Raw genomic sequence first — 72,089 nt, 5'->3', positions numbered from 1 at the left:
GAAGAGAGGCATTTGTTCTTCCAAGAATTTAACCTGAAATCCATCTTTTCTACGATGCCTTTCCATAATGAATTAATATTGTTACCCTTATCCATCGGAATCCCTAGATATTTACAAGGAAGTTTCCCTCTATCAAACCCTAAGATATTACAAATATCTGTCTCTATGCTTTGCGATGTGTTGAAGAAGAAGATTTCAGATTTACTCTTGTTTACTTCCTGACCAGAAGCTAATGCGTAGATGTCAAGTATCCTTTTGAAAGCCATGGCTTCAGTCCTATTCGCACTTCCCATCAGCATTGTGTCATCCGCAAACTGCTGATGGGTGATGGCCTCCATCCCTCCAGTAATTTTAATGCCTTTAATAATCTGATTCATACAAGCACTAGAAATGATTCTCCCAAGGCCCTCTGCCATTATGATAAATAAGAAAGGGGATAAAGGATCTCCTTGTCTAATCCCTCTAGATATCTGGAAGAAGCCTGCTGGGGAACCATTTATAAGAATTGATACCCTGGGAGATGAGATGCATTCAAATATTAAGTTAATCCATTGTTTAGAAAAACCAAAGGATTCTAAACATTTACACAGAAATCTCCAATCAACTTTATCATATGCCTTCTTAATGTCTTATTTGATCATCATAGCAGCTGATCGATTCTGTTGTAATGAGTGCATGACTTCTTGAGCAATAATAATGCCATCAAAGATAGATCTCGCTGGAACAAATCCGGTCTGTTCTTCTGAAATAATGCAAGGGAGGATGCCTTTTAAACTATTGGCTAAAATTTTGGTAAATAGTTTGTAAATTGTGTTACATAAGGAAATAGGTCAGAAGTCTTCAAAATTTCTTGATTCCTCCTTCTTTGGAATCAAGGTGATGAAAGTATTGTTGATCTCCCTCAAAATACTTCCCGAGTTTCTTACTGCTTCCAATGCTTCCACTACCTCCTTACCAATAATGTGCCAGCATTTTTGAAAAAAGCAAGCAGGAAAGCCATCGGGACCAGGGGCTTTATCAGGGTTAAGTTGCCCCAATGCTAATTTAACTTCTGATTCCGTAAATTTGTTGTTGAGTGCTTTGTTTTGGTTTTCAGATATGATCTTAGGAATATTTCTAAGCAAAGTTAAATTGGCATCTAAAAGGGAAGATTCCGAACTGAACAGGGTTTTAAAATGGTTCACTGCTTCTGTAGCAATGTCCTTTTGATCTTCCAATAGAATACCATTATTGCTCATGATCTTGTGAATACTATTAGTGTTCCTCTTGTTTTTTGTACTGTTGTGAAAGAACTTAGTATTCCTGTCCCCATTTTGTAGCCAATTGTCTCTTGACTTCTGTTTCCAAAATATTTCTTCCTTTGTTAACGTATCCTCATATTTCCCGAGAAGCTCCTTTTCTTTGAGGAAGCTATCCTGATCCATTCCTAGTCTAAACACTTTTTCATTTAGGTCTGCGATTTCTTTTTCTAACGAAATTTTGGTTTCAAAAATGTTACCGAATACTTCACTATTCCATTTCAATAGCTTGCTCTTGATATGTTTTAGTTTATTTACTAGGCAAAACATCTTAGATCCCTAAAAATTTACCTCTGACCACCACCTGGAGACGAGATCATAGAAATCCGGATTTTGCATCCACATTTTTTCAAACTTAAAAGGGCAGCACCTTGGTGTTGCCTCACCCTCAATGTTGAGGATGACAGGATAATGGTCAGATCCTGAAGTTGGGAGTAACGAAGCTGAGAGATTAACAGCTAGATCACTCAAGTTCCCCCTAAACAGGAATCTATCTAATCTCTCTGCGATTTGTGTAAAGCCTGATCTTCTATTGTACCAAGTAAACACTCCATTACTAGTTTCTATATCTACCAGATTGTCATGAGCAACCCACTCTCTAAAATCTTTTAAGGACTGCGGTTCCCTACGAATACCACCCTTTTTTTCTGATAAATTTAGTATAGCATTGAAGTCCCCTCCTAGAATAATAGGGGAAGAGGTGTCTAGCCCCATCATAAACGAGATTTCAGTCCAAACTCTATGCTTTCCTGCATCTGGAATCGGGCCATAAATGTTTATTAGAGTAAATGTAAGATTGTTGTGTTTGCTAGTTACCTTTCCCATTAGCTAGTTTCTGTTTCCAACTATTGGACAAAATAATGTGCTACGCGGGTTCCAAATGATTCCTAAACCACCAGAAGCTCCCCTGGCTTCCACAAATTCACAGCTAAGAAGACCTAATTTCCTTTTAAAAGCCTCAGCTTCTACCTGGGCCAGTTTGGTCTCTTGTATGAGAATGATGTCATGTTTCCATTTTATAATGTTGCGTCTAATTAGACACTGTTTGTTAGGGGCATTCATGCCCCTAACATTCCATGATGAGATTTTCATTGGACTGTGGGAAGGCCCTTCCCCTTCCCAGCATCAAAGAAGGCTGTTAATTTGCCTTGGTCCTTTGCATTTCCATCGTGCATTCTCAATTCGCTCAATGATTTTCTGCCTCTACTTTTGGCTTCTTTAGCGCAGTCAGGAAAAAATTTTCCATCGTAGATATTTGTTATTCCTAAGGTTTGCTGGGAAGCTTTCACTTCCTCTCCATCATCCTCTCCCAGCTGGGACTGAGCTACTATGAATTCATTATCAGGGTGAGGTATGATATCTCCTACCCTATGCTCATTATTTTCTTCCTCATCCATAGAAGCCATGAGCTCCTGAATTAGATACCTCTTCTCGGCTTCCTCTTCAGGAGAAAGATTTTCAATTTCTTTATTATTGAAAACTTCTAATACTGCAGCCATTCTAGAAGAAATTTCTTCTTGATCTACCTCATTTTCTTGTCCCATGTTATCGACTGTCTTTGTTTCAGATGGTATTCTCAATGAATCCACCGAATCGGAGATTCTTTTTGACATCTCCACAAGGGCTTCTTCTTTTATAGAATTTGCCTCATCTATTATTTTATCAAGATCTCTGATGTTACTGGTATTATTGTGTTTATTTTCATTTGTGTTAGTCCCTAGAGTGCAATTAGCTTGTACAGGGGTTGAATTCAATATGATGTTATCATAATGTGCAGAAAGAGGGTTTTCCTCTCGCTCGACACATTTGACCAGTTCTGGGCATGATTTCAACCATATTTCAGTTTCATTTATGTCCCCATTGTAGAAGGTGGGATGAATGCTCCACTCCCCCCTGTTTGAAACTAACATGGTGGGTTCTAAGTCCGGAGAATTAAATTCTACTAAGATTTTGATGTTCTTATTTAAAACCTCTTTGTCTATTCCTTCACAGCCCAGAAAAGACCCAAAATGTTCCCCTATGCATTCTAAGATTTTGAAATTTATATATTCGACTGGTAATGCGCCCAGATTAATCCATCTTGGGCATTTATTTAAAATCTGAGAGTGTGGGTCAAAATTCGGCATCCATTCACAGCGAAAGAAACCATATCCTTTATATAATTTTAACTTACCAAAGAGAATGCCATTCCTTATATTTTGGTTATCACACAGAATTGAGAGAAAATTATTTTCCAGGAGAGTAATACTTACCTGTCCTGGGTATAGGGCAAACCACCAATCGATGATCTTTTTTATATCTTCTCCAAATCCTGTCCATTTTGCAAAAACCCACACTGGCTATATAGATTCCATTGGGGATCCATCAAATTTGTCGGGATGTTACAAATTCGCCTCTGCCTTATTTTAGGTTTTGGCTTAAAAACTCTAATTTTCCCGAGCGGCACCAGATTAGCCCCAGATGCCGGAGTTTGTTTTATGGCTATGCATTTGGGCCTTTCGAAAGTTTAATGAGACATCTCTTCGTTTGCCCATCTTCCTCATGTCTTTTTTTGAATGATATACTTGCCATTTTCCGTCGGAGGGATGCGACATAGCTTCGACTTTGCTTGCCCTAATTTCTACATTTTTCCCAGATATGCTTGCTCCGTAATCCGAATCCCACCTTGCGTTTAATATCGATTTATCTCTTGCAGGTTTTTTCTTGCATGGCGGATTGAACACAATGATACTCCTCGGGCAAGTGGTGAACACCTGTCTGCGCCCCCCCGACGGAAAACTTGGAAAACTCGCAGAGTTAAAATTTTGCATATTTCGCAGTGTAGAACCCCTACCAAAGCAGTAGTTGCTGCTACAATCTTTTCACAAAATTACAAATATATTAATTTGTCTTAGTAAAATCATTTATTTTATAAACTACTTATAATGTAAATAGATATACCTAATATTTTTTTAATTATATGAAAAATACATAATTCAATCTTTTAAATTTTTAAATGAAAACAAAAAACATTAAATATTTTATTTTTTTGGTCGGTAATATTTAGACTTTATTAATAAAAGTAGCCAACTTACAATGCAAACTAGATAACCACCCTAAACTTCAAAAAACACCCATACATATTTTCTTTAATAAAAAACCCCCCTATATACCCAAACCATTCTCAAAATGTGCCTATAAATTGCTCGATTACAGTCATATAAACAACTTCTGAGAGAATTCTAAAACTACCCTTAACACCATAATACATACAAAATTTCAGGCATAGAATTCAACATATAAACAAACGCAAAATAAAAATCAAGTGTGATGTCATGGAAATGGGGACAAGGCAACAACAAAGTTCAATGTTAATAAGTTAGTTTCAACCATAAAAACAAAACAAAGAACTAAAAACCATTCCAAACATATCAAGAGAGATTTCAAAAAGCATGAAAGAAGTTTAACAAAATAAAAGAAAGGAGAAGAGCCTCCCTAAGATGCTTCCATGATGCCTTTTGATGCTTCTCCCTTGTTTCTCTCCTCTCCAAGTCCCAAATGAGTGTAGCTCTCAGCTTTTAGCACTAGCCATGGATGCCATATGGAGATTCAAGATGGTTGAATATGATAAGCAAATACTATGCAAGAGTAGATAGTGATGCTATGAAAAAGCTCTATGCTAATGCCAGTATAACAACAATACTCTAAAATGCTTCTCTTTTGCTTGAGGAGAAGGGTTCTATTTATAGAAGAAATGGGGAAATGAAGGGTTAAGATTGAATGGTTTAATCAAGGGCCAAGTTTGAAAGTTGGGGATCCATGTGCACAATTGGCACCAATAAAATGGTGACAAGTGTCAACATAGGATTGGGTTGAGAGAAGAGGTTGGAGGCATTAAAGGCCTGAGAAGACCTCATGGTTATCTAGAAGGTAAGGGTCAAGTCCAAATTAAGATTACCCACTGGATTAAGAGTTAATCCAAGGATAAACCTTTGTGCAAATGTTTAAGAGATAATCATGGTCAAAGCATTAATGGCCTGATGAGACCTTTGGGTTGGGTAGAGGTTGAGTCAAAACAAATGTTTTAACCATGTGGGAGGGTTTGAGGTAACCATTAATGGTTATTGGAGACTTTGGGGATTAAGTGGTTGAAGGTTGAAAGCTTTCAATGGTTATCAAAGACTTTGAGCCATTTAGTGGTTGAAGGTTGAAAGCCTTTAATGGTTATCAAAGACTTTGAGGGTTTGAGAAGTGACTTCCCTTTTGCTTAGGAATGTGACAAAGTTTAGAGAAGGGGTTAGGTTATTTAGAAGTGATTAGAAAATTCTAGAAGGGGTTTAGGCATGCAAGTGGATTTTGTAGGAAAATGCAAGTGGGAGAAATTTTGGTATTTTCAATTAAAATAAAATCATTTATTTCAATTAAATGGTGTAATTTGCATTTGGATAAATATTCAAATAAATATTAATTTATTTAAATGAGAAAAATGAAGATAAAGCATTAAAATGCTTGAAGACTTTGAGGGAAACCATTAAAGGCTTGAAGACTTTAAGGAAAACCATTAAAGTCTTAAGAAGACTATAGAAGGAAGCCATCAAGTTTGAAGACTTTAAAGCCATCAAGTTTGACTACTTTAAGGGAAACCATTAAAGGTTTCAAGTGGGTGAGGATAAATAGGATTTTAAATAAATAATTTATTTAAAATAGTTGTGCAACTTGCTTTTGTAGGAAAATACAAGTGGGTGGAGGATAAAGGTGATTTAAATAAATTATTTATTTAAAATAATTGTGCAACTTGCTTTTGTAGGAAAATGCAAGTGGGTAGAGGATAAAGGTGATTTAAATAAATGTTAATTTATTTAAATGTGAGAGGTGGGATTTTGGGGGATTTAAATAAATATTAATTTATTTAAATGTGAGAGAATATTTAATTAAATAAATATGATTTATTTATTTAATTAATGGTCTGAATTTGGTTAAGTGAATTAAATCAAATAAATTGAATAATTTATTTAATTAATAGGAGAAGAGGGTTAAGATGAATTAATTAAATATTAATTTAATTAATTATTAATTGATGGTTAAATAATCAAATAAATACTAAGTATTCATTTAATTAAGTGGACAGATTTATGTGACTACAAAGTGAAACCACCACGTAACTTGGGTAGTGCACGATCGTCTTCAATATTCTTCTTTCTTGGCCTCAGCTTACGTCCTACCTCCTGCCTGGCCTCCTCCATTGCCTCCATCAATTCTGCCTCCACTCACATTAGGTCCATGAAGGTCTTCAATGCCTCCCACCCATGCTTTGCCAGTGTCTTGAATTTCTCCTTCAGTTAGCCTTCCTTCCATCGCACAAATGGCAAATTATCAATAGGAATATCTCCATTGGTACCTTCAACCACATCAAATCCTTCTCCAAGAACTGCCCATTCAAATATGGTGTCCATACCCAACAAAAAATATTCAGGAACCATAGCCTTCATCACCATCTTCACAGTATCCATCGAATCTTCAAACTCCAAACCCCATGCAACCATTAACGAAAAAACATCCATATTTATTTTGTAGTGGTGACTAATGAAATTTATCTCCTCCCCCAAAACCAATTTCACCACCTCTGATAGCCCCTTGTCCTTGAACCAAAAAAGGCCCTACAATCTTCTATCTAAGACACATCCTACAAGGGGCACCAACCGCTTCCTAGTTTTAAAGGTAAAAGTAGCCTCCATCGCTTCCACTTCAGCAGTTCCACCACCTTCACAACCATGCCAAAAATTCTTTGCAACCAAGCTCCAAGAAGAAAGGAATATCTTGCAAATAAAAATGTAAACATCTACTAAAAAAATAGCCCCATCTAAAAAGTCACAGCCTCTATCAATGTGTCACCAATTCAAAAACATTCTTCCTACACGCTCCATCTTTTACCCTACTCATTAGTGCAAAGTCATTAAAACATTGTTCTTAGTGTGTTGCCAACAATCTAATCCTCCTAAAGCAGCAATTAATCCACCGCACAACTAGCCATTAAGCTTGTCTGCCACCCTCCTTCTCCGTACTTGCCAATTTCTAGGATGTGCACGACGACTTAAGCATCCATCTCCACATTAGTAATCTAAAGGTTTCAAAAATCTTCAAAATGAGTTGCCTTCTCTGATTCTAATAACATAGCCCACTTTGACAACACATCCGCCACCTCATTCCCTGTCCTTTGTACATGAGAGACTCTAAAATCACTGAAAAAGTTTAAATCATTTTTTTATCCTTTTAACAAAATTGTTCAAAATCCATGCTTGAGTCTCCCCTTTTATTATTGCATTAGTAATTATCAAAGAATCTCCTTCCAAATGGATATTTGAGAAACAGAGTTTTAAACCCCATTCAATTGCCAGAAGAGCTACCTGTACCTCCACCTCATTATTCGTGACCTTACCCAACCTCTGAGCTCCCAATGCTAAAATGTTCTCTTTCCAAATTCTAAAAACCACTCTTGCCCCTAAAAGTTGTGGATTACCTTTAAAGCTCCAACAAAATTTTCCTTAATCCATCCTTCATCTGATGGTTCCTATTGTTCCTTATTATGTTTAGTAGAAAGGAAAGAAGATAGATCATATCGTCTAGGCCCATGAATGGGCCTAAATCTTATCCACGGCCAACATCCTTGGATACGTGAGTCTTCTTTAGATAAGACTAAATCCTTCACTAAAAATATTGAAGTTGTTGCTCCCACAACTTCTTCAATAGATGTATCAATCCTAGCAAGAATCCTTTGCCAAGACTTTGTTTTGTCCTAGAAGATTCGCCTGTTCCTTTCTTTCTAGATTTCCCATATAATCACTCCTGGACTGATCGTCCACACACAGGAGAAAGTAGATTTCTTGTAACATCTTGGCCAGCTCAAAAAAACTTCCTTTAATGTTCTGGGGAGAGGACCTTTCCATGCTCTTTCCTTGGACCATCCTCTAGCATTCTGCAGCTAATTCACACTTGAGAAGTGGTCAACAGTCTCTTCATCGTTACCACACATTATGCATCTTGTTGGTCCAACCATTCCGAGTCATTTCTTTCTTTCTCCTGTCAAAATTCTACCTTTAATAGCTAGCCATGTGAAAGCACCTTCTTTAGGGAGACATTCTTCCCCCCAACATAAACTTGTTGGCCATTGATCCTCCTCATCAACAGTATCAACCATTTGATAACCAATTTTGATTGAGTAGTTACCACTCTTTGCTCCACACCATTTCACTTCATCCTTACTTTCTGAAACAAACACTCTTCTCTCCTTAAAACATATTTTCTATCATTCTAATATGGTTTAGATTGTGAAGAACCTCTCTAATAGATTTCCAACACCACTTCACCCTTCCATCCACCCATCTGGGTTCTAAATAATTCCCGACTTTTACCTCCCAAAGCTCACTCAAAATCCTTCTCACATCTTCCAAGGCCCCATCCTCTCCTATGGTTGTCTTACAGTCTCGGGAGTCCATCCAAAATTCCACACTCCTTCCATCCTCAATCTACCACATAATATGGTCCGTTATAACTTTCTTGCATGAGACTATAAAATTCCAGATTGTAGATCCATTTGGAGGATTGGCAATCGTGAAGATTCTGAAATCCTCTTGACTATCCAGATACTTTGCCTTCAAAATTCGTACCCATAATTGATTAGGATTTTTGTATATAGCCCAAACTAATTTTTCTCCCATCACCTCATTCATTTTTTGCCAATTTCTCAAACCAACACCACCCTTTTCTTTGGGTTCGCATATTTTTTTCTCATGCCAGCAAAGGGATTCTATCATCACGTTGCGCACCATTCCAGAAAAACTTTCTTATCTTTTGCTCAATAACCTTTCGAACTTTGTGAGGCATCTTCAAGCACATCATAGAGAATATAGGTATGGCAGATACAACCGTCTTCAACATTAAAATACGTCCCACCAATGTCAACCATTTACTCTTCCACCCATCCATCCTTTGAATGCAACTATCCACCAAATTCTTCTCAATAGATGACTTGCTAGCCCCCCCAAAAAGTGGGATGCCCAAATATTTTCTTGGGAGACCACCTATCTTCATTCCCATAATTTGAGATATCTCCCTCTGCTTCCCCACATCCATATTAAAGAAGATAATTTTTGACTTTCTCTAGTTGATTTTCTGTCCAGACCATTGATAGTACTTGTTTATGGTGAAAGTGGATAACGACAATAATGAAAGACCAAATGAATTCAACCACAAAACCCTAGCCTAACAATAACAAAGATCCACCATAAGATATGAAGATTACCTAAGACAATGCAAATCAAATGAAATCACAAAGATTATACTATCACATGTCCAATAGGATTTGGATCTCCATTCTTCCTATCTCCATTGATCTTGCTTGATATATTTGCTCTCAGATTTTATGTGTGCACAAGAGCTCAACAAAGAATGGAAATGTGGTTGCAAGTAGACTTGATTGCATGTGAAAATCTGAAAGCGTAGTTGGGCTTGATTAGAATGATTAGAATGTGTAGATTGATTAGATTAGTTAGGGTTGACAATGAAGGAAATGTCTCCTTATATAGAAGACACTATAAGAAATGGAGGGATAAGATTAAGAGGTGTAAAAGATAAATGGTTGGCTAGGATTAGAGGGTAGTTAAAAGAAATAAGAAAATAATAAAAGGGTAGGTAGTGTAGGAATTAAGAGATGAATGACATGTGTCATGGGTGGAAAAGGCTAAAGAATTAATTAAATAAATAAAGATTCATTTAATTAATAGAAGAAGTGGGATCAATTAAATAAATAAAAGTATTTATTTAATTTAGGGGAAGGATAATATAAATAAATAAATGTATTTATTTAAATGAGAAATAAGGCTAGAAGAGGATAAATGAATTAATTAGATAATTAAAGATTTATTTAATTAATACAAGGATTGGGCTAAAATAATTAAATAAATAAAGATATTTATTTAATTAGACAAGACAATTTTAGGTGTCTACAGTACTTACCAAGCATGCTCCTCATGATCCTTGCTTCTCTTAAAGATGCCTCCCCAAGAAGCAACATATCGTTAACAAAATGTAAATGAGATATAGTCCTTATAGGTGCCCTAAGCCACTTTTACCCCTTTCCATAAACCATCATCCCTTTTCTTTGAAATTACATGACCTAAAGCTTCTCCCATAACAATAAAGAGGAAAGGGGATATTGGGTCCCCTTGCCTTAAACCCCTAGAGGATTCAAAAAACCCTTGCGAGCTGCCATTAACCTGAATAGAGAAACATGGGGAACAAACACAGCTCTTGACCCAGTTAATCCATTCTAAGATAAACCCAAAATTTTGAAGCACAACAAACAAAAAGCCCCAATTCACCTTGTCATAGGCCTTTTGGATATCAAGCTTGACTATCATTCTGTCTGTTTTCGCAGATCTGATCGAGTGAATGGTCTCATGAGCAATAATAATGCATTCCACAATTGCTATATTTGGGGAAAAACCACTCCGTTCTTATGAAATAATGTACTTCAGAACCATCTTCAACCTATTTACAATAACTTTCGAGATAATCTTATAGACAATATTACATAAAGAAATAGGACAAAAATCTTCAAAAGAAGAAATTGAATTCTTTTTGGGAACTAGGGCAATGAAAGTGTTGTTAAAGTCTTTCAAAATAAATCCCCCCTCTCTAGACTCCTTAACAACTCCCCATAAATCCATTGCAACGAGATTCCAATTTTTTTGAAAGAAGGCTATCGAGAAGCCATCCAGGCCTAGAGTATTATCTCCCCCTAAATCAAAAAGTACCTTTTTCACTTCTTCCAAAGAGACCTTATCCATCAAAATGCAATTTTGTGCACTTGAAATACACTCACATATGATTTTCAGAAAATTTGCATCCACCATATTTTGTGTATCATCCTCCAATAGAAGTTGCTGAAAGAAACTCACTGTTGCCTCCTGAATGTTCGTCTGATTAGTCCCTTCAAACCCATCTTTATTATGGATTGAAAATATTTTGTTACAAGATTGCCTCACTTTGACAAAACTATGAAAGAATTTGTTGTTTCTATCACCATCCTTTAACCATGTTTCATGAGATTTTTGTCTCCAAAATATTTCTTCTCTAGCCAAAACCTCCACATATTCTTGATTAAGTCTTTTTTCTTCCACAAAATCAGCCTCAACCATTCCATACTGAATCACACGACTATGATGAGCTTCCAAATCCTTTTCAATAGACAATTTCTCAGCAAATACATTTTAATTTTTTTCCCTATTCTATTTTTTAAGGCATTCTTTGAGATACGATAATTTTTTATTAAAAATAAAGGCTTGATTACCACTCCAATCTGACGAACTACTCCACCGAATCTCTAAATCCTTTAGGTTAGAACCACATCATTCCAAATTTAAAGGGACACCTTATAGGAGCAAAGTCATCTTGAATGAGAAGGTTGATCGAGTAATGGTCCGACCCATGAATTGGAAGAATGGCAGCTTCAATCAACCATGGATGTGACACCCAGTCGCCAGCCAGGAAAAAGTGGTCCAACTTTTCTACAATATTAGAGAAGCCAACCCTCCTATTGGTCCATGTAAAAATATTCTGCCTTGAACTTGACTTTAGGTAGACCGCTTTCCACCATGAAGTCATTGAAATCTTGCTGCACTTGACTAAACCTCAATGAACCTCCTTTCTTATCCATAGAGGAAAGGGTAGCATTGAAATCCCCCCCAAAACATAGATATTCCCATAAAAATTAAGAAGGATGCTTGACAAATTCTCTTAAATCAATCTCTTGTTAGGGGTATTAGTAGGCCCATGGACATTAAACAACTCAAACTCACACTGTAAAAATTTTGAACAAACTCTCACCCACTACCACTACCTCTCCAGTCTTACAGGAGTAATCTCCATAGTAGATTCATTCCACAAAATATCCAAACCCCTTGAAGCTCCACAAGCCTCAAAGAAGACACCTCCCCATTTCTCAAACCGCAACATGAAAATGAACATCATCACCTTTTAACTTAGATTCTTGGATCATTAAAATATCTAGACGCACATGATCAAGGCATCGCTTAATCAGACACTATTTTTCAGGGGCATTGTAGCCTCTGACATTCCATGAAACACACCTCATTGCCTCCAATAAGAGCCATAAGTTCTTCCCAATCTCAATTTTGTTTGCCCCTTTGCACTGCCTGCAATCATGAGCCATTCCCAATTTGATTTTGCACCTCTAGATTTTTTCTCCCCAATCTTTGGTTTGCATTGTTTAGAATTTGTCTGATTCAAATATCTCAATCCCATTTGTCCCACAGCCTCCGAGGAGCCTAAATCATCCAAATTATTAATCTCTTCCTTAGACTCTATAGAGAATGACTCCTTCTCCACATAGTCCATGTCTCTGTTGTCCTCACTCCTTCTCTAGAGAGTCCATATCTATGTTGTCCTCATGTCAATAAAATTCAAAGATCTAATAGGGGAAAGTTGTATATCCTCGAAAACACCATCATCAGAGTCCTCCTCACCATGATTCTCTTGAGCCTTTCTCTATGAACAGTTATCATCTCTTTGTTGCATCTCTTTATCATCATAGGATAGAACATTTGGGGTCAACCCTCTATCCTGAAAGGTACTCCTGGAAGCTTTATCCTGACTACAGACTGTTGTCACCAAGATTGTACTCGTGTGTGCTCAGCTGAAATCTCAACAATCTTGTGAAACATTGGAAGATTTCTAGGCCTATGGCAGAAATCGACCTCCAGAGTGAGCTAGTTCTCTGGTGAAACCTCCTAGAAAAGTAATTTCAATTGAGGAAAGGGGAAGAGAGATTGCTAAAAATGAAAAATGAGTGCTACAAGGAGGTGATACACCAATGATTTGATACTATTTGTTGCTCTTAAACTCCTATCAGCTTTAAAAGATCTTAAACTCTAATTCACAACTTGACTGAGATCATAAAATTCATAAGTATTTTATGACCAGGTTTTTAGTTTTCAATGTTGTTTGAAGGAAAATAACTTTTCACAACCTACAACTTACTGAAAATCTAATAAAATACAAATCATAACCTGGATTTAACTATTAAATTTCTTTATTTGACAAACCATTCATGAGACAAAAATAAAGGATTTTAAAAATAAAACCACAATACTTTCATCAAATCACTTAATGACAATGAACAAAATCAGAATATGCCATGAACGAATCAATAATCTTTTATTGATAACCTGATAAAAAGTTTGTTGTTACAATGATTTAATCTGAAAATATGAGCTACAATCTCTTGTTGTGTGTAATACAAGAAAAGAAAAGAACTAACTTAGAAAAGCGAAGAGAAGACTAAATAGAAGTATTTGAATCCTCGATTGAAGAAAAGAAACAGGGCTTGAACTTCGCTTGAATTGGTTGCCTCCACCTTGATTGCATCTCGAAATTACATAAAATATCTTCAAGGGTCAAATTTGGCTTGAAATCATGTGAAAAGACATCTCAAACTGTTGTAAACTGGTTGTGAATTGCTTCAAAAGTGGCCTTAAGTGATGTCCAACTAATGAGGAGCCTTTAACTAGACAAGGCTGCTGGAAACTCCTCCTAGACTCCTCATTTGTAGCCCTTGACTCCAATTGGAATTGAAACTATATTCTTGCTTCTCTATGACTGATGGCATAAATTATGGGGATGTAACTGATGTGAAACTGTTGTATACTGTTCCAAAAACCCTTTTTTTTAGGCTTTGATCTCAAGTTAAACTCATAATTCCATCTTTTGCCTTTGCAAATCATCTTTGAACCTATGAGCATGAGTGTATTGGTCTTGAAGTGTTAACTAGTCATTTTAGGTCTACGTAGGGTTCCATAGTCTCTTTGTTTGCCTATCCAATGCATAGATCATGTTGACTTTCCTAAATGCTCTATATGTGATGACTGCATCTTCATGTACCAAACTATGTGTGTGCACCATTAATGTAAATCCTTTATGTGTTTATTGTCATTACGCCTTTCATGACTACACAATCTTTGTAATGGACTTACCTATGTCGCTGTCTCAAAAGATGCTTGTGTCATAGGTGTGTGTGTGAAAAGAGGATCATATCTATATCTGGAATACACAACACTTCAATAAGTCATTAGATGCATGGTTAGTAAATCAATCAACAATGAATAATAAACCATCACAAAGCGACCTATTGTCTTCTAGTAGATGCAAGTTTAGTCTTGCTCTTAGATTTTTATATGCAATACCAGTGACTAGACAACACCTAAACGAAGGATTTAATCTATATGAGTACTAAATTGAGCTAAATGGATGCAAGATTAAGCTAGATAAATGCAAGATATGCAAGATTAATGCTTATTAGGCTAACATGATTAACCTATGAATGAATATTTAAGCTAACTGATTTAACAAATATGCAATAAATAATATGCAAATATTCTCAATATAAAATCTGAGTGAACCTAGAGCAAAAACAACATGATAACAATATATTCTCCAAGATCCTTGATTAGGAGATGAGAGCATGAATTTATAGAAAATTCAGAAAGAAACCAACGACTAAGATCAAATGATGATGAGTTGTCAAGATTTTCCAAGAAGAAGCACAATCCAGATGAATTGATTGGATTAGCTGTTTTTCTCAGTTTAAAAGGAATTTGATCTAAAATTAAGATAAAATCATAAAAAACCAATTTATTCTCTATTTTATTCAATTTTGAGATTTAATTGTTTTAATTGCTTTTTCTGAGATTTTTTCAATTTTTAATTTGATTTTCAAGATTATCTCCATTTTATTTCTTTTCTCAATTTTTAATTCTTTTTTCCAATTAATTCCTTTTTTTGTGATGTAATGGCAAATTGATTTATTAAATTAAATATGCTAGGATATTTAATAAAATAAATAGGATAATTGTTTTAAAATGATTTACTTGAAATGATCAATTAATTAAATATATTTATTTAATTAATTCAGAGTGATTAATTTGCCATGTGACATTTGATGATTTAAGAAATTAATTGTGTGCTCAAGATTAAATCTAATTGCCTTTGGTTAGGACCTTGGTGATGTTGTCAAGATTAGGGGCCCATGGTTTAGATGACCATTTTTAGGGTTGCCCCTCTTTGAATTAATGTGCGAGCAACGCGTTGGTTCAAAGAATAGTTTATGTCAAAAAGAAATCGGTTCTGAACTTGATGGATCACAAACCGATGAAGAGCGAGATGTTCAGCTTGATTTGAAGCGATGAAACTAAACAGAGTTGATTAAAGTGATACCAATCGTGAACTTGATTGAACTAGGACCGACAAAGAGCGAGATACCGATCTCAAACTTGATTGATCAAGAAACAAGCATCAATCTAGAACTTGATTGAACTAGATAGAGCGAAGAAAAAGTGAAACCTATTCTAAACTTGATTGAACAAGAACCGACTGAGCAAAGCGATAAAACCGATTCCGAACTTGATTGAACAAGATCCGATTAGCAAGAGAGAATGTCCATCTTGATTTTGATGTCATTGAAAACTGAACATCGATTTTGAAAATTGATTCGGATAAAGAAAAACATTGATGTGCCCCTAGAGATATCTTTATTTGACATGGAAGAATCTCAACTTGATATGACGTGATTTAGTTAAGATGCCCCTAGTAACGAGGTTTAATTGATTTTCTTTGTTTGAAAAGATTTTTGCTTGACTTTAGATGAAGATTTTTTAAAAATTCTTGACTTTTGATGATGATAATCACTGAAAAGATGACGAGGTCATGAGTATGCCCCCTTGGGAGCGAAATCGAAAGATAGCGAGGGTACGACGATTTTAGGCAATTTTTGAGCGATGATAAGTTAGTTGAGAATGAAGATTGATGTGGAAGATTAAAATCAGAGTTGATTTGAGATTTTAAATTGAGATTTAAGATTGAGCACAAAATGATGAGAAAATTGACTTGAGGATGAAAGTGCCAAGTGGTCAATGTCATGAAATTTTGACTAGATAATTGATGTCAGATTTTGATTTCGATCCCAAAAATGGACCCAGGACAGTCGATTTAGCTTAGGGTACAAGTTTTACGTCCATCAGAGAAAGTTGAAAAATTAGGGTTTGGGCTATATAAGGGGTTCAATGTGTCACTTTCAAGTCATTGTTACCTCCCAAAGTTTGAAATTTGAAAAACCCTCTGTGAAGAAAAATGACCATTCTGATCCAGGAGCATCGATTTGAGTGCCAAAGACATCATAATCAATCGTGAAACTATGATACAACTATAAGTGATCGATCCTTAGCCTCTGCATTGCTTAATTTTTTAATTTATGTTGATTTATTGCATTTTATTTTTCGTTTGAAGTTGTGTGCATCATTTTGTCATGCAGTTGAACATTGTTTCTCATACGACAAATTGTCCTCCTTTTGTTTTGTCGTATGGTCATAAAGGGTTTGCCATCTGGTTTCATCCCATGAGTCGTACAACAGTGTTCTTGAGTGACCATTGTATCGTGCGACAGGATATGCTTTGTTGTATGAACATGTTTGCTCATACGGTGTGTAATGTTTACTCGTACGAGTTTCTGCTTGTCTGTAGAAACTCGTATGAAAAACAACAAGCATTTTTTAGAGTCAAAACAACAATTTTTAATTTTGTATATTTGGATTTGCGAGCATGTTTAACATATTTTTAGTGCAATTTGGATCTCGTGTTGATAGTTTTTATGTTCGAATTTGCAAATTCGGTTGCCAGATATTCAGTTTCATTGTGTATTTCCACCAACGATGAGGCTAGTCCGTGGGTTATCAAATGCAGAGAGAGCACATATTGATTTGTGTGGATTTGTATATCTTTTGTAGATGCCTGATATCCATGTGAATCATGGGATGTTGACTGTGTTAGTTGAGTGTTTTCATTCAGAGCATAACACCTTCCATCTACCAGTTGGAGAGATGACCATTATGCCAAAGGACATATATAGGATTCTGAGGATTCTGTTTGTTGGAGACAAGGTTGATTACGATTCTACTCAGCGACCAGGTGTTTTAGCATTGAGACAGATATTCCATGATGAGACTATTCTTGAGTGCACCATTACTTGGGATGATTTGATGAGTAGATATGGTGAGCAGTACCCTCTGGCATGCGTTTTAGCAGGTATGATTGTTTGTTTTGTTATGCCGAATAGAGGACAACAGGGTTTTCTTTGCGGTTGGGCCAGAATGTTGGAGAGGTTGTTGACTCATCCTGTTAGGTTAGGGTAGGGACCATGCTTGCTTTCCCATATGTATCATAAGATGCACGAGATTGTGTATCAGGAAGGGAAGAGTATGGCAGCAGGTGTTTTAGTTCTACAGATATGGGCATGGGAGCACATCCCAGTATGTAGACCTATAGTAGATGATTCTAGATAGGCACACCAGCCTATTGTTTATTGTTATTTAGGTTATGTTACTTAGCCCCATCTGGGCAAGACAGACTATTGGAGGAGGAAGTTGGATTATCTGATTGTCGTAGTATGGAGACCGTATAGAGGTCTAGAGCTGTGGGACGACTGGAGAGTTCAGAGGAAGGACATGTTCATGACTCAACCTCTCACTGGTAGATTGGTGTCTATCATTGAGCGGTTTATAGTATCTAGGGTGATGAGGCAGTATGGGAGACTGTAGGGTATATCCCAGGAGTTCACAACCTATTCCCGGTATGAAGAGGAGGAGAGATGAGGATGGGCCTTGAGACTATAATATGAGCTGAGCATGCAAGATTTAGTGGGTTTACAATGACAGAGATGTGATTACTTAGAGGATGTTGCAGATGCAGGGGTATTGCCCCAGTACAGAGATTGTTTCCAGAGACATCCTTTTCCTTAGTTTATAGTGTTAGGCCCAATATGGAAAGCTAATGTACTGGGAGGGGAGGGGTGAATCAGTGCATTCAAATCCTTTTATCAACAATAACTTTATTGTTATGCATAAACCAAAAATTGCTGCAACATAACATAAAGCTAAAACAAATAAATAACAATCATACATGATTCACTCCATAACACATATATTTTGGTTACGCAGAAACTCTTGGTTAGAGAGAAAAACTATGGTGGGGATGTCACCCACAACTTCACTACTGCAATAATAAAGAGTTCTCGGTCAGAGCTACATGTTCAGCTATTTCTGATAGCTTACCTTGTTAGGAGTATTAAGATCTGTTACATCTACCTTGCTAAAGGATTTTACAACACTTAAACTAAATGTTGCACCTAGTTAGAGGCTTTACAATTTATAGACTTAGTTAGAGTCTTTTACCCTGTTAAAGGTTTCTCTTACAACTTCAAAATATTTCAATAAAATCTTTACAAATATCTGTAACTTTACATCTGGAATGTTATAGCAGATTCTATGTGCCCAAAATAAGATTACCTTGCTTATAGCATACCTCAGTAACCCATAAAGTAACTCAGTAAACCCTTCTGTTTACTCTATTCTTTGATTGTTCTTTGAAATCTTTCTCGGTGACCTCTGTGTCTTTGTAACAGTCATAACACTTAGTGCTTTCTTATGTATCACACATGTCTTGCTTCATACACCTCTGTATATCTCTATCTATCACACTTTTATCCTTAATCCATGTTGTATAAATAGATCTCTTATGTTGGTGATCTGATTCATTGCTTCGATCTTACAAACATGATTTATCAAATGAATAACTATATAAAATATTTCATTGATTAGATGACCTCAAAATCATACACAATCTTTAAGTACAATTTCCAATGTGATAACGATTCTATGTTCCTCAATCTTGAAACACGTTTTCCCATGTGTGTCTAGATTCAATGAATCTGGAAACACGTTTCACTCGGTGTATATCAACTCGGTGTATCATTATTTCTACTCGGTAGACATGGAATGATACTCGGTAGACAGCTCGGTGCATACTGGGCTCTGTGAATGCTTTCTTCTTTAATCGACTGTTATGTGCATACCGACTAAATGTTTCGGTAGTAGTAACTGACTAGAGTATATAGAATGACTTTGGATATAAAACTAATGGCAACTTGATAAGTAGTAACAATCTCCCCTTTTGACATTAGTTGAGATGTTTGACAAAACTAATCTGACTAAACAAACAATCTATACATTAGTCAATGAAATAGTATATTTAGATATACTCCCCTTATCAATATACTGTACAAAACTCTGAGTTTGCATGCTTGGTGATCAATGTTCTATGATAACTGCTTGGTTCACTGCTCTGTTATCTGTTCCCTGTCAAAATTGATGTTGTATTTGAATGAATACTCTATTTTGCTCGGTATATACTCCCCCTGTATACTACATTCGCCTGTATACTTTGATAAGATACTCACTCTCCTTTTTTGACAAACATCAAAACTTAGTTACCATTTGGTGGTGGCAACTGGTCAAAAATGGATTTATACTTTGTCCTTGCATCGGTGAGAGAGGCAAAGATGGCATCCTTAACACTGTCCATGAGTGAATTCTGTGCTTGAATGTCAGCTAACAGTGAAATGAGTCCATCTAAGGTTCTTCCCTCTTGTTGAGTGGATAGGGAGGTAGCTTTGTTGATCTGCTCTTGGACGGATGAAATATGAGGACGGAATAATGTTTGAAGTGTCATTATGTCCATCCTTATCTTGTGTTCTTCATTCCTTAGTTCCAATTGTTGAGCCATGAGTTGTTGTAGCTTGGTATAAAATTTCTGAATGGAATGTGGCTCAATGGTCAACTTATTAGAGAGATCGGTGATCTCTTTCTCAATTGCTTTTGTTTTATTCTTGATGTCCTTAATGAATAGAGAGAATGTACAGAGTTTCTGAAATAAATAAAGAATGTGCTTGAGTTGAGGGGTCAACTCAGCAATAAATTTGACGAGTTTAACTTTGCCAATGGCAATAGCTTTCTGTACCTCTTCAATCATTTTTGCAGTGAGCTCCTTGTCTTTTAACTTGCTCAAATATTCAGATGCATCTACTCCAGATGTCTCTATCTTGGTTAGGAGTTCATCTAGTTGAATGTGGATGGCTGCATCTTTGGTTACTATAGCTTCAGGTAGCATATCAGTTAAGAGTGCTTTCACCTTCTGAAGTACTTTATTTTTCTTTTGAATAGCCATTTGCTTCTCCTGTTCAGCTTTGGCTTTGCATAGTTCACCGAATTCAATGAGTGCTTGCCACTTTAATTTGGATATATCAACTTTGGGCAACACTATTGGTTTTGACAAATCTAATTTGAAACTATGCTTTTTCATCTTCTTTTCTTTGCCTTTCATCGGTTGGACTAAAACAACTGCTTGTGAGGCTTGTTGACCCTCGGTAGGTTGCTCGGTAGAGGCAACACTTTGGTCAGTTTCTTTAGCCTCTGTAGTGTCCTTTGGTGTCTCTGAGCTTGGTGTCTCGGTTGCAACATTTTCAGTGTTGGAAGGAGCTTGAGAGGTTTTTTCTTGAGAATTACCTTCTCTTGCTATTGATTTGTGACCTTTTGTGCCTTGCTCTGTATCCTTAGGGGCCTCGGTTGAAATAGGCTGATTGACCAGAGGATAGGGCTGAACTTGTTCCAAAACTGATTCACTGGATACAAGTTGGGCATAAGCATTTCCTTCTATCATTTCCTATTTCGGTGTGTCTGTATCCATGATATCTTCATCTACTTGTATGGTGTCTGCAGGGTCCTTTCTCGGTGATATCAGGATCTTGTTCGGTGACATCAACTATTTCAACTTTAGCTTGCTCACTAGCATTCTTGATTTGAAAGATTTCCTGCCATTTTTCCTTGGTCTCATTCTCTACATCCAAGTAAAGACCATTCATCAATTTCAAAGCTCTTTGCTTGACTAGGAATTTTGTGTGGCAGTCTTTAAGATGTTTGGTGATCTCATCTACCGACATGTCTAGGAAAAGATGTACCAGACTTCTTTCTCTCATATGTTTCTCTAAGTCCATTGCATACTTCCACCTATTGTCAATATGCAAATATAATTCATTTGGAAGAGATTTACATACTTCCAATGGGACCAATCGAAATTTCAATAGTGTGCAGATGACAACTTCTTCTATTTGTCTCTTTTCATCATCAGATCTGGATTCATATTTTACATATTTGAATGATCCAAATCCACCATATTGCTTTAGATTAGCACAAAAATTTTCAACACTATGTACATTTACCTTCTTGCTCTTGCCAATCTGGAATTTGCTTGCATCTTCAGATTTAGTGTCACTAGACTCTTTGGTCAAAATGAGTCTCCGAGTAGATTTCTTGTAAGTTTTTTTTACCTTGGGTGAGGCAACACTCTTTGTTTTCTTACTCGGTGAAGCTGCAGATGCTCTTTTCTTAGGTCGCTTTGCAGGAGGAGTCGGTGATACTTTTGATGTATCCTGTTTCTTTCTTTTCAACACTTTTCCCTTAGGCAATTCGGTGCTTAGTGTTATAGCTACCTCTTGGGCTTCAGATTCCTCTTCGGTAATGGCTACAGTGCCCTTGACACGTGTGGAGGAAGAGTCTTCTCCAAAATTCTCCATTAATGCCTTTATCATCTTTGTTGCCTTCCTTGTAGCTTTGGGTACTACAATGCTCATTTTTACTTTTTCCTTCACTTCTTCATATGTTCCATACCTCAGCTCGGTAGCATGCCTTGGTAATGTCAGAAATGCATCTATCTGTTGTTGTGTGATGTCAAAATCAATCTCGTAACCCATAGGTGGCAAAGATTGAGTTCTTGGTTCCACATCATTCACATAACAGTAATCAGTGTCCACTTCAAAACATATGTCATCCTTGTATTTCTCCACTAGCTTGGGTGGAATCCGGTACATGTTATGCATCCTTTCCTAAAACTTGCTAAAGTAATCATCCATAATATCATTAAAGTTATCACCTAGCTTCTTGATGAAGTCATTGATTTGATGGGTGATTGGTCAGTGTAGTTCCCAAACAACTTTACTGACTGATGGAAAGAATTTTTCAAAATAGAAAAACATGCATATTAACAATGATCCAAACTTTAGTGTATTGGCTGAATTGTTCTTCTTTGGCTTCCTTATGGTGTTCAGATTCTCAAACAGGTTTTTCAGCAATACCTCACATAAATCAATGTTCATGCCTTTCTTCACAATTTTATATGCTAAGTCTACTGTTGCACAGGGTACACTGTTTTCCCTTGCCGATTGGAAGAAATAGAAACCTATTACTCTAATGGAAAACTTTAGCTCTGCATCAGTGACATTGTTCAATTTCAGTCCTCTACAATCTGATTTTACTCTGGTTAAACTGATCAATTCCTTTCATGATATCATTTTCTGAGCTCGGGCATGATCATAAATAGGGTAACCGGTGATCAAATGAATGATTTCCTTGGTGATCTTAAACGGTTTCTCTTCTAGCCACATGAAGTCATCATGAATTCTACTCGAAACAAACTTGACCCACTAGGGTTTGAAGACACGGGGATAGGTTAGGGCTTCAGTCAATCCCTTGATCTTAATGTGCTCATACTTTCTATCCATTTTGCCATCGGTGCACAATTCATCATATGTGTCTTTGATTTCAACGTGACCTAGTTCTTGAACTCGACATTTGGTGAAGAATCTCACATCCTCGACTAATAAAACTCTATCTGGGATGAGTGAAAATGCGGTTTTATCATCTGATTCAGATGCAATTTTGGGAGTTAAAGAGTATTTCAGTGAGGGCTTTTTGATGTTCTCAACAACAATGGGATTCTGGATCTTAGGTGCCATTGCAGATTTCAGATAAGAATTAACACAAGATCCTTAGGGTTTAAATATTTTCAAACGGTAGACACTTCACACTTAGCAGATAATAACAACTTGATATGATCAGTAAACCAACTTAACAATGTATTGAGATCGATGTAAATACCTTGAATTTTGCTTTGGAGGTGGTTTGATCACCTTTGATTCGTTGTGCTCCGTTCTCTTGAAAACTTGGTGATTGAAAAATGATCGCGTAAATGCTTTAAGTACACAATATACCTTATTAGGCTTCGTGCAGGTTAGGTCAAAAACATTAAATGCACTCGGTTCCACTAAACTTTCTTTCCTTTTTGCTCTTTAACCAAGTAACCAGACTTTCTTCATTTACCGACTTGACAGGATTCCTATATTCACCGACTTGATAGTCTTTTTATATAGTGCTCCAAAAGACTTTGATAGAATTTCAAACTTTCTAATACATCTTTAACTATGCAAATTTTGAATTAAGTGCATGATAAAATAGGAACTGTTAAGATTTAATCTTTGAGATAATGCAGTCCCTTCATACCTTTATCAATTAATTAGGAATAGGTGCACCTAACTCGGTAGGTAAGGTGCTTTCTTCATTTGACACAATTTCCTTCTTTTTCCAAATCATCTGTAATTTGCCTTTTATTTCTTCAGTGTCTCCTCTAGGTTGATCTTTGCAATCTCTAGCCAAGTGTCCAACTTTGTGACAATGAAAACATGCCATACCAGGATTTCTCCATGATCTTTGGTTGTTCATTCCAAACCTTATAAAGCAGTTGGCACTTATATGTCCATATTTTCCACAACATTCACACCATATCCTTGTATTGTAATCCCATGGTACTGCAAAATATTGTCGGTGTGTGAGTTCGGTAACCTCTAGTATTTGCTCGGTGTGCAGACCACATATAGTTCTTTTGCTTAAGCCAACACTTCTCGGTACTATGTCCACATCTATTGTAGTTTTTACAAAATCCTTTGAATTTTTCCTTCTGATAATTGTTAATAGACTTTGTCCTACATTGGTTAAATGTGTGACCATATTTATTGCAATTGTAACAATAACCGTTAGACTTAGTGACATTCGGTTGCTTACCTTTTCTAATTTGGCACATGTTAGCAGTATGACCTTGATTTCCATAGTAGTTGCAAATAGGCTTCTTTCTTTTGATGTGCTTCTTGTTTCCAGCTTGCTTTGGTGATTCTCCTCTCTCGGTTGTATGAATTCCCTTCTTGGTAGAGTCTTTTCCTTTGTAACCGAGTCTTGCTTCTTTGTTGGGTCTTCTTGTATTCAGTTGCTCATCCAACATCTTTGATGCTTCATAGCTCTTCTTCAATGTTTCCTTGGATTTATTTTTTGTTTCAAGTTCATTGGTCAACCTTGATATTTCAAGTTTCAATGCTTGATTCTCATCATCTTTTATATTTGCTTCATGATGTGCATAACTTAATTGATCTGACAGGTTTTGTTGAATCCCAGTCAACCTTATGATTTCATCATTCTTTTCAGATACTAATTCTTCAAGTTGTTGTTTTTCTCTTTCTAGATCTCTTACTTTATCTCCAGTTGTACTCAATGCATCAAGATTCTCAGTCATCTGTGTGCTGAAATGTTCATGTCCTCTTTTCATTGCTTTTAGTTGATCAGTCAGTGCTTTGTTCTTTTCTTTCAGTTGTCCGATCATCTCTTCAATTTCTTCAGATATACTATTCTCAGATGATGTTTCAATTTGCTCCACTAACTCTTGAGAGTCCTGCAAATCATCAGATAATCTTCTTCTAACTTTCAATGATTTTTGCATTTGTCTTTGCATGTCTGTAATCACTTGATTAGCATGATCCAACTCTTCTTGCAGATACACAATTCTCCGAGATTGTTTATAGCCTTCCATTGATAAGATCTTTCTCTTTAGGTTGTTAAACCTTTTTCCAAGATTCAAGCTCTGATACCAATTGTTAGGCCCAATATGGGAAGCTAATGTACTGAGAGGGGAGGGGTGAATCAATACATTCAAATCCTTTTATCAACAATAACTTTACTGTTATGCATAAACCAAAAACTATTGCAACATAACATAAAGCTAAAACAAATAAATAACAATCATACATGATTCACTCCATAACACATATATTTTGGTTACGCAGAAACTCTTGGTTAGAGAGAAAAACTATGGTGGGGATGGCACCCACAACTTCACTACTGCAATAATAAAGAGTGCTCAGTTCGAGCTACATGTTTAGCTATTTCTGATAGCTTACCCTGTTAGGAGTATTAAGATATGTTAGATCTACCTTGCTAAAGGATTTTACAACACTTAAACTAAATGTTGCACTTGGTTAGAGGCTTTACAATTTATAGACTTAGTTAGAGTCTTTTACCCTATTAAAGGTTTCTCTTACAACTTCAAAATATTTCAATAAAATCTTTACAAATATCTGCAACTTTACATCTGGAATGTTATAGCAGATTCTATGTGCTCAAAATAAGATTACTTTGCTTATAGCATACCTCGGTAACCCATAAAGTAACTCGGTAAACCCTTCTGTTTACTCTATTCTTTGACTGTTCTCTAAAATATTTCTGGGTGACCTTTGTGTCTCTGTAACAATCATAACACTTAGTGCTTTCTTATGTATCACACATGTCTTGCTTCATACACCTTTTTATATCTCTATCTATCACACTTTTATCCTTAATCCATGCTGTCTAAATAGATCTCTTATGTCAGTGATCTGATTCATTGCTTCGATCTTACAAACATGATTTATCAAATGAATAACTATATAAAATATTCCATTGGTTAGATGACCTCAAAATCATACACAATCTTTAAGTACAATTTCCAATGTGATAACAGTTCTATGTTCCTTGATCTTGTAACATGTTTTCCCATGTGTGTCTAGATTCAATGAATCTGGTAACACGTTTCACTTGGTGTATATCAACTAGGTGTATCATTATTTCTGCTTGGTAGACATGGAATGATACTCGGTAGACAGCTCGGTGCATAGTGGGCTCTGTGAATACTTTCTTCTTTAACCGACTATTCTATCCATACCGATTGAATGTTTCAGTAGTAGTAACCGACTAGAGTATATAGAATGACTTTGGATATAAAACTAATGGCAACTTGATAAGTAGTAACATATAGATCCCAGAGAGCATGCACCTCTTATAGAGGAGGTCGAGGAGGAGACACCAACATAGGCATAGGTACCAGGTCAGGTACAGGAGAGATCACATGTACCAGGTCAAGCACAAGAGAGAGAAACTCCTAGGCAAGTTAGGCAACAAAGAGATGAGCAGGGAGGCGAGGAGGGAGATGTTGGGAGAGAGCAGGGAGTATCAGATGTAGTACAGTCATTGAGATCGAGGTTGAAAGGTTTACAGTCACAGTTGACAGTGGCATAGACACAAGTTGTAAAGAGAGACCGATATCTTGTAGAGGTCACAGCAGAGCATGATTCTCTTCAGCGAGAAGTGTTACATCAGACAAGTCAAGCAACCTATTATGTCGCAGCTTATAGTGTAGCAGTTCCAGTAGCGCAACAGGTTGTTCCATATTCTCAGTATATGGTTCGATCTGAGGGAGCTAGGGCACCCAAACAGGACGTCGGTCAGTAGGCACCACCTCCTTCACCTAGCGATTAGGGAGAGGCAGAGAGCTAGCTTTATTATATCTCCTAGATTTTGTTATATAGCCCATTTTTGTAGCCTATACGATTCTTGCTCCGATGAGACATTGTATTTGATAGTTGATATCATTTGTACGCTGAGACATTTAAGATTATGATGATATATACGAGCTCTTGATTCAATTTCATCATACTTGTGTTGATTGATTATTAGATGTCTTTCTATATGCTCTATTCTATATGTATGCATATATTTTCAGTATGGATGTATGTAATGCAGATGAATATGGGTGTTTGTTTTTTTGTTTCTTTTTCATATGCAAATAAATGATGAAAATGAGTAATGAGTAATGCAAATGTTTGTTTTTCATGCAATAATATGAATGCAAATAAATATATAATGGAATGTATGGATCTATATAAGATGCTCATGTATGCAACTGACATCTCAATGAATAAGTACTCGATCGGAGAAATGATGATGAAAAAGAGACCACTTAGTTGAGAAATGATGACTGCTTCAAACTCTCATTCAAAAGATAAAGAGATCATTTTTTATCATGCCGAAATCACTTTAAATGCATAAAATTTAGAATGAATGCAACCTAAACCTAGTCACTGGATTTGGTATGCTTTAATTTTCATCACTGAGCGTTTTACAAACACAGGAGGCAAAATAAAGTTCCTTCCTTTTCATATGCAATATTAATTATCTTGTTTGCTATGACACTTTTTTTTGTTCATATCCTTGGATAGATTACAAATGCATCTGGATTTCACATTAAAGAAATTCCCTCAAAACAGGCAAAGAAATGACTCCAACCTCCCTGTAGCATACAAATAAGTGGAGTCGAGGTATGTGTGGCGATTTCACCTAGATGTGAAGGCACTTATCACAGACACCCAGCTTATTAGATGTTTCCAGATCATCGAATTCATTCCTACAAGTAGAAAACAAAGAAAAGTATTATGCCCCCAATCCTTGCTCCTCTTAGTCAAGATAGAATTCCTCAAGTTACTCAGAGGGAATAATAATCGATCAGTCGATTACCCTAAGACTATGATGTTGTTCAGTTTCAAGCCATGAGGGTTCCAAGAAGAACCAAGGTGTCATGAAAGCAACTGAAGGATATATATGAGCTAAAGCAAAGATGCAACACTTCAGTATAGGAGATAAGACTAACCTGGACAAAACCCAGCAACCATACTGATCTATGTCATTGTTTTGATTTATGTGATCATTGATAGGAATGTCTGGTTTCAAAGAGTAAGTACCCCGTATAAGACCGATCTGTCTGGTTTTGAGTGTACCTTTCCTTGTATACGACATGTTGATGTTTGATAGAGTTTGCTAGATTGATTAACAAGACATGTGATAAGTTTGATTACAAACCTTGAGAGTTTGGATGTTGTTGATTTAGTTTGATGGATGGTCTATGCTTTCTCACTTTGATTTTTCAGTTTTTGATTTTGCAAGTTTTTGATTTTAGGATTTTGTTCAGGACATTTTATGATTTTTAGGAGTTTGTTCAGTTGTGCCCCTAGTATGCAGACCTATATGACATGATGATCTACAAAATGCATGTGGAGACAATTAATTTTTGATATGACCTATGTTAATGCAATATGCATGATGAAGATGCATTTTCTATTCGAACAAGGATGACCGTGTTTTTTCAACGTTTTGTAATACACCAATTTAATTGGAGGTACAAAAAAATTCATAGATAAGCAGTCAATCAATCTGTAAGGTCCCTTGGAACATCCAAATTAACACACTTCGTGACTAGGATTTACAAATGGAGACGTGGAAAACTTCCCTATAGATTCTTGAAACGTTGATCTTCTTTTGCCCATGTGAGTGCAAATGAGTTAATTCCTTCTCTTGTGTTCACTAAAGAACATTAGCATCCTATATGACTAGCTACGTGGATTATCCTAACTTCAAAAGCATCTCGAATAGAGCCTCATTGTCAGCAAGCTTTTAGAGCTCTGACGAGGTTATAGACTGTAATTTCTCAAATATTGCTCCATTGCCAGCAAACATCCATAGCCTTGATGAAGTTACTCGCATGTTCCCATAGTCAAGCTTTTTGTCACACTTGCATGTGTGATATTTCAGTTATCTATCGTTTCTCTTCTGCCTTGAGATGAATATTTGGCATAGCATTTTTTTCTTTTTATTTTTCTTGCCTTGACTTGTAAATAATGAAACCTACTTGGGTGTGACAATTACAATGGCGTTGAAGTAGAATGTTAGATTTTTCACTATTCATATGATCAACTAGGTGTCTAGAGAGAATTGGAGATTTTGTTAATGTGTTTGAGATATTGCAATTGATAGATTTTGGGTTAACAAGTCTCAAATAGTGAAATCACTACCCAACCATAAGTAAAGTATCATCCAGGGTGATGTTGAAAATGAATGACCTTAGGACCTCAACGACTTCATGTCTGAACATCTAAGAAAGGAGACGACACTTGTTTGTCTTGAATGTAGACAAATGATAAAATTGGACAGTTGCTTTGTTTGATTGATGTTGCTATATGCAAATGCAGAAATTTTGTGAATGTGATGCATTAAAAAAAGAAACTATATGTGATGCAGTGCTTTGAATAAAATGATATGCAATGCAAAAAGCAAAATCAAAACTAACCTAGCCCTTAGATATAGTATCGTTTAAGGTGCATGTTGTTCATAGGGTCAGGGAGTTTTGTGTAGGTAGTTCATTTGTCTTTGCTTGAAGAGTCAAATAAAGACGTCTTTTCCCATAGGATATAAGGACTCAGTTAAGTATACATGTTCAGCATCTCCAATGTTGATTTCCTTAGTTTTTTGGATTTTGTGATGAAACTAGGGTAAATTCTTATGAAAAGGATTGGATAAGAGGTATGGAAGGATGAAAAGGAGGTATTAGATACCAGATATTGAAAGTTTGGTGCAGGAGCGAATGGAAATTTTTGCGGGATCACCATTGGCCCACATCTTGAGGGATGGTGGATTGATGGAGGAAAAGTGGATCTCAGATTTTGAGATTTGGATGGAGTAACAACCAAGGATTCTGGGACATAAGGATCCAAAATGGATGAAGGAGGTGATGGAGAAATAGATTTGGAAGGTTTGGATGGAGGAACAACAATCTTGGTTGTTGATTTGGATTTTTCTTTAGACTGTTGTGCTTCAAGGAGATGCTTAGGGATCCACATGGTTTTTAATTTTTCATTCTTTTGTAGTTTCTTGGAACACATTGCTTCTACAAGTGACTTAGGAACCCATATAGCTTATGATTTTGCTTTCTTTTGTTGAGTGAACCTTTGTGTCCTTCTATATGGATGGAAGGTAGGTGGAGATGTACACCTTTGTTGATCCTGCATAAGGGATGGAGGGATATAGGGTCCTAAAATGGATGGAAGAGATGAAGGGGAAGGCGTGTTTGACTCTTCATTTTGAATAGGATTGTTTGAAAAGGTGGAAGAGGCATCATGATCTTGCTTAGAAAGGATGCTTTGCTCTTTAGATGGATGGGGATCATCTTGGAATAAATGGAAAGGTATAATGGGATTCTCATGGGATTCTAGGGAGGTTGGATCTTTATCAACCATTGGATGGGATGGCCCTTGAGATAGCCCTTGAGGGTCAACATGAAAAGTTTCATCATTAGGTTCATTATTTGAGGGATATGATAAAAATTGTTATTGAGAAGCCTTAGGAGATGGAGGCATCATGGAAGAGATGGAGGCTACATGTGGGCCATTGCTAGACACAGGTTCATAATTTTGATCATGCTTGGTAATGACATCTAGTTTCTCCTTAGATAAATTTTTTAGAATCTTCAATTTCAATAACACCGTCATCAAGGAGGTCTTGAATTTTATGTTTGTTATGTCTATTGTATCCATAGTAATTACTCAAAATTTCACATCCCCATGTGGTCTTTTTAGGCAATATGATAATATTGTGCTTAAGAAGCTCTTCCAAAGTTGACTTGATAGATTGCCCCAAAGCTGTAAATTGTCTATCTAGGGGATAGATGTATTTTTGTCTTGGTGAAGATGTCTTGTGATCTTGTATGAGATTTGGCTTTTTATTTTCAATTACTTTCTATTCCACCTTATGTAATTGTTTTAGAATTTCTTGAAGTCTAGTGTTCTAATATCATGAATTTTTATCTCAAGAGGGGTCATTGAATCTTTTCATTGAGCTTGAATGTCATATATTTCTCTCTTGAGATCTTGAATTTTTTGGGCCAAGGTAGCCATGGGCTTCTTACTCTTGTCAGAATTTTTAGAAGAGTTTCTGGTTTGAGTAGGCATTTACAACCGACGGGACCAAGAGCTAGATGTGATGCAGAAGTCAAGATCAAATTGAAGCTAGTTGTTCGTTTGACGTAGTGATTTGAGAGAAGTAACTAAGATTCAGTTTGGTTTTAGGAAAGATCTATCTTGTATAAGACATGATCTAAGAAACTTAATTTTATTTGAGAGAAGTGACTAAGACTCAGTCTAGTTTCAGGAATGATCTATCCTATATAAGACGTGATCTAAGTGACTTAAGTTTGATAAGTAGTTGATTGAACTAGTTGAAAGATGATCAACAAAATCGTGCAACACAATGACAAGGGTACACTATCAAGATTGTTTATACTTAGGATTATGGTGACCAATTTTATGCTCATTGTAGACTGATTTAGGCAAGTGTGACTATTCTAGACTGACAAAATCAGAAATTCACATGACAGAGTTTTTAGACCCAGATGACAATTTAATAGCTCCCAAACAATAGAGACAATTTATCGTACGAGTTGCTGCCTAAACTCGCACGATAGTTTAATGACCTCTAGATGAAAATCTATTGAGTATGATAGTTATTCGTATGACAATATGATAAGGTCCAGACGATAATTCTGCAAACTCGTACAAAAGATTTAACAGAGCCAGACGACAAACTGATATGATCAATGAAGACTTGTATGACAATATATATGTAGCTAGACGACAATTCAGCAGACTCGTACGACAATAGATTGGATAGAGACGAGATTCTGACACAGACAAAGTTTTTGATGACTGACAGAGACCACTTTTTGGACACGGACAAAGTTTTGATCATTGAGTTGTTGATTTGTTTTCTCCATTTTCAGTATTTTAGTTTCAGGGATGAAAACATAGTAAATACGCAAGATGTATACTGACTTCAAGCACAACACGCTAACCCTACGGAAGTTGGCTTAGAGAAGAAAACCTTTGCTTGTAGACTTAGGTACACACCCAATAACTAATCAGAATACAACCGCTAAGTCTCACACAATGGATTCTCAATGCTGTATTAGCCGACTCCAAATGCTAATGGGGGCACGATATGGCAAGTGTCTTGGGAAAGTTACTATCTCTCTTGCACAAAGATTATCCCCCTTTTAGAGGTGAATTGGGTAGCCTCTATCTTATAGTTCTTAGTCAGGAATTTCATTTGAAATTACCCCTTGAAGTCATGCAAGCATGATTGAGGCCTATAGCTCGACAAGGTACTGAAACAAGCTGTAGTCACGTAAACGTGATTGAGACCGCGAGGCCCTACAAAATGCCCAATATGAGAGATCTTAAAAGAGAAAACTCAAATAATCCCATCCTCTGAGACTTTAATCACCAGAGGCCTATTTATTATAGTGAGTTGGAATGCTCAGGTCCAACTATACTCACTTGGGTCTTTCTCACAGGGTGATTACTTTTTCCCACTATGACAGACCCGCTAAAAGGTTCACAAATCTCAGATTTAGAAAAAGCCTCAAGGGTCTAGGCTTTCTGATTGTCTGTAAAAGACAAGAGCATACTCTCCTACCTCTTAGATTTTTCTTCAAACACAAAAGCCAAATTTGTTTATTAACCAAATAGCAATTTAAGTGCCTAAAAAATGAATTTAAAGAATACACGATGTTTGGTCGATTCTCTTTAGGCAACCTGCAAGAACAATGCATTAGTGGTCATTTTTCTTTTGATTCTTTGATAGGTGTATGTTTGATTGATAAATTCTTTGACAAGCATTCTGCAAGAAACCGGTTAGGCTATAAAAATCTCAGAAGATAGACCAGGGTTAGCGTTAGTAAAATCCAAATTCAATTCACGAAAAACCCTAAAAGTATAATGTTTCTTAAATGATAAAAATAGAGATTCGTACAACAATACCTTCGCATACAAGTATTCCCACAAACCCAGACGACAGAACACAAAATTAGATATCCAGAGCAGAAACTCGTATGAGTATTCTCGTTGAACCGAACAATAAAAGATAGAACTCGTACGACTTTTTGTAGATGCTTGTATGGACAAAACCTAAGAAATAAAAAAAAATTGAGGCCGAAAGATTGAATTCCATGCCCCACGGTGGGCGCCAAAAATGTGTGTGAAAAGTGTATCGTATCTGTATCTGGAATACACAACACTTCAATAAGTCATTAGATGCATGGTTAGTAAATCAATCAACAATGAATAATAAACCATCACAAAACAACCTATTGCCTTCTAGTATATGCAAGTTTAGTCTTGCTCTCAAATTTTTATATGCAATACCAGTGACTAGACAACACCTAAATGAAGGATTTAATCTATATGAGTATGAAATTGACCTAAATGGATGCAAGATTAAGCTAGATAAATGCAAGATATGCAAGATTAAGCTATGAATGAATATTTGAGCTAAATGATTTAACAAATATGCAATAACTAATATGCAAATATTCTCAATATAAAATCTTAGTGAACCTAGAGAAAAAACAACATGATAACAATATATTCTCCAGGATCCTTGATTAGGAGATGAGAGCCCGAATTTATGGAAAATTCAGAAGGAAACCAACGGCTAAAATCAAATGATGATGAGTGGTCAATATTTTCCAAGAAGAAGCACAATCCAGGTGAATTGATGTGATTGGTTGTTTTTCTCAGTTTTAAGGGAAATTGAACTAAAATTAAGATAAATCAGAAAACAATGATTTATTCTCTATTTTATTCAATTTTGAGATTTAATTGTTTTAATTGCTTTTTTGAGATTTTTTCAATTTTTAATTTGATTTTCAAGATTATCTCCATTTGATTTCTTTTCTCAATTTTTAAATTCTTTTTTTCCAATTAATTCCCTTTTTTTGTGATTTAATGGAAAGTTGATTTATTTAATTAAATATGCTAGGATATTTAATAAAATAAATAGGATAATTGTTTTAAAATGATTTACATGAAATGATCAATTAATTAAATAAATTCAGAGTGATTAATTTGCCATGTGACATTTGATGATTTAAGAAATTAATTGTGTGCTCAAGATTAAGTTTAATTGCCTTTGGTTAGGACCTTGGTGATGTTGTCGAGATTAGGGGCCCAAGGTTTAGATGACCATTTTTAGGGTATTACAATAGGTATCTTGATCTATGTATCGATAGTGGTCCCCCTTTCTTGATATTGAATTGTGTCTCTCTTTATGATTGATATCTTTGACAGTGATGGCACCTTATGTTCATTGACTGTTTTGATGAGATAAGCTTTTGTTGTCAAACAAAAGGCTTTGAAAGATTATCCTTTATGTTATATTGTGCTTTATATCTCACTATTCTTGATATTGAATATGGTTGCAATAAGGTTCAATGGACTACTATCACCTTATAAGGGTGCTCTTGATCATGTTGTTGTGTAGATTATTTATTTGATCATTGGACTGCACTGTGACATTAAAGTTGTGATAAGTATTCATTGTTCTTATTGTGACTGCAAAATGCCTCTTAGGTCTATGATAACACAAACACCTTCCTCTATCCTCGTCTCTATGTTTTCAAAAGATGAAGGTTTATCCCCATTAGCAGCTTCCAGGATTGAAGGATTTGCTACGCACTCCTCCTCTGCCTTCTTTTGATAATCTTTATCACCATCCAAGCTCACCGGATTACCCTTCGACATCTTAAAAATACACTCCACCGTACTATCTCCAAAAATATGATCTTTTTTCCTTGCATCTAAAGGGGCATTGATGTTGTCCAACTGATTTGCCTCCTCCATTTGGATCGCTTCCTCCACATTACCTTGGACCTCATTATTAAGATAGCTCCTAAATTTTGTCTCTCCATCTTTGGGAACTGCCGCATCACTTTGAAAGTTCATTTCCTCATATTTCCTATTGACTATTCCATCCTTTGCCTGAGCATTGGCCTCTGTCAAACTAATCAGTAAGTCCTGCATTCTATTCTGGCTAATTTTTTTTACTTTATTATAACTCTGACACTCATCCTCTGTATGACCTTTTTTCTTACACGTAGCACATATATCAATTAGATCCTCAATTTTAATAGATTGTCTCCACACACCCTCTCCATATTTTAACTCAATAAATTATAGTAGAGGATGGATCGCTTGCCACTATATACATATCCTTGCATACATACTATATTCCTTGTCTTCTAAGGCCTCATCCGCTTTTAAGAAGACACCTAGTTTGTCACCAATCAATTTAAGTCTCAGTTTCCCAATATTCATGGGGAAGATTGTAAAGCCAAATCCACAAGGGTACATCATCGGTTTCCTCCTTTTTAGGGTCAAAATTTGGTCTCCAATCCTTTATAAAAAAAACCCTTTTCCTCCCATTAAAAAAGGACCAATATTCAAAATCCATTCCTTGTCTTTCTCACTGAGGCTTATTACCAAATCAAATCCATTTGCAAGAGTTTTCAAGACATGCACCTCCCCCCAATTCACATCTACCTAGGACTGTATTTTGGAAAAAGTTGACCACTCCCCATTCCATTTCATAAAAAAATCCCTACTCTTTAGGAGATGAACTAATATTTTCCATTCTTGATTCTCAATAAGTAAGGAGACCACATGCATATGTTTAGGGCCATTGCATACCTTTTTTGCTTGTGGTTCTATATTTTGTCGTAGTGGCCTCCAAAACTTCTTTTCAATCGATTTAAAGTTAACTTGGGACCCTGAGTGAATGGTTGTGAAACCCCATTTGTTGCGCTCCCACTCCCGACTTCTACGAGAAAAAGTATTTCGTCCATTCGCGAGTTTGGAAAATTCGTTTTCCTATCCCTACCATGCCCGAAACGGAGGATGCCATTCTTTTTTTTGATAGCCTTCTATCCTTCGACCCCTATAATTCCACACCTTCCTCTGTTGGCCATCCCTACGAAACCCTAGCTCCACCATTCTTTGTAATCACAAAATACATGTAATGCAACACTTGCATTATTGTCTGCTTATGACATTGGTCTACTCAAGCCAATACAAAAACATCAAATATGAAAAAAATTAAATATAAAAAATAAAATAATTTCACATATTTTTAATCTAAAACATACAAGATTGAAAAGATAAGTAATAACAAATAACATGTACTTAATTATAAGTTATCGTATAATTATTATTAAAAATAAATTTTTTTTTTTTTTTCAAATTTAGCAGTTCCAAACAAATTAGGTGGCATCTTCAAATTTAGAAGTGGTTTCATCAAATTTGGTGGAGGTTATTTTTTCAACCAAGGACCCCTTCACCATTGGAGTTCTTGTTTTTACACTCAAACTTCAGTGTGTCATATCTTAGTCATACAGAGGTATTTTTCTGAGCAATTTTTTTATTTGGGGTAGAATTTCACGCTCTTCACAGTGGAGTGATTGGTTTATTCTCAAGTGATCTTTTTTTTTTTTTTCTAGAAAATTAGTTTTCTCATCAAATCTGAAGGACAATCCTCATTTTCTGAGCAACATCAAACATATGTAACTTTCACATACGACCTTAGATGGAGGTGTCGCTTTTTTTAAAAAGTTGATATTTTTTCCGAGCACTACAAATTTGTGTTGGTTTGAGGTTCTCATATTGAGATATTATTGTACTTTCAGTTTTTGAGTCCACATTTGGACATTGTAAAACTTTGGAAACAACTCCAATATTGTAAGTGCATTGATTTATAAAGTGCCACAATCATTTTTTGTTGGGGAGGGGGGGTATCTCTTGTGTTTTTTTTCTAGTCTACTTTCTTGTGCTTTTCTTTTCCTGCACCTATGGATAATTCTAAGGTTCCTTTGCTTATACCTTATAATTATGCAACTTGACATCAACATGCATGGAATGCACTAATGCAACTAGGGTACACTCCATATGTTGAGCAAAAGGCAGCTAAACCTACAAAAGATAAGGAAAATCTAAAATGGATGCTTGAACAAACTAAAGCTCTTGGGTGTCTTCGTAGTTTTGTTTCCCTTGATTTAATGTTTCAGATTGAAGCATGTTAAGCTTCACATGAAGCTTGGGAAAAGCTAAAAGCATTGTATGGTACAACTGATGAAGTTAGAGGCTATCAGATTGATAATGATTTGATGAGCCTTGATCAAAAGAACTTTGACAACATCCAAGCCTTTATTACGAAAGTTAATGATTTGAGAGGACAATGTAGGGAATGTGGTATTGAGAAAAAGGGCATTCGGTTGGTTTATAACGTATTGAACAAACTAGGTCCTGAATATGTATCTTTTGTTTCTAACTTTCATACTCATAAGCTAACTATGAGAAAATCTTATGTTAAGCCTTCATTTGCATCTTTTTTCTGAGATGTTGATGCATGAACAATACAATCTTTTTTCTATGGGTCTCATTAAGCCATCAAAGAATCAGGCCTTGTTGGTTGGTTAGCCTAAGGGACGGAAAGAATCACAGCAATTTGACAAGAAACAAAATAACTTCAAGAAAAAACCACATACAGATCAAGCACAACATAAATCATTTTCAAAAGATTGCTTATCTCAGAATGAGAAGTCTACTTTCTCATATTGCAAAAGGACTGGACATAAAGAACATTCTTGTTATAAAAAGGATATTGATGAACCGAAACATCTTCTTCAGATTGATCTTCCTTCTAGAATGTTTGAGTCAACTTCTTCTTCCAATTGAAAACAATCAAGATCTACTAAGGTAAAAGGTCATGCGGGACTTGCTTGTGAAGCAACTAAAGGTAAATGTAAATCTCTTTGTGCTTCTACAAGTAGTGAATCAAGAAGATGGCTCCTAGATTCTAGAGATTCTCATCATATGGCTTCTACACAATCTATGTTCTCTTCATTTGAGCCTTGTTTTATGCTAACTATTATGATGGGCAACAATGCTTATATGAGTGTGATTTGGAAAGGTTCTATTGATATTGGGGATGACACTTTCAATGATGTTTTCTATGTACCTCATTTGTCAAACAATCTTCTTTCCATCTATCAAATCACCCATGGTGGAACGGGGAAGCTATGGAATTCACCCCTGATTCAATTATCGTTCGAGACTTGGAAAGTAGAGAGATAATTGCTATTGGGATGGTTGATCATGCATCTCAATTATATACCTTTTTTAGACTTTGCACTTGATGGTGGTTCAGATTTTTTGGCTGTTGATCACACTTCTAGTGTGAACTTTTATTCTAAGGAGAATTTTGGTTAATTGAACTTGGGTATTCTCACATTAGATCTAGTTCTTGAACCTTGCATTCCCTCTCCTCCATATACTATTGTTTCTGAGGATACTTGTGTTGCTATATCCCTAGCTACTTGTGATTCAATGCAGCATGATATACATCATCTTCCAAATCCATTTCCTTGGGATGACTACTTGCCAGACATTGCGGGTTTGTTTTTGGAGTCTCATATTTTAAACTTGGGAGACACTATTCATGACATTCATCTTCTCTTTGATGAGGTTGATTCTTCTTCAATTATTGTGGAGGAACCTTTGAATCCTCTTGTTCATTTTCCACATGATCATTCATCGCAGTTTGACATGAGTGTGGATACTTTTGAGCAACATTTGAAGGAGGCATCTTTATCTTCAAAGGAGATAGTGGAGTCTTTGGATCTTGTTCAAGATACATCTCTAATAGGTTTTGGATTGTCATCTTCATCAGTGTGGCCTAGAATACTTGATTTGATTGTGACAGCTTTCAAGATCGACGTGGAGAGACTTGAGCAGTTTTCAGAGACTTCATACATTTTGTACTTTCTTCCTTCATATTCCTTTTAGGAATGGGAAGATAGTCTACATACACCTTTGGTTTTATTTCTTCCTAAGGGGAGGAATGTTGTTCGACAATCATGGTCCATCTTCTACATTCAATTTCGAGCATCAACCATTGGTACAATTGATTACTTCAAGGAATGCTACATAGTCTTTCTTATCCTTTCTATTTCAAAGAGGATTTCTTCCTTGCATGGGATTCTTTTTTGTGTTGGGAAACTTGTACTCTTTTCTCTCTTTTAGGGAAGAGTTTTGTCCCATTGGGTTTTCTCATTTTCTCCATTTTTGAGAGATTATTTTGTACATGGGTACCTAACATGGCCTTGTATCCAGGACCCATCTTTGTGTGTTTCACCCACCTAAGCTACGCTTAAAGGGGGGTGTTAGTGTAGGTTTTTATTTTCTCTTATGTTAGGGAATAATTATTTTTCTTACACATTATTAAGCTTGTTTAGATTATATTAGAATGGTTAGTATGGAGACATGTGGCATAATCATACATTCACATGTGTCATTCACACCCACATTTGGGTAGTTGAATATCACACCCTCTTTTGGATTTATTTGCCACCTCTCCATAACCATTTCTTGTCATTACCTGAGTTGGCATGTCATGCATTTTTCATTTACCAAGTAGGTAAAACTCCCTCCTATTTTGGGCTACAAGGAGTTATTATTCCTCTTGGTTTTATAGCCCATATTTTTCTATATAAAGTCGTCACCTCTCCCTACGCTAAGTACTGAGAATGAGAACACTAGCTCAAATTATGATTCTAGTTCAGTGCTAAGAGAGTGATGAGTTTTGTTCAACTCTTGGATTCTTGTCTTGCTTTCCTTCAATCGCATTGATCTTGGGTGGCTTCACATAGCTAAATTTAACATTCACTAGCTCTATGTCCAAATCTATTGCATGAAAAATGGTTGCCATTAAAAGAATACCTGGATCTCTTATCATTCTTCTTGTTGCTTTGTCTAATGTTCTTTTGATCTGAAATGAAATTAGTATCTCCAACCTTCTCTTTTTTGTTGCATTTTCCACCTCTCTCATAACTGAGTCCATCATTGTCATGATTCTGCTTCTAAGCACTGAGCATGGCATCAATCACTTTGCTTCCTCCTTTCATCTCTAAAATTTTGTCAATATGTTCCTTCTTCTCCTTTAGTTATTTTCTTAGTTTATGCACTTCCTTTTCAAGTTTAGAACATTACTCTATTTTTTTGTTCAGTTTTGTATCAAGATCATCCATCATTTTTCTACCTTCGTCAAGTAGTTTCCCTAAATACACAATTTTGTCTTCAACCTTTTTGCACATGAATATGCTCTCATCTAGATCTGTCAAGGTGGATCTTAATTCTCCTTCCATGTCAATAACACCTTCAATTTCCTAGTTATGATGACTCTTAGTATCCATATCAACAACTGTTCAATTCACAGATCTACCTTAGCGGTTAAGATGTTTCTTCAAGAACCAATGTTGTGATACCAATTGTTGAACACTTACCAGATGTTGAGAGCGTGGGTGAATTAGCATAAACAAAAATATTACCAATTAAAGATGCCAAAACACATTATTCACTTACTTCAATTATGCAGCAGCGCAGATAACAAAATAGGAAACACATTCACACAGGAACACTAGATTTTTACATGGAAAACCTAAACTAAGAAAAACCACGGTGAAAATCAAACTCACAATACGTATATTCATTGTTTACAATAAATATGGCCATCGGCCATAGAGCTTTACATGGAAAACCTAAACTAAGAAAAACCATGGTGAAAATCAAACTCACAATACGTATATTCATTGTTTACAATAAATATGGTCATCGGCCATAGAGCTTATTGCTCTGGACTTGCAGACTAAGACGCACTGCCTTAGGCAAGATATTGAAGATGACTTGCATAACTGAAGATCACTTCTTCAGGGCAAGATACAGATAATTGTTCAAATACAATATGAAATATAAATTGAACTACAAAGAAAAGAGCATCATAATAGTTCCCAGTTAAAGCACTCATCTGACACTTCTGCTAAGTCTTTAGACCATTGATCTACTTCTGATTCATACTACCTTCATGCTATCTGTCTTTCTCATATCCACACAATAGTTCATACAATTACAAAACAATTCTGACCTCTTTATATCATCTGAATCAAACACATACATGATGAAGTCGACTAGAAGGAGATGTAACATGTAAATCACCATCGGACCAAAAACACTCAATTCCATTAATGTAGAATGCACAAAAACGTGTATACTATCAACTCCAACAACTATGAGAGATCTATCCATTCCACATGCTACCGAATATCCTCAAATATGATTATTCATACATTATTCCTTAATTCGGACCAAAATGTGATAACCACATACTTTAGAAAACTATCAAGATAATATTACTCAATCTTTTGGGCCACTTAAGTTAGAACTTGAACATCGAAAAGCAAACTATACAAAATATGTTCATTAACCAAAACAAGCAGGAGATGTCGGACTACCTCCAGTCTAGAGGAGTTGACATCAATGACAAGCACTATGGTCTATACTAAAGAAAGCATTTCCCAAATAATGGAAGTCTTAAATTGGCCTGAGTACCTTTCAAGATAATCTTGGATGTGCACATTAGAATGTGGTAAATGTATTTTTCAAAAATTTGTGAGGTAGATTTGAGTAACCATTTTTTTGTCATGATAATTATATAAGGGATGGGCACTTAACGATATTCATGGATTTATAGATTTATATTATGTCGAGGATGTTAATGTTAAGAGATCCACCAGTGAATATGTTTTTAGCAAGTTTAGTGGTATTATTAGTTGGATAAGGAGCAAGTTATGGTCAGTTTTTCCACTACAAATTAAAGTACATGATAACTACTCAAGCTTGTAAGAAATCCATCTAAATTTATTATAAAAAAAAAAGAAGACGCGAGCTAGCTCCAAAATTTGTTAAATATCTATGTGACAATCAAAGGTCAAAGTCTAGCAAAGAACCTAAACTTTTATGTAAGGATGTAGTATATTGATGTCTAATATCATTTTGTTCATATCATGGTAGAGAATTGGGGAGTGATGCTAGAGAAAATTGACACTTTAAATAATTTTGTAGATACATTGACAAAGCTGGTAAGAACAAAAAAATTTAGTTGGTATGATTCTATGAACCTCTCAAACCCTAGCAATTAGCTGATAGTATTGGTACTCACTTTTCTCTAGCAAGGTGTTCAACAAGTGAGAGAATATTATAAAATATGTCCCAACCTTGCTTCTAATGTTGAACATTAAAGGAAAAACACACACACACAAAATTTTGGGGATATAAAATAAAAACTCAATCTTTAAGTTATATAGGTTATTTTGTGCCAAAATAAAAAAAAAATAGTTTTTTTGCATTGATTCTCTAATATATGGCATGTATATCTTTTTGAGCTCTATGATTCTTTAAAAGGGTGGCTGAAATGGCCTTCTTAGTAAAAAGCTATGGCCTCCAAAATTTGGGCCTCTCATATTGGAAATGTAGAAACATATATGACACACAAAAGAGTTGTAAGACAATTATACATGTTGACCAACTTATGATGCATCTTAAAGAATCTTTGAATGTAGATAATGGAGCACCGAAATTGGTGAGTGGATTATGAGAAGAAAATGTTATTGTTGGTCTATGGACTCACATCTTGGGATTTGAGTGCTAAATTTTTAACTAGGGATTTAGGCATTGCATTTTGGTTGTTTTTCAATTCCTAGTTTGCTAATTATCATTTCATAGTTTCACATATTTAGCCTATTGACACATCTTGGTATTTGGATGTTAGAATTTTGACTAGGGATGTGTGCACCACCATTTTGGATGATTTTAGCTCATGATTTCCTAATGTTAAGAATAGAAAAAGAGAATTTTTGGGCTAAAAACTCAACTTCTAGACTATAATGATATTATTTTTGTCAAAATAAATATTTCAAGTTATTCAACAATGATTCTTTGATGCATGGCACAAAGATATCTTCAATTTTTATAAATATTTTTTTTAAAAGGGATCAAATAGTCTTCTGAATGAAAAGTTATGGCCTCCAAAAGTTAGGCCTCTCACATTATTAATATAAAAAAAATATGACACATAAAAGTGTTGTGAGAGGGAGTCATAGTTGACCAACTTGTGATGTGACATAAGGAATCTTTGAGTGGAGATAATGGGACAAAAATGGAGAACCCAAGTTAGTAAGTGGATTATGACAAACTGATAACAAGTGAAAAAAAAATGTTATTTTTATTTTTGTGTACTCATCTTGAGATTTGAGAATTGGACTTTTAACTAAAGATTTGGGTGCCACATTTTGGGTGGTTTTAGCTCATTGTTTCTTAATTATCATTTGATGGTTTCATATATCGTGTCTCATATTTATTGGGTGCTTGAATTTGAATTTTTGTTAGTGAATTTTGTAAATGCTATTATACTATCAAAATTACTTAAGATTTCTAGTTAGTGATATGCCTATAAGACTCTATGAGTTTATTGTAACCTTTGACTACTAAATAATAAATTTGAGCTCTTTAATGTGTAGATTTTTCATTTCTAAAGAATTTTCCCTTTGTAAATCATCATATTATGATATATTGCTCTCATATTAATCTCCTTTAATTATATGATTAGTGTACTCCACACCTTTACTTCCCTCCACATAAGTCATCCCTCTAGTTATTAGAATTAAACAATTATCTCTCATGCATGGGATGGTAGCAGTTGTCTCTGGAAAAACTTTATATATTGTAATAATTTTCTAGTGGGAGGCATTATAGATATTCATAATTAGATTGTATACTCTAGATCATCGCCTCAAAGCGGAGTTGCAAAGAAAATAAAAGCAATACAACCATTACACCAAAATCCCTAACTAATGGTGAATGGCACCCACTAACGTTAAGAGGGATTTTTGTCACACCAGAGTGCAAAGATAATAATGCTTGGTTTGATAATACTCGATTTATCTAACTCTCCAAAACTGGGTATAAAAATTATTTTTTATTCTTGAACATGAACTGGAAGCTTCAAAGCTTTAGTGGAGCAAACAAATTTTTAAAGTCTCTATGACTGGACTTAGCTCCATTGATAAGCTCCTCAATTGAATGACTTACGCCTTTTAGGAAATTTGCAATTGTCGCCAAGTGATCTTTTATCCATACAGTCCCAGCAGTTATGGGGTTTCCTCCTCCAATGCCTTGGAGTATCACACCTTGCCTTGATATTTGTTGAAAGGAGTAGTAGACCTCCATAGTTACAGATTAAATATTCCCTAGGAGTTTCAAAACTACATCTGCACTTTCTACATTCCCCTACTCTTCAATATATTTCAAAATGCCCATGATATTTTCAAAACATGGTTTCCTATTATGCATTTTCTCTTCACCCCATTATTCACAACCACACGTATGAAACCTCACAAATTTTCTACCATCATCATTGATCTTCTGATCAATCCAATTAGCTTCAAAGTCTTTTTCAAGTGCCTCCATTTCTGTACTAACACAGGCCATGAATACCCTCATTCCATGAACAACAACTTTCATTTCTAAGTTTTTTACACTCTCCATCACTTTCTTTTTCTTCTAAATTAATCTCTGGTCAGTTTGTGATTGCATGGGTATCTTAACCAGTTAATATATGATTCAAATAGTGTGTTCTTCACAAATGTGGCTTGCACTTTTCATCAAGGGTCTCTGTATGTTATGCCCCCAATCTGACAAAGAACCTAAATAAGAAATTGTCTTATGATAGTAAGACTTCACATTTTCTTCTAAATTGATCCTACGATAATACAAAGAGTGGTACAAACACAACAATCAAGGCATGTACATTTGTTATTGAGGAGCGATCTAACTATCAACTAAGGCAACAATTTTATTAATTAATGTTACGATCCCAATGAAGTAGCAATCTCTATTAACAAACTTTATTAGTTTCCAATGGTTTATTCACAGGCAAAATACTAAAGGTCGCCACATTTGGGTGAAGGATGTTCATTGAAAGGACACAACCATTCATCCCATTAAGGAGATATATACAGCCCACCATCCATGCAAGAAAGGAATGGAACAGGAGAGGAGAATATTCATATTGAACACCTAACAAATAATCAGATCAGACCATAATTTGAATATGAAAATCGAGTATCACACATCAGCAATCAATCCAAAATAAATTTTCAGATATCAGTAACGAACATCAACAGCAATCAGTAAAAATATATTCAGAGAACATCAGCATTAGACATCATCATCAGACATCGATCAGTCCATACAGATTGGCAGAATCATAAGTGTTGGATCTGCAGGTTAGCAATCCATAAGCATTCATCAACACCAAGACAGATCGAACTTCCAGCATAGCATCAAATACCAGCAATTGATCTCAGATCGAACAAGAGCACACAGACCATCGATAGATAGCAGTTGAAGAATTACAATCTAACCATACATTCGATATATATATATATATATATGCTGAAGTGCATGCCTCTATGATAGAGAATAGATATGCATAATATCTGAAATCCACCTTGCAAGATCAGGCTTGAGGTGTAAAAGGAGGGTGACGAGCGAGTTTGTGAGTAGGCCGTCATAGAAGGACCATAGCGACCTAGGACAAAGAGGGCACTCACAGAGTCAACGAACTCTTTACAACTTCCTCCCAACTCCACAAGATGGCAATTGTTTGTAGGGAGATGATACATGGTTGGGAAAAGAAGGTACAAACCGCCAAGCAAGCAAGAGGGCAGTGGTAGACATCCACTCTTGGGCTTGGTGTAGAAATGGCTACGGGTGAACCCATCATGTCTCTTACCCCAAAACCCTAATATGCTTGCATTATTGATAATCTAACCCTAATGATTAAACATATATTTTCATATGTTGTGTTGTGCTTGTAGGATTCAAATCCAGGATTACATCATCAAAGAGATATTTATTTGGTAAGGCATAAACTTAACTCTAATTTGTTGCAGTTGTGATTTTAGGACAAATTAGGAAAGAGACGTTACACTATAATTTGCCATTATTATCTCTCATGCCTGGTGCTACAACATCAAAATCTTTTGATGAATAAATGAGCACATCTTTAACCGGACCTCTATTTCCTTTATTTGGAATAATTTTTTATGGTTAGCTTTCTGCATTCACAAAATTCTGATCTACACTCTTGTTTTGTGAAAAACCTTTCAATGCCAATGTGAGAAAAGGCTTGGGGTCAACCAATGGCAATTCCACCTTCCTCATTACATCTTGGAGTTCTTCCATAATCACTTTCGTCAATCTATCATTCTCTCTTAGGAAAACCAACTTCATTTGTTGTTGTCAACACTTCTTGAGATGTTTTCTTCAAGATCTTGTTTGTTGAAAGAACCTTCTCGATTTGACCATTTCTAAAACAATAGTTCATCAACATATTATAAGGACATGCAGTTACAGTAACAATTACCAAGTCTAAAAAATATAGTCATTGGCAATATAAAATTGATAGAACAGTCATTAATCAACAACTATCAATAATTTGGAAGCTGAAAATAACCAATCGATAGCAGAAAATCCATGTACAAGAATTATATACTCCTGGAACCTTTCAAAATCAGCAATCTTGTGATGGAAAACACTTGTTAGCATGCTAACAATCAATTATAGTAGTTGGTATTATTGAAAACAGTAGATATGAAGTCAGAAACCATTTCCACAGTAGCCTTTGGTGCATGCATCTTGCAGCCCACAATTATCCCTGACATATTTAGTTGGTGAACTTTAACAAGAAATTCCCATTTTGCAAACATCTCATTTGGTAACCACCTTAGGAGAGTTATTGAGTACATCCAAGACAAACCCAACATTATCAAACCAAGAATTATGATAATAAAGTAACTTTCCTAAAGATAACCCCTTGGTTTCCAGAATTTACTCTTCAATAGTTAGAAAGGTTTTCATGATGCAAGTGTTAAAATAATATTAATATCTTCTATGATGGTCACCTTCTATTTTTAGAGGTCATCTTCTATTTTAAGTTATCCATTTATTTAGCTTGTTAATTTAGTTTTTTATTATGTAATTAGCTTTTAAGCTTTATTTAACATTTAGCTTTTTAATTAATTAGTATTAAGCTTTATTTAACTTTCACGTCTTTAACGTTATGTTCTAATTATAGAACACCCTCTTGTAACCTCTATATATATGTGTATATTGTTCAATGTAATTATCTGATTATTGAATCATTCATTCAATTTATTTTTCATGGTATCAGAGCAGGTCGATGGGATTCTTTAAAGTTAAAGAGAATTTTTTAATAAAAATTCAGGGCCTTCTTTCTGGAATATTTTCCAGATTTTTTTTTATGATTTTGCGTTTTTGAAGGCTTTTTCAGGGTTTCTAGTTCGTGGGCAAAATTCTTTGTTCTTGGCAGTAGTTCATTTTCTTTTTTAGGGTTCTAGAAATTTTCGAGCTTGCAACCTAGAGATTTTCGGGCCTGCTTGAAAATTTTCCTAGGGTTTCTGCAATTTTCAACTAGGGTTTTGACCCTTCAATTCAAATCGAAATTCTGTTCTGGTTGTAGATTATTGGTGGTTTTTCGAGACCTCAACTGGGTTGTCGTCAGATTTTTCTAGGTGCATTGTTTTCCGTGCCTCAATTTTTGAGCTGTCGGATCTGCATTCTGATTTCAAATTCTTGGTGGGTTTTTCGAGAGCTTTTCTAGGTTGCTCTCATATTTTCAGTATGCCTCATTTTTTGTGCCTTGAATTTTGTGCCAGCGAATTTTTCTTGGACTTTAAAAACAATCCACGATTTCTACTAATTCTGTGGACGTCAGGAATTTTGGTGTCTTCTGGGTGCTATTTATGTTGTACATCCGACCTAAGGTTTTAATTTCAGGGTTTTTTCCAAACCTCGAAATTTGTGCCTTGAAATTCATGCCAGAATTCTTGTCCAAAGTTTCATCTTTTTCAGCAACTACTTCTATTATGATTTTTTAATCAAATTCTTTTGTCTCATGCTTTCACTAGGTTGACCTCGTTCAACCTCCATTTTCGTGATGACATATTTGACCAACATCATGTTGGAACACAGTCAAAAGTTCAACAATTGCCACAACACTTGGAAACAGTGCATGTTCCCGATATCTAAATATCGTTACCTTTATCAGATTGATTTAGGCTAGACCTCATCTTACAATTCCTAGGGTTTTCACGATTTTTTCCTGAAAAATTGTCTATCGGTTTTCTGATTTTTTTCACAAAAAATCATGGGAGGGTTTTCACGATTTTTTCCTTTAAAATTGTTCGTAGGGTTTAAAATTTTCTCTTAAAAATTATCTCATATGTAATCCACGATATTCGCTTAAGATTTTAGTTATCTAGGTTTTACCCTTTTTTTCCACAAAAACAATGATTTGTAACCTCGGATTTTTTGGTTTTTTTATTTTCTCCTCAAAATTGTAAATTCTCTTTCTAAGAGTTCCTATTTCAGGGTTTCGAATTTTTTCCTTAAAAATTATTATCTATCATCCACAAAGCTTGCATCGGATTTCTAGGTTTTCACGATTTTTTCTTCAAAAATTGTTTGCTGGTTTTTACGATTTTTTCCTCAAAAACCATATGTAATATGCGAAGTTCGCGTGGGATTTGTAAATAGTGAAGTTCTTTGGTTTTGATTGATTTTTCTCCTCAAAAATCGAGCTTTGTTGCAGTCAGTTTGGGTCGCACCTGCCAAGGCGAACATCTGCAACCATGGTATCTTGCAGTCAGTTTTGGAGTTGGTACTCTTTTGCAAAAAAGTTTGCTGATTCTTTCCTCAAAATCATTGTTTCAGGCTTCAGTAATTCGTGTGTGCCAGATCTCTATTTCGCGTGTGAAGGCTACATTCGCTCGGATGGCTTTTGTTACTCTCTATCATTTATATTTTGCAGATCCTGGGAGGGTCTCCGTAGCAACAGATGGTCTTTGCATTTGTAATCATAACACCTACAGTGTCTTTTGTAAGGTATTGAGTACAATGACCATTAGGGAGGGTGTTAAAATAATATTAATATCTTCTATAATGACCATCTTCTATTTTTAGTGGTCATCTTCTATTTTAAGTTATCAACTTATTTAGCTTTTTATTATGTAATTAGATTTTAAGCTTTATTTAGCATTTAGCTTTAGTTAATTAGCTTTTAAGCTTAATTTAGTTTTTAAGCTTAATTTAGCGTTTAGCTCTTTAATCTTTACTTTAACGTTATGTTCTAATTATAGAACACCCTCTTGTAACCTCTATATATACGTGTGTATATCGTTCAATGTAATTATCCGATTATTGAATCATTCATTCAATTTATTTTTCAGCAAGGAGCACTAACGCATTGTGGAATGTCACATCCTTTGTGTAGCTTGGATCCACAAACACAACACCATGCTAAGTTATAAAATCTTGAATATCAAAATGACCTCCATATTGCTTATCATCATCTAGCATCAAACACTCCAAGGTGACTATCTCTAGTTCGCCATCACCCATGATCTTGTCTTCAATTGTCCTTTTCACCATTACCCTCTTTTGCATGCTTTCAATGCCAACAAAAATTTCGCAATAATAAAGGAACAAATTGGTAAGACCTTAGGTTGCGAAGCAAATGCTCAACTACTTTAAGTGAAAAATAATTTATTGGGATGGGATGTCTCCCATTTTTGTTATTCGAAACTCCCAACTTAGGACTAACCAATGTAAGGAAGTTAAGTAGCAGAACAACTTCCTACACTAACCTTGAGATGAGGATAATGCAAAAACTTTTACAAATCATTACAATAGTTACAAAAACGAAATAGAAATAATCAAAATATCATGCATACCACAACACATCAACACAGTGAATTACGTGGGGAAAACCCTTTCGAGAGAATAACCCCACTCCAAAAACAGCTCAATATATTATTTAACAATCAATAACAAATTACAATATACTTGCAGAGCAAACTCTTCGCAGGAGTGACACTAATCAGAGACTCAGAGGTAACTCAATCGCTATAAAACTTTTACACGCAACCTCTATCTCACACACCTCATATATAAGAGAAACAATACAAAAAATCATCAAACGATATTACAAAACCATAGGTTAAAACCATCCAATAAAGTAGAGTCGACCTTATCTCGCTTCTAGATGCTATATGACATGTTAAAACACACATCAACACATGTCCCTCCCTTTTACTGCTTATTTATGTGTTTGATACATTTTATATTTCCTATTTTAGGAATACAAACTTCCAAGGGCCATAACTTGAGAATCATGTGTCCTATTGACGAATCGTTTGAAACGCCAAAAAACTTGTGAAGTGTTTTATTACCTTGTAAGCCGCTATCCTCGAAATTAAATTTAAACCTTTCATTGCACCCTTCCAAAACGGAAACTTTAGTACCTTCAAAACTAGCTGTGACAAAATGCTTATCTAGCCAACCAGAAACTTCCAAGAAAATTTCAAACTTACTATAAATAGCAACCTCATTTTGCAAGGTTGAGACATCATTTTCCCAACAACCAGAGGATTCTTCTAAATTGCATATCCATCCTTTGTGATCTTCTGTAAATCAATCAATGATTAATCTTGTGAAAATTCAAAAGATGGTGCATGGTTGGGTGCATCTTCTTCCATCTCGGACTCTTCACATCCAACAAGTGATGCCTTTTTATCCTCGACTTCCTCACTATTTTGCTCACACATGCAATTATTTGAAGTCAAATATCATCTTCAACCATTAAAAAATCTTTGCTTTCAACTTACTTATGAGGTTCCTCTTGTTCTTCCTCCATGTGTCTTATAGCTTCAATTTTTCTTCCTGCTTCTGTTGTCACTGCTTCTTTCTTGACCTCCTCTTGTAATATTGGCGTCAATGCATCCTTCCCTGTTTCATGTTCCCATCATCTTGGGCTCTTCTTTCAAAAAACATTTTTTTTACTCCTCTCTGCACCTTCTCCTCCGCCCATTTCTTATTTTCATATCGTAGTACTCCTCGAAAGACATGTCACAACAGATGGCAAGATCCAGGGCAATATTTTCAACATGGCATCTTGCCATTTCATCCTCTTGGTTACTCTCCTAGCCATCTTATTCAGATTTGCTGTTTCTTCCTTAAAAGCATTCCCTTCACCTTTGGATGCTTCACAAATGTGGTCCATTCCATCTGATACGTAGCCATAGTCTTCTGATAAATGTCTTAATTTTTCTTCATTGATTCATAGGCAGGTAGGATTCCAACTCTGGTACCAATGAAATGAGCCTCAGGCTGTGATGTGCTCAGTTCCCTGATTGTGGTCTGATTTGCAAGTGTTTACTATTCAAATGTTCTTCACAGACAAGATTTAAGAGTTCACTCAACACATTTAGCAGTAATCAACAAAATATAATTCTAATTCTACAGTAAGTATTAGTTATTCCAAGATATTACACTTCTACATTAAAGATAGAAATCCCTTTTTTTATAACTATCAAATCTCAGATTACAATGAACTAATTTATGAAAATTCCCAACTACTGGTCTAACCGTCTAAGCCATGCACAATAATTGTTTGTAACAGTGATTGCCACTTACAGATACAATTTAAATGATCATTGAGATAAGATTTAGCACCTTTTAAGCCAGATTTGGGCATAGGACCTCCACTTTGTTGGCTCGGCACCTTGTGCTGCAGGGATTTACTCTACAGTTTGACAGATCACTCCAGTTGATGTGTTTTGGCTCAGTAACTGACCACAGGGGCATTGTTTAACTCAAATCAGGTACAACAGGTTTTGCTCGTACCTAGTTCTTGGCTAGAATCATAGGAAATCACCAACAAATCATTGGTGTAAATGACCAAACCCTACCTATGCTTGGAAATTTGGCTAAAGCTTGATTTATCCAGGACTCCCTTAATACTGACACCTCCTAGTTGTCTTTTTGTCCTGACACAGTGGTTGGCTTATCCATGGTGATACAATAGTCCTTGCATGAATGATCTTCCACAAGCTCGCCTAACACAAATATTTTTGCTCACTGATACTCTAATTCCTTGCGCAGATCTGAGTGAAATATTAGGAAAATCCGGAGGGCAGAAAGTAACTGAAAAGACAGGTTAGGGTTTTCATCCCAACCTGGGTGCACTAGCAAGGTTTTCGTCTCGACAGTGACATCAGTAATTAAACTGGCAAGGTTTTCGTCTCGACAGTGACATCAGTAATTAAACTGCAATTCGTTCCCATACATTTGAATACCCCAACAGGTGCCTAAAAACAGTATTTATACTTGAAAAAATGATAAGACACAAGGCCCCAATTTAGGTGCTAAAATTTTGAAATTTGAAATGAGTGCTGACCTGAAAAAGAAAACGCTTTTATTTTATTATTATTATTATTAATTATTTATTTTGAGTGCTGGCCAACGTAGAGGGAAAATGACATAATAAGTTTATATTTTTATTAAGCATTAGTTCAAGGCACAAACTTTGTTGCCCGTGGATGAACACCAATCTAAACGGACTGATTGACCAAGACTCATCTTAAACAATTGCATGTTGTATAGTGTAATTTACGTTCATTCAAACCTACAAATTATTTTGTCAAGAATGTTAAAAATTGGATTTGAAGGCGATAATCACACAGATTAACATAAAAGTAGTTAGCGACAAATTATAGGACTGGTTCTTTGTCATCAAGGCTTAATCTATGCTTTTGTTGTTTCTTTATCTCTATAAAATCAGTAGGAATACCCTCCTCACGCAAAACTTAAAGTGTAATGAAGCTGTATTTAATCCTATTGATCGGCCCAACTTACTAAAAATATGATTGCAAGTTAACCCAACTTCATCCCCCAGGCTAACTTTTTTAGTGTACATACTTAAAATTGCTAAGTAAATTTGGCACACCAGCGCATATTGATGAAGACAAAGTTATTGTTGATGAAATTTAAGACACCCAAACTGCAGCATACTTCAAAGAAACAATCATAACATAATGAATGACATAGGATTAGATATTGGTGGGGGAATGCCTTCTATTTATGCAAGTATTCCTAATAACATATGGAGATAGTCAACGTTGCATGGCCTACAACAGGGTCATTTACCCCAAGGAAGTTCCTTAAAATTAGAAATTCAGTGGGCCTGATGAAACAGGCTTTATAGCTTTATCATAATCACAGACATGCTATCTGTAATTCATTCAGAAAACACATGCATATAGCCAAGTCAATCATTAGTAACAGATATGCAAACTCACTTGGGACGTTTTATAATGATGACCGACTCTCTGGCTTAATCACAGAATGGCAAACCCTGAAGGCTTGTGGCAATATCAAACAATAGGCCTACTTGCGACAGTTGATAACAATGCTTCTTCACTGCATATTTATAGAGATTCAGATTTACAATCCTCTTCAGATTAAAGCAGTGTTCCACGGGGATGCATCTAGCTGCAAATTTTTATCATTATCTAAAGATGGTATGCCCTGATATGCAAGAAATCCATAGTCATACAGTTTTTTCAGTCCAATTGAAACACAGAATTCATTAAGACCATTTGGAAAGTACTGTATTTGACGCTTTTCTGAAAGGCATATCACATATCACTGTGATGTCATGCCTCATGACCGCATGCTAGATGCATTGGTTTTGGTTTATGTTTACAATTTAACTCAACAACTCAGACCTGGTAAAAGTTAACCATAAGTTCCAGAAACTCACTTCATTTTCCAAACAAGAGAAAACCCTAAACATTCAAAACAAAATGCAGGTATTTAAGAGAATAAATGGTAGAGGAGTGGAACTTGCCAATTAGAGTTGTCATTCACATTACCCAAGCAGATAAGCTAGTGATTGGTTTAATGGACATAATTTTCAAGCAGTTTCGATGTTTCTATTTCTTAGTACACGACTAAGGGTGGTTGAATATGTAACTATATTAATGCTTCCTAATAAATCCTGGAAACCATAATCTTGAAACAAAACTGGTTTTAAACACATAATCTGAGAACTTAATATCACTTAAGGAATTCTAGCTTTACTATATTGCATGTTGATAAACATAATTTGTATATTGCAGTGATCGTGCAAGAAGTTTGTTTTCAATGGCTAATTAAATATTATATGGTATAATGATAATACTGTCAATTGATGATTATAAACTGTGCACCATGTCTGTAATTTTAAGGTAATTTTCTACTGTTTGTACATACTCGGTTGAAACTAACAGCTATAAATTTGTTTACATGGGCATTCCTCTGTATAGTTAATAACTTCTCTTCATAATATAAATTTTATACTGTCCAAATCCAGCATAGACGTATGCCAACCAAAAATCATATAGAACCATATAAAACATCGTTACTACATGTTTTTGATTGTATGGTCAAAAGCTTTTCTTCATAACAGAAATTTTATCCTCTGTCCAAATCCAGCGTAGACCTCTGCTAACAAATAATCATATAAAACTATACATAAATTTTAACATGTGATACTAAGATACTAATTTACTTGGCTATAGGCGGTTAACAAGAATTAGAGATGTATAACAGGGCCCTTCTCCAATCCTTGAGGTTCCTGAACAAAATTAAAATCCTAGCCATTGATTACTTTGACATAGTTGATAGCACAGTATTTAAGTGTGCTCCTTTTAAACTTTTTGAAAAAGAAAAACAGGACTAAGGAATGTTTTTACTATCAAGGCACAGCAATAGTAGTTTCCATAAACAATCTAAACAAGGAAACCATGAATATCATCCCTAAGTTCTTTTTTAGATGTACAACAGCCACATTTTATAATTGTACTCAAATATATAATATCTACCATTACAACCTCTATTTGATAGGAAATCAAGGCATGTCATTAACTCAACCTTCCCAGAGCCCAAGCAAATGACCTCCATCATCTGTTATGTGTTTCCCTGCTGACAAATGGCCTTCATCATCTGTTATGTGTTCCCCTGATGACCCACCTTAACAAATTGACTAGTCAATTATGCCATTCAAAAGAATCAAAGAATCAATGGTGAAAAACTAGAAAATGGCATTCCGTGCCAAGTTCATTATCAACCTCACCAAAACTGTTCAAAGAGAAAAACGAACATAACTGTCAGCAAAAGTGTAGGCATGCTCCATGAAACCATGTGCCCTGTTCCACTAGGAATGGTGTGGGGAAGAGAGCACTCCTCACCATTAAAGAACACTTTAGTAGGGAATCCATCACCAGCTAAGATGTTTATGCCTGGTGTATACTTCTTAGTGAAGGAAATCACTGACTGCTGCTTACCTGGCACCCTTGGATCACGAGCTGGATTAGTGCCATTTGATTCTCCACTCAAATAAGTAAAATCCTTTTTCCCTTGCATGAATATGGTGTTGTTCAGACCTGGTATTTTACCCCCATCAAAAGAATAAACATTTTCATAGCCAAGAAAGGCTTTATCTATTTCAACAGCAGTAAACCAATCTGCCAAACTAGTGTCTTCCCAGTTGAAAACAGTAATTCTTGCACTCCATCCTTTGGTAAAGTCAGTATTGATGTGCCAGTTAATGCTAACCCCACAATAATCACCACAAGGTAGTGGTTGCGGTACAGAAAAGTGTTTCAGTTCAGCCCATGCAAGAGTTGGTTTAGTCCTATTTTCAAATGGGACAAGAAGAGAATAGGAAGGGAGAAGAAGGGCATCTTTTGTTCGACTACATGTAGGGCTTATTGTGGTTGGACAACCACAAGCACAGGTTTGACAAGGGATTGCAGATTCGTTGTAAAATGCAGAGAAGGAAACACAACAGTTATTTTTTCCATTCTTATTAGTGATGTTGCACACTACTTGCCAGGTGGCAATAGCAGATGTTTCCCTTTGTGTCCCACTAGGATCTGGGAATGTACTTGGATTTACTCTCCTTGGCTGCCCGCATTGATAGTCAGAATTTAGTACACCTTGAATCTTCCAATTTATAGGAGGATTATACAGGGTTCGATTCAAATATGGAGGAAGTTTGTAGACTTGAAGCGTGAATGCAGATTTAGACTTGCTAGGATCCATGGTAGACGGAAGAAGGGTGCCATTTCTGCAACAGAAATTAATCTTACCCACATTGGTATCATTAGCCAGCTGTGGGGGAAGATCGGCAATTGTTGGGGTCTTCTTACAGCTCATGACATTAGATAAATCTAGTTGTTGATAATAGTTTCCAGCTGCACCATTTAAACAGTCAGACAGACTTTGGTCTAGAGCCACTGCACCTTTCATGGCATAAATAAATTCTCCATACTGCCAATCCCAAGACAAATTCCAGTTATCCAAACGCCCAATGGGATTATCATTTGAAATTGTCACTAAAGCATTATAATTGCTTTCAAAGCTCTGCATGATATCATAGGTCATAGTAAGATCTCCTTTCTGGCGAGCAAGGAATTTGGTTTCTTCAATAGTATCATTGGGCACAAATTTAGGATCCTTTTGGCAACAAAGCTCAATTTGGCCGACTGCAAATCCAAAAATTCAAAGCATTACTGAAAGAGTATTGCATGGAGAGGAATAATAACTATCAGGAAAATGAAATTATAACAAATATATATGTTATAAATTAAACAAAACCACATAAGTAAAAGCAACATTTCACTGTATTTAGCCCAAAAAAACTTTGCTGGAAAAGGATGAAATCCAGACTCCAAAAGTTAAGGACAAAAGCATGAACTTCACATACCACATTTGGATAAACATTAAATTACATGAAAACAACATAGATTCTGATATCTCGTTATTTGTCTTTCCAATTTGATACATTTTCCAGAAATTGGGAAGGATATGCCATAAGGCAAAACAGATGTTAACAAATACTCAGGCACTTGCACCAAAATTAGATTTGACATAGCAAAGCCTCTCCAAAATCATCATTGACCAAGAGAGTTCACCCTGGACTAAGTTGCATAAAGATTAGTGGAGGTGCAACGTCAATGCAGAACAGCAAATATAGAATGATCATCTTCGGAAGCCCCAAATTTTGATGTGTTAATTGTTTATATAAAATGATTATTTGAAACTTACGCATTAAGAATTAGTGAGGTAAATCCTTCAAAGACACATGTACGAGATAATAAAATACAACTTCTCTACAAAATTGAGAATTGGATGAAGGTACAACTTTGGTGGAGAGAGTATACCAGGAGGCGCTGGGGTAACATAGAACATGAATGAATGAACTATGGTAAATATGCATTAGATGAGGACACACATAATTCTTAAAACTACTCTAGCAATTCAAACAAGCACATCTTTACACCTTTCCAGAAAAAGACAGTTTTCATTTAAAGAAAGTTAAGGTCTCTGTATTCCAATGACTGTATTTGTAAAACTATGGACGGAATCTTTTATGGACCACTTTCACCAATTTGACTACTTTTCACAATATTAGAATCCACAATTAGCAAAAAAATTCAAATCATATTAAACGTAACAATTAACACATTAATTTCCTCTTAAAGGAATCGGTGTTTACATTTAGATGAATTTAGGTCACTAAATTTTAATGATTGTGTATTTGTAAGACATGGAGGAAATTTTATAAGCTACATTTGTCCAATTGACTATTTAGTATTTTTTCACAAAATATTAAAAATAGATCCACCTATTAGATATCCTCTAGATAATTAATCAAAGTTTATCATTTATACCTTGAGGTCGTGGCATCACAAAATATCAATCAATAAACTTTAGCATATGTGAATTAGATCAGGGCACACAACATTAACGACCTATTGCAGCCTTACCAAATAGCACATTTGTTCCTACTGAAAGAGATGCAAATTCATGATCCAAAATTCGAATATTTATGATTTTGCAGCTATGGGATTAGAAAATTTCACATGGAAAGAAAAAAAAAACCCATGCCCCAGCCAACTATGATCTCTAAAATTGCACTCTGCATGGCCCGAGCCAATTAGTAGCCCATAGTATTAGACTTATTACATTTGTATTAGATGAGTGTTGCGTATCCCTAACAAACAGCATAGAAGCTTGTGTATATTTATGAACTATGAGCAGGAGGGAAACGTCTATCCATCACTCTATCCAGCCCCTAGAATGCACCAATGCATAAGTGATGGTCTATGGTGTATGAGGATGACTTATGCATTCGTGCATTCTAGAGGCTGGATAGCCATTTTCTGAGTAGGACTGTTTTATAAACTATGAGGAGGAGTGTTGTATACTCCTATGTATATAGCTAGTATTTTTCCAATTAGCAAAGTTTCACAAAAATAGATTGGCAAATTAGCAGATTTTTTTTTTAAGATTTTATATAAAATGTTCACAAGAATTAACAACTACTTAAGCAAATGTCGTCGAACATCTGATCATACCACATACCTTAATTACAGGTTTTCAGAATGGAAAGCTAGAAAAGTACTATAATAGTAACCAAAAAAGTCCATTCCTTAATAATTTTTCCATTCGTCACGAAAGAACTATAATAGGGTCAGAAACAATTACTTACCAGTAACATTGGGGGTATTGCATGTGTACCCCTCATTAGTCAAATTGAAGTGCGAAGGCATAGGAATTTGCTTTTCGTCAACCCCAAATTCAACACCACTCATTTGAATCTGCACCTGAATCTGGTTCAAGTCCCCTGCAGTCTCAATAGCAGTCTTGAGATCTGTCTGTGGGAACCCTGACAAAACAGTGCCATTGCTAACATTAGCAGGCAGACTGGAGCCATCTTCAAGCACGGCATTGCTCACACCCACAAGCACCTCCCCATGCTGGAACCCAACATAAATCTGCCACCCTTTAACTTCTTCTTTACCAGTGTTTAGCACAGTTGCAGTGGAATTAAAGACATAAGGCTGATCTTTAGGATTCGTAGTCAAGGGATAAGTTATCTTTGGAGTCTGACCCTGGTAATTCAGATAAACTCCATTGCACTTATCCTTTACAGTAACTCTAGAAACAGTTCCCTGTGCCTCAACCCAGACCAGAAAGTACACTAAAAACGCTAGGCAAATGATATTAACCCCTCCGGATGTCATGATTTGGGCCTCAAGAGAATCCAAACTTCCCAAAACAGTACCTCCAAATCATAAGGTCTGACTCAAACCCTAATCGCCCACACCATAAATGATCGTTCCTTTGATTTTCGGTTATTCGATTTTTCTAAACGATTCTTGGAAAATGAAACGATCTTGCCCCAGATTGACTCTAAAGCTGAGGAAATTGAAATGGGTTTGCGCCAATGGGATTCGAAGTCTTAAAAATGAAATGGTTATGCGCCCAGAGGGTTTAAAAGCTTGAAAATATGAAATGGGTCTATTCCACAGGGATCCAAAAGCTTGAAAAATGTGAAAAGGGTTTACTCCACAGCGATTCTAAAGCTAGAACAAAAGAAACGGGTATCTTAGCTGCTAGCAAACGAAGTGAAAGGAGCAAAATGAATCCAAAAGCTAACACCTGGTGCTGTTGCAAGATTGTAGAGCGTTTTATTTAGTGAAATGCCGTCTCCGCGTTCAGAAAACAGCCCAGTTTAGGCTGTAGGCCGGCAGACTCGGTCTCAAAAAAAGAAAAAAAACAGTTTTTAGAGACCAGATCGCCCAGACGCTTACTTTCTACACTAGAAGATTTCAAATGGATGTTAAAGCTGTGTAGCACATGGGCATTGTTTATTTTATCAAGCAAACAAATTTTCAAACATATGCCCGTTTTTGTTTTTATTTTTTTGCAATTTCTTGGAAGAAATAGTTATCGTTCTCATTGTTTTAGTTACTTATGTAGGGTCCCCTAGCCGCAATGAACAGGACTGGCAGGACTCTGTCTCTCAAGTCTGAGGTGGAATGACACGTCAGCATGAAATTAAAGGCTTTAAAAACAAAGCGGTTTGAGTTTTGTTTTTTAAAAGCAAGTAACGCGGTTTGCTTACCAACTCACACGCTTAAATTCCATATGAAGCGATAATCAACAAGTAGGCGACATAGAAATTATCAAGAAAGATCTCTTAGAAACAATCAATAGAGGTTGGTGTATAATTTTTAACCAATAGCCTACATACTTTTTTTTTATTATTATATTATTATAGAAGTTGAAGAATTTTAATTATTTAATTAATTTTATAGATTGTTAAGTTTTACAAAAAGAGTTAATTTTTTTAATTAATTTATTGCATGTTTGGATTCAATTGTGTTTACCTTTTTTAATCAAAGTTTTAGATCACACTCCATGATCCACATGATGGATCATCAGGGTGGTGGGCCAAGAGCATGATGGATCATGGAGTGTGATCCTAAACATTGATTCAAAAAGATAAACATAGTTGAATCCAGAAGCTTTCAAGCATATTATCATAGACTGTGGAAACTTTTGCATTTGATTCATTCATGAGGATTTCAAGATGAAAGATTCATGAGGAGTCTTGAATGACACATAAACTAGTGAAAGAGATTTTCAAAACAAAACATCATAAGAAAATGTTATACAAAGTTACATTTGATACATTAGATGCATCAAAGAGAGCATCTTGAAATGAAACTAAAACAAATGATGTAAATATGGAAAGATACAATTTCAAGGAAAATTCTTGACCTTTGATATAATTTATTTATTTTATGTTTTCTCAATTATTATTTTATTTTATTTCACCTGAAAAATAATAGAGAAAATAGTTTTTTTGAGTTTAAATACAAGTAACTTATATCTTGAAAGTTTATATTAGAAAATATTTGTTAAAAGATCTATATACTAGACATTGACACAATTCCCAATATAATTACAAGATAAGTAATACTTATACAATTAGATGAAATATGTGTGTATAAAGTGGAATAGGTGTTTATTTTAAAATAGTTTAATTATTTATTCATTTATTAAATTATATATTTTTAAGAGTGATTTTTTTTTGCTTTAGAAATATTTAGTTAATGAAGTATAAGTGTACGTTTGGATTCATTAGTCTCTCATGAAATAATTAATATGTGCAAATGAATAGTTTTAATAAAATATATGTTGAATTAATTATTAAACCTAACTTATGTACTTTTAATCTTAATTATAATTCTAATTCTAACACTAATTTTTATTTAACCAAATTTGAATTGTAACCCTAATTGTAACCCTAGCCTCTAGCCCTAGCCCTAACACCGACCCTAATTCTAACCATAACCATAACCCTAAATTTAGTCTAATTGTAACCATAATCTTAATCGTAACCCTAGCCCTAGTTGTAGCCCTGAGCTTAATTCTAGTTCTCCCCTAATCAGTATTTTAACCATAATTATACCTCTAATTCTAATCCTAACTCTAATCTTGATTCAAACCCTAATATTAATTATTTTAACCATAACCCAACCCTGATTTTAATCCTAAACCTAACTTTAATCCTATTTGTGTGGTTATTTGATCACCTAAATAATCTAGCATGATTTCCTTAAATACAACTTGATACATTTTATGCACGACCAACAATGTATAGCAATCACATTTAAGAAAGTTGGCCCAATGGCATAAGTTAAGCTTTAATATTTTTTAGTATAGTCATGGGTGAGGGAATGTTATAAGGAAGGACTAATCTAGACAATTGGAAGCTAGAGGTTGGCTAATGTGTTCAAAATTGGGTGTCAATTAGTGCACCAGATGAGATAAATTAAGGTTGTGCATTTACAACAACTATTCAATATGACTAAAAAACAAGGAATAAATGCACAAGTATCTAATTTTACCCCTTATTTTCTTCCCTCTTCACATGCATGTAAATCTATATGAAAATGCATGTCAAAGTAAAACTGAAAGAAGAAAACAAGCATAAAATAGATACAATTTTTCTAGACTCTAGATTATGAGCAATTCAGACCAAGCATGTGCTCCCTTTGTCTTCAATATGCCATAAGAATTTATCACTTTTGTCATATCCTTAAAGGACAAACACTAAGATGTGATTTTTTAACATATAAACTAAGAATAGAATTAATAATAATATGTTTGATTCAAATTATATTTACTATGAAGCATTATACACAAATTATAAAAAATAAAATAAAGAAACATAAACTAACATGATAAAAATAGAGCCCAAGCCCCTCCATGAGACCCCAGCCTAATTAGAGAAAGCATACATGATATATGTGTGTGTGTGTGTGTGTGTGTGTGTGTGTGTGTGTGTGTGTGTGTGTGTGTGTGTGTGTGAGTGAAACTATCATATTATAAAGCATACCTAATAAAATGTGAGTATGAACACACGAAACCTATAAAAGAAAATAATACCTTATTCCAACACAGCTTATGTAAATACAATACTATAATGTATTGAAATTTTCTTAATAAAATAAGGAATAAGATAACTAAAGTTATATAATAGTGCATCAACTTCAATAGGGTCAAAAAAATGTTTTGTATAGATAATTGTTCATCATGTGCTTTGGCGTAAATGACCTAGAGATTATGATGCTTATGGCATGATGGATAGTTATAAAGTATATTTTTATGAACAAATGGGTGATATAAAGATTTTATAGGTTATTTTTCTTGCATCCTAATTTTCTTTTAATATTTATGTTGAGAGTTGTAGTTATAGCGGTAGCAAGGGATAGAGTATAATGATATAAGAGTGTTTTTTGTATTAAGTATCATAGAATACTAACTCCTTTCAAACACCAAACTAGAAACAACAATTGGAAGACCAAGAGCCACAACTTAGAAATCCACTTTAAACAACCAATGGAAGACCAAGAGTCACAACTTAGAATTCTACACAAAGGTGTCCCTCATGGGAGTTGAACTTAGGTCTCCACATTGAGAACTCAATGTTTTAACCAACTAAGCTCAACCCCTTGGACATATAAGAGTGTTAACAAAAATTATTAAATAGTTAATATATAAAAAATGATAAAAATACTAAACAAATAAATTGTATGACCACAAAGAAAAGTTTAATAATTAGAATGAATAAAATAAATTTAATAAACATCTTTAATAAATAAAATAGTAAATTGCTTTACACTTTAATAAATAAAACAAGTGCCACATAGTGGCGAGTACTTGCATTGTTAGCAATAATCATTTACAATATAAGTGAAATGAATATTAGTATTTCATTTTGCTAAGACCCCTACTCTCCTTAAGTTTTACAATAATAAATTGATTTATTATTATTTTATATATCAATTTTGTTATTAAGTAAATTTTCAGTATGAATTTTTTATTTAATATTATAAATATATGATAAATTATATATATTAAAAAAATAAAATATAATTCCTAATAGATCATAGTTCAAGATTAATTGTCATGACTTTTTAGTTTTTTATGTATATTAATTAAATAAAATAAAACTAATTAATCTAAATATTTAACACCAAACTACTGATATGCTTGGGTAAAATGAATGATTAATCTGGTTGCCCTCATTGTGATATGTTTTAATTGACAATTTTTTATATTATAAATTTTTGTTTTATGGGGAATCCTTTGGAAGCAGTTTCAATTGATGGACTACTAGAATATAAAAAATTACAGGATTCAAATATATTTGCACTGCTTGGTAGAGGGGACAAAAGTAGTTTCATAGCAGCCATAAAAATTAATCGGTACCTATATTCCCGCCTAAATGGTTGTCACGAACATTATTTGTTTTAGATTTCTGAAAAATCCGCTTATAACAACAAAAGTTATATCGGCCAATCAGGATACAAAAAAATATTTTTTAGAATATGTAAACTTAAAAATTGCACAAGTAACTTTAGAAAATAAAAATATCTTTAAAAACAAAATTAAAACCTTGTTTATAATTGTTCAAATTAAATTTTTTAATAACTAGTTAACTGTAAAAAATAAAACTCATTACAATAGTATTTGCCTAACGGCAAGTACTAATAACATGTACTTTTAAAATAATTATATAATAATTTATTTCAATTTTTATTTTTTTTAATTTAGAAATATAAAATACGTATAATTTATTTGTATATATTTTTTAAAATTAATAAGTAAAATTTTAGATTTAGGTAGAGATAAAATAATATATAAAATCTTAGATATTTTAGATACATTTTGTAGATTCTATTATTTCAATATGGAATAATAATAAATGATAATAAATAAATAAATGTTGTTTAAATAATTATAAAGTTAAATAAAATAATTCTTATGTAAATGAAATAACGATATATCTTAATAACTTCTAAGTTGATGTATTTAAGATATCTATCTAGCACACTTATTTATAGAAATTCTATGAAAAAATGTCAAGACAAAATGTTTGTTTTTAATGGATTTGTGACCTAAGTAAAAGAATACATTTATTCTCTTGAAGTACCCTTATTTTTATTGTCATATTTGTTGGAGTTCTGGAATCAATCATCACACCACCTATCAAGTGTCATTAATGCTCACTTGCACATGTATTTGTCCTTTATATTTGTCATGCTTGATAGCTTTCCTAAACATCAATGTTGGGTATGTCATAGGTAGTCTTCAAATTTTCAATTATACTAACAGAAACATCTTAACTAGTATTAGAGATTGGTGAGATTTTAATTAGGAGGTGGTATATAATTTTTTCAGTATCATTGATACCATTTATTTGATTGTATTGTTGGTGTTATTAATTTAAGATCTTGTGTCTTTTTTTTAATATTGTGCATTTATATGTACTACGTCTAGCAATCCTTATAATACTAATCACAAAAATATTTGGCCTTGAAATATTAAGAGATGCGTATGCATGTAAAAACAATTTGTCAAGATGTAAAGTGAAAAGTTGATATCGAAGAATTGTTGTTAATATTATGTTGGAGGCATCCTTCATACTCGTTTTATGCATTGATAAAGTTGACCTTCGATGCACACTTTACTCAATTTCATTTGCTTATCATACTAGTGATCAATCATAATTCTCATAATTCATCTTGATCTCAATTTGTGAGATCTCCTTCATAACACACAATGTGAGGGAGCATATTACTACATTCTATTCTCAATCTATTCAAAATTTTCTAGAGGTATCAAACAACTTATCAAAAGGTGAAGTGAATAAGCTAAACTTGAAAATTTATTAACATTAAATTGGAGGCATCCTTTATATACTTGTTGAACAAGGGTGTTACTACATTCTATTCTTAATCTATACAAAAAAAAATTCAAACGGATTAAACATCTCAAACAACATATTATTTTCTTATTTAAGAAAATTTGTTTTCATTTAGAAGAAGTTTGCATTTATGTCTTCTAATGCATATTCCCATGTATGGGGTTAGTATTTTCCAATCAGCCAAGTTTCACTAAAATAGATTGACAAATTAGCAGATCTTGACGACAGGGTTTTTGTTTTTGGTCTAAAATGGTTCAAACATTTGATTATACTTATAATCATAGGTTTAATGATATTAGATTTCCACAATTTATATTGTTGATTGTAATTGATTTTGGATTCAATTGTGTGATACATTTCGAATCACACTCACACTCCGTGATAATTTTCCTTCTCCTCATGCACTCTTTCATTGTGGATCATAATTTTCCTTATACACTCTTTCATCACGAGTCATCACAATGAAAGAGTGCATAATGAAAATTATGACTCACAATGAAAGAATGCACGAGGAGAAGGAAAATTATCATGGAGTATAATCTGAAACGTTGACGCAAAAACTATCACACAATCAAATCCTGAAGCAATTACAATTTCTCTTTCATCTTGAGTCATCACAGTGAAATAATGCATAAAGAAAAGAAAAATTATCATAGAGTGTGATCCGAAACGTTGATGAAAAACTATCACATAATTGAATCTAAAAACAATTACAGTCAATTATAAGTTTTCCAAAACCAATACTAGTACCCAAAAATTTCCATCCCTTAATGATTCCACATTAGCCATGAAAGAACTATGGTAGGGACAGAATCAATTACTTACCAGTAATGTTACTCCTAGGCTGACTGCATGTGTAGCCATCATTAGTCAAGTAAAGTTGGGCAGGCAGGGGATACCCTGAATCATTAACCCCAAACTCAACACCACCCATTTGAATCTGCACCTGAATCTGGTTCAAGTCCCCTGCAGTCTGAATAGCAGTCTTGAGATCTGTCTGTGGGAACCCTGACAAAACAGTGCCATTGCTAACATTGGCAGGCAGACTGGACCCATCTTCAATCACAGCATTCCTCATGTTCACCAGCTCTTCCCCATGCTGGAACCCAACAAAAACCTTCCATCCTCTAACTTCTTCTCTACCAGTGTTCAGCACAGTTACAGTGGAATTAAAGACATAGGGCTGCTGATCATTTTGACTCACATTTAAGGGAAAAGTTCTCGAGGGATTCCACACCTGGTAGTGCAAATAAACCCCATTACAGTTATCCCTTACAGAACCTTGTGCCTCAACCCAGACAAGAAAGTAGGCTAAAAACAGAAGAAAAATGGTATTAATCCCTTGGGATGCCATGATTTTGAGCTTCAAGAGGATTCAAAACTACCCAAATTAGAAAATAGCTTTAAATCATAAGCTCTGGTATAAGAATGCAGAGCATTTTTATCAGGTTAAATGCCGTCTCCGCGTTCAGAAAACAGACAAGTTTGGGCCGGCAGACTGTGTCTCAAGCATTTTGGTTTTTTGAGAGATCAGATTGTGGAATTTGTAGAGGAGGAGAAGATTTCAAATGTATGTCCAGGACCCGGGAATTGTTTTAGTTTATCAGCCAAACTTTTTTTCAAACAGACAACGGGTAAAATTCAGATGATGACGAATCCTGCTTTTGTTTTTTGTTTAGGAAAATTAGGAAGAAATATTTTTATCTACGTGGGGCCCTGCTCGCCGGCACTGGCAGGACTGCAACTACACCTCAGTCAGTTTGAACTGGTCTTTAGTTACAGACATGCGATTCCCTCGGTTCATAATATAAAAATTGTATAGTGTTTCTGGATTCGATTGTATAGCGTTAATTTGAATCAACATTTGGCACCGCATTCCATGTTTTTTACAATTTTCTCGTCTTCCGTAACTTTTTCATTTTATTTGCATCAACATATCGAACCACGCTCCATGCTTTCCAGGACTTTCTCGTCCTCCACAACTTTCTCATTTTGATGATAAATCGTGGAGTGTGATCCGAAATATTGATGCAAATAAATGCTACCGAGTTGAATCCAGAAACACAATACAATTTTTATGATCTTTAGTTTTTATTTTGTATTAATTAAATATAGCACCTTTAGTAAAGGTTTCTTATATGAAAGAGAGGTCAATAGTCACATGGGCTAATTTTAGCAAGTATGTGATGGTTATATGAAACTTAAGCCTCGTGTTTCTTTAAGTAATGTGTAATTGTCTCTCATCTAGGGGAGAGGATCCAATAGTTGAGTGTGTTCCAATTGTTGTGATAGCAATTGTTGATTTAATACCCATACCTATTGATTTAATGTCCAATTTTTTCATAGCATTGCACCAATAGTTGTGACTTTAATACCCATAATTAAATGAAATGTACCCTTAGTTGTAAAAAGCAACCAATCATATGATGCCACAGTAGTTGCACAATTATGGGAACCCCTTATGCATGACTTTTGGTCTCACTTTGTTTTTGGGTTGTTTTGGACACCTTGGCAAAAAGCATGTTGATGCGGCATCATATTTGATAATGTGGCCTTGAAATCTTAGTTATAAGTAGGGGACTTGCCAAGTAAGCTCCTGTTAAAAATTGGGAGTGATTTGAAATTTCCGCGTAGAATTTTGAGAAGCACAAAATTAGGGTGTTCATATACTAGATCCTCTCCCCTATTATCTTTCGATTTTTCACATTGACAAGAGTATCTTCGAATGTTGCTTCTTCAAAATAAGTCAAATGCCTCATTGAAGAAAGGAAGTCTTTGTCACTATTAATATCTAGTAATTATTTCATGGGCCTCATCATGCACAACAGTTGGATTTACACTCTCAATGTGAAGGCTCTTTGAGACAATGCTCCTTTTTAATTGCATGCACCTCACAAGGGCACCATTTTCTACATAGAGCACTCAATTCTTTTTATAAAAGTAGAACACTATGCAATTGATTTCTTTAATAACTGACAACAAGAGATATAGTAGAGTTCTACGTACTAACCCAAGGATGAAATATTTTCCTATCACCTTGCTCTATTTGAAAATAGAACAAAACAATATAACACATGAAAGATTCATACATTCTGCTTCTGGATTTAGTTGTGTAGAATTTTTTTTGCATCAACATTTCAAATCACATTATGTGATTCATCATTCTTTCTCCTACAATTCTCTCATCCTGATGATGATGAATCACAAAGTATGATTCGAAACGTTGATGCAAAAAAGTTCTACATAACTGAATTCAGAAATAGAATATATAAATTACCATGCACTGTGGAAATCTATCTCTTTAAGAGAAAAGACTATTCTAGGACTCACTATCTATATAATTTACCAAACATAATTACATATTTATAATTACATAATAATTCAACCAATTCCTATTTTATTGAAGAAGGTGTTAATCCCAACCAGTACTGAGAGGGGAGGGGTGAATCAGTACATTACCGGTTTTTTACTAATTGATACTTTTACTTTAAGTATGAACTAATTAACCATTCACCAATGTGCACATTTACTGTAGAAGATTAAGCAAAAATGAAAAGATACACAAAGACACACAGATTTATCTCATGGAAACCCAATAGGGAGAAAACCACGGTGTGAGTAGAAACTCACAAAATTTGTACTCTTCTGGAGTACGTACAGTGAAGAGCCATCCCTATTAGGAGATTACAAAGACACTGGTTAGGTGTCACTCAGTTAAGGGATTTTGATCAAGGTCGGTTAGTGCCTTTACCCTGTTAAAGGTAGCCTGGTTAAAGGACTTAGAACATCAGTTAAGATGTTACCTGGTTAAGGGATTTATACAATGGGACCTGCTAAAGTCCACCCAGTTAAGGGATTTAAGTTGCAGTTATTTCAAAACAACAGACAAATGATCAGATACAAGAAGCTACACATTAGCCCGATCAGATCACAATTAGGTATCAGTCTTGGTCTGCATCGGTTGTGCCTGTTCTTCACAACTCTGCCTTCTAATGGTTTTCTAGTACTTGAATCTTGCATTGTCGGTCCTCTGTCACCTGAGTCACTACTCTGTGAAACCCCCACTCTACCAGTCTTTTGTCACTCGGCTTTGCACGCTCTAAAACCCCCCCTGTGTCCTTTTTCACATTAACTTCATTCACCTTGACAACAAACATCTCAAGAATGAGATATGTGTATTTATAGACCCTTAAGTCTTTCACCAACTTTTCCCTCCAAAACATACCTTTCAAATTCTATTGTCAAGCCTTAAATTGCGCTTCTGAAATCATGCAAGAATCTCTGTCAATATTGTCAAACATGTCGATATGTTTGTTGGTTGACTGAGAGAAGACTTCTGATTTAGTTGATTGTAACTGAACGTTACCAGTTTGTCGGTTACCGACTTTTCCGATGAACCGATCAAAACCTTGTCTAGTTGATTTCTTCCTGTGTGCCAGTTTAGTCTTTGCTTAGCCAGTGGATGTCTTCCTTACCGATCTACTCACCGCTACTCGATCACCTTACTGCTTGTCGGTCTACTTATTGTCTGTCAGTTTACTCACTGCCTGGTTTGCTTACTCCCTAACTCACTGCCTGGTTTGCTTACTCCCTAACTCACTGCCTTGTTTTCTTACTCCCTAAGGATTGGGAAGACTAAGGAGATGATGTTGCCAACAATGACAACCATATCATTTACTAGTCATACAAAATTGCATCAGAATTCCAACAAAACTCCCCCTTTGGCATTGGTGGCAAATTCTACAAACTATTGTGTTGGTCCCATGGCCCCTGTTCCTGACAAGACTCCATAAAAGCCAAAATTCCCCCTTTTTCCATCAATGGCAAAGACTATCCAAGATGATTTGTCAAAATAAAGAAAAAATTTCTTTAAAGGTTTCTTGAACCACTTTTAAAGAGGATTCCCATGAAGATTGAATTTGTTTCATGGTAGTAAAGTGGTCATGTAATACTGCAATGAAGACCTCCATATCGTCAATTGTCTTGTAGTCAAATGCATGAATTAAGCAGTCTGCCTCATTAATGTTCAGTTGCATGAAGTCTATAATTGGTGCTAAATAGCACTGGAGCTCTAACATGCTAAGACTTATTTTGTCTTCTTCTTCTTTCAACTTTCTGAGTTGATGATTGAGCATTTTGATTTTTCCAATGAAAGTTGATGTTGAACTACTAAGAGGATCAAATGAGCTTACCATATCCTGAATCTTATTTTGAATCTGATTTCTGTTATCATCCAAATCTTTGATTAACACAGGAAAGTTTGAAGATTTCATTAGGAGTTGACCAACTTGTTGTAGTGTGGTCTTAACTTCTCCTGTTCTGGTTGATAGAGCAACTTTTCCAACTGTTATATGTTCCATTAGGTTATCTCCTTGCTTTGTTTCATATTGTCTTATTGCAACCTTCTCCAGATCGGTTGCCTCTGAACTGATTTCTTTGACCAAAGTATTCAACTGATCAATAATGGGTGCAGTATCATCAACTGCAATGTCCGGGATGAGATCAGAGAGAATTGTTTTGGCAGAGGTGATGATTCTTGCCTTCTTTTTCTTTTTTTTCGGTTACCTTTTCAGCTTGGATTCTCAGTTTTTTTGAGACTTTCATCAACTGTTTAGGGGTCATTTTCTTTGTATCTATAACTGAATCACCTTCTTCTTCTTCCTCTGTTCCTTCTTCAATTTCTAAGGGCTCAGCTTCTGAGCTAGTTGTTGTGATGATTCTTACCTTTTTCTTTACACTTTCCCTGTCTAAGTCTAATTTTCTTTTTATCGGAGGGGTATCCAACACTACTGTGTTATCTTTTATTTTCTTCTCATCCTCGTCTCCTCCCTTTGATTTCTTTCCTTCTTTTGTTTCCTTTTCTTCTTCTTTTCTTTCCTCTGTGTTTTGTTCTTCTTCTTTTCCTTCTTGAGAGAGATTAAGATTTGGTGACAACTAGGTTCTATGAGGTGTATCCTCATAAGGAATGTCTTCAACTAACACTTCATCTTGACCTGACAATTTAGTTTTATCGGCTTCCTCTACCAGTGAAGTATGAACCGGTTGTTCAATACCTGTTGTCAGATTGGGGATGTCTGACACAACATCTCCTATGATGTCCTCAATAGTGAACGTATCAAAACCTTCAGTGGAGTCTTTAGCTTTACCTTTATCAAGGACAACTACCCCTTTGTCCTGTTTAGTTTCTTGTTCAATTTCTTCTTCAACCTTCTTTTGCTGGTCCATAATTTCCTTCCACGGGGCAACACCTTCAGCCTGCACTTCTCTAATTTCACCTATTGTCACTCTTCCAATTTTGTTCCTTATCTTGAAATGTTGAATGCATGCTTCAGCCACTAGTGAAGCTTGTTTAAAATCTAATTCATGTTGCACTTCCATGAGTGCTTTTATTCTGAGCTCTTTTTCAGTAGCTAGAGCAGTCTTCCATCTTCCTTCAATTTGATCCATCGAATCTAATGGAATAATGCCATAAAATTCACTAGGAGTTCTACAAAAGGTGCGCAAGTTCCAGATCAAAGCTTCCTCAAGTTTCCTCTTGTCTTCATCATTACTAAGAGAATATCTCCTTCCAACACCAGACAAACCTCCAGATTCTTTGATTCCATGCACCATCTCATCAATTGTTGGAGCTTTATTCCTTTCACTTCTAACCTCTTTTACTTCCACATCTAACCCAATGTCACCTTCTTTCTTATCCTCTTTAAGTTTTGGATCACTCTTTCTCTTTCTGGTGTAAGTAACTCCTACCAGTCTATCTTTGCTTGGTGAAGATACCGGAGTACCTAGATTCTTTTCCTTTGTGTATTTTGCCGGTTTAGTTGCTACAGTCCCCTTTGGTTTTGTTTTTGTCACTTTCTTCTTTCCACTGGTCAGTTCTTCATCTTTGGCAGGTGTGACCCCTGTTTGCTCACTTGCACCAGTGGAGGTAGTGGCACCGGATGCTTCACCTCCATATTTCTTGTCAAGGGTATCAATCATTTTCTTTACTTTTCTTTTAATGATAGACACCTGAAGTTCTTGTTTTATTTTAGAGCTTGCCTCCTCATATGTTCCAAACCTCTTTGCCTTCAAGTCTACTAGTTTAGATAGAAGCATATTGATATGAATTTTAACCAAATCTGCTACAACCTCATACCCCATAGGTGGAACCCAAAAAGTTTTGGGTTCAACTGCTTGGATAATACAACAATCTGTATCTACAAGAAAACAAATGTTGTTTTTGTATTTCTGCACTATTCCAGTTGGAATTCTTTCCCTCTTGTGCATTCTAGTTTGGAATTCTTTGAAATATCTCCACATT

The 72,089-nt window shown here is 35.2% G+C and overlaps 2 protein-coding genes across 2 annotated transcripts; both read right to left on the bottom strand.

Moving 5' to 3' along the window:
- Positions 1 to 54,293: 54,293 nt before the first annotated feature.
- Positions 54,294 to 59,440, bottom strand: LOC131054259 (COBRA-like protein 10). Its single transcript, XM_057988734.2, has 2 exons — positions 58,214 to 59,440; positions 54,294 to 56,204 (listed from the first exon to the last, which is right to left on the bottom strand). The coding sequence occupies exons 1-2, from the start codon at positions 58,746 to 58,748 to the stop codon at positions 54,787 to 54,789; spliced, it is 1,953 nt and encodes a 650-aa protein (XP_057844717.2). The 5' UTR covers positions 58,749 to 59,440; the 3' UTR covers positions 54,294 to 54,786.
- Positions 59,441 to 65,606: 6,166 nt separating this feature from the next.
- LOC131054260 (COBRA-like protein 8) lies at positions 65,607 to 66,400 on the bottom strand. Its single transcript, XM_057988735.2, has one exon. The coding sequence runs from the start codon at positions 66,141 to 66,143 to the stop codon at positions 65,607 to 65,609; it is 537 nt and encodes a 178-aa protein (XP_057844718.2). The 5' UTR covers positions 66,144 to 66,400.
- Between the last annotated feature and the right edge of the window lie 5,689 nt (positions 66,401 to 72,089).

The sequence above is a fragment of the Cryptomeria japonica genome, chromosome 2 (assembly GCF_030272615.1).
Source record: "Cryptomeria japonica chromosome 2, Sugi_1.0, whole genome shotgun sequence".
Classification (NCBI taxonomy): domain Eukaryota; kingdom Viridiplantae; phylum Streptophyta; class Pinopsida; order Cupressales; family Cupressaceae; genus Cryptomeria; species Cryptomeria japonica.
This window is presented reverse-complemented; position numbering and strand designations above follow the sequence as displayed.

Coding starts and splice junctions, on each gene's coding strand:
- LOC131054259 (XM_057988734.2), bottom strand. CDS start 58,748: ATGACATCCGGAGGGGTTAATATCATTTGCCTAGCGTTTTTAGTGTAC. Junction 56,205..58,213: donor CAATACCCCCAATGTTACTG/GTAAGTAATTGT, acceptor TTGGATTTGCAG/TCGGCCAAATTGAGCTTTGT.
- LOC131054260 (XM_057988735.2), bottom strand. CDS start 66,143: ATGGCATCCCAAGGGATTAATACCATTTTTCTTCTGTTTTTAGCCTAC.